The sequence below is a fragment of the Dromiciops gliroides genome, chromosome 1, assembly GCF_019393635.1.
Source record: "Dromiciops gliroides isolate mDroGli1 chromosome 1, mDroGli1.pri, whole genome shotgun sequence".
Lineage (NCBI taxonomy): Eukaryota > Metazoa > Chordata > Mammalia > Microbiotheria > Microbiotheriidae > Dromiciops > Dromiciops gliroides.
In genome coordinates this window covers 261429698-261501786 of record NC_057861.1, presented here as the reverse complement: position 1 = coordinate 261501786, position 72089 = coordinate 261429698, and the positions used below count along the sequence as shown (strand labels likewise).

Here is a 72089-nt window from a genome sequence, read left to right as displayed (position 1 = left end):
TTCAAATACAGGTCAGATGAGTGACTGTGCATCATTTATCTGAGAATCAATCTACCTACATTCAGAGAGGCTCATCACCAGAATCAGAGAAGCATAGAATTTGAGAATTGCAAGACACCTCACTGAATGTCAAATTGAAGCCATAACTTAGATGAAGGTTTTACAATCTCTGTGTGTGTGTGTGTGTGTGTATGTGTGCGTGCACACATGTGTGTCTGTGTGAAGAGATGCTTTTGGCAGTCTGGTGAAGCTTAGGAATCCTTTTATAGAATATTTTTAAATGCAAAAAATAAGATGCATAGGATTATAAAGGAAAATGATTATATTGAATTTGTGAGAGTTAGAGTACTACCAACATGCTGAGAAAGATATTGCAGGGAAGCTTCACCATGAGGAGAAAGCATGTGACTTGGAATCCATGTGTGACTTAGCATCCAGAAGTTACCACCTATTAGTTATGTCAATCAGTGCTACCAAACAATTAGCTTGGAGCTGTGTGTGTGGATAGCCCTGTTTCCTGGTTCACAGGGGGCTTCTGGGAGGAGGGAGGAGCAAGGCCTTTTTGGTTCCTGACTTGGGCTTGGCAGGAAGACAGATGCTGGGCTGGCTCTCTTACAGACAGTTAGATGAAGTTTGCTTTTGACTTCTCTCTCCATTCACTAACTTCTAATGCACTTTAATAAATACTTAAAGTATAAACTCTTGCTAAAGCTTCTAATTTAAGGCAACCTCTCATTAGATTTTAAACATCATAGCTAGAATTTTAGGTCCTTATAAATTACAGTTATCAAAAAGAAAAACAAACAAAAAACAGGTTCATAGTCCTCAGGTTAAAACTCCTGCCTTGAAGGAATACCAACTATCACATACCTATTAAATGATCGGGGAGGGATGACATAATATATTTGGGGTGGGGGTGCCACAGAAACTTCAGAGAATCATAGATAATAGGAATATTTACCTAAAGCTGGAAGTGACCTTAGATGTCATTTACCCTACCTATTTCCCTGTTGTAGGATATGATTTTGTGAATCAGATTGAATTAAATGCCACCCCTTCCCCAGATGGATTGCTTTGAAACCCAGATGTGGCCCTTTTGGGACAAGAACTATGTAAGTATCTTCCTCTTGATTGGCTCTGGACATCCTGGACTATACGGAACTTTCGTGTAGGCTGCTTTTTACTTAGGGGCTGCCAAGCATTCATTGATAGAAGAAGTTCAAGGCAAGGGATGCTCACTTGTAGTTCTATTTGACTGAATATTTGAGCCCTGAGCCATTCATTGCTCCAGATGAAGCAACACTCTTCCAAGATTCTCTTATTCCAGATGAGGAAACTAAGTCATAGAGAGATTAAGCAACCTATCTAAGGTCACAAATGTAATAAGTAGTGGATTCAGGATTTGAGCTCAGGTCATGGGACTCCAAGTTTAGCTCTTTCCACACACATATAAAGGGATGACAATCTTTGTCAGGGGAGGATGTGCTCATGTGGGCAAAATGATAGATCATTAAAGAACTAGGGTAGCACATTGAAATAGTTTATTTTCGGAAATAATTGCTAAGATGAAAACAATCCATTTTTGAATGTAATGCCATAGCATTCTCTGGTCACATTTCCATTATGGGAGTCATCTAGTAAGATAACACTCTGGGCTTTAATGTCTTTCATTGGGACTCTTTTACTTAGCTCAGTGCTATTTTCTAATTTATTCACTGCCTCTTGGCTTTTATAAACACTATATTGCTTAAACAGGTGAAAGATGTCTCATATTACGTTCCCTTGAGAGATTGAATTATCACATAATGTTGCTTCTTTTCAACAACTTACTTGAGCTATAACTGTGAACATATCAAATTAAATTCAGGTAACAGTATTTTGGATCTAAGTTGTATTTCCCCTCCACCCCCTCCTTTTATCTATTTCCTTTTCCCCCTGGAAATATACATGAATATTTCTGTGGGTTTTTTCCAGTTGATTCTGATCCATTACCTTGTTCTTGGAAGCCAAAAACCATGTATCTTTTTTATCACTGCATCAGCCTCAATGCCAAGCACTTTGCATTGTTATCGTTGTTACTTCGTGTTTCTTTAAGGAATTATTTCATTTTCAAAAGATGGCTGCTAGATTTATACCCAGCCTGCTTCTTTGAACAAAAATCTATTCATATCTGTATTTCCCCAGAATTATGTAAAAATGAGCAACATCTGTGCCCTAAAGACCCACGTGAAGAAGCATCTGCTGAAGCTAAGACTTTGTAGAGATTCCTCATTTATTCAATGTCTTTAGAATTTATCTAGATTTATAGGATCAAAGTTCTAGAGCTAAAAGGCCCTAGAGGTCATTTGGTCTAACCCCGTCAAAAAAACAAGAGTGAAGCTCAGAAGAGTTGTGATTGGCCCAAAGTAACCAGGCAGTAAGTCACATGGTCAGGATTTGAACACAGATCCCATAACTCCAAATTCTGGACTCTTTGCACTGCATTATCCTCCTTCCCTGTGTTGTGCCACTATAAATGAATTTTCCTGATAACTGAAAAATTAATCTCTTCTTTGTTTGGGACTTTTTTCCCCAGGAGGTAACATTTTTTCAATTTTTAAAAGTTTTTTATTTAAAATTTTGAGTTCCAAATTCTATCCCTCCTTTTCTACCTTCTCTCCCCTTGACCCTGTACTTAAAATTTTTGATGCAAATCTTTGAATGAATTCTACACATAAATGCAGTCTAAATCATGGTATCCTGAATAGGGAATCTCACTTTTTTTTTGGACGAAGTAATGTCAGTGTCTATTACTTCATGAATACTCATTGATGAGAATGAGAGAGGATCCAGGGCCAGGCTGACTAGAAGCATTCAGACCTACCTATATAGGCCTGCAGCTAAATCCTGAGCTTGTGGATGGCTCACTTAGACCACCAACATCCTCTGAGCTTTTAGTTTCAATTCATTTGGTAAAGGACTCTGGTGAACTATCAGTCCCCATTCTCTGTGGATGGTTTTCATTCCCACTGGGTTCCCATACTTCAATGTCATGACCATCCATTCTTATATCATGCACCAATACACAGGCAGCTCAGACTTGTTTTTTTGAATTTTGCTCTTTTCTCCTGCCTTGCCAAGCTGTCCCTCCACAATTTGTCCTCATACTTGCCTCTAGGAGTGCAGTCTTCCAATCCACTGTTGTGCAGCTTCCCTCCAAATAAGTTGGATGTTAATGTAAAATATTCGTTATTATGCTCAATTCATGTGAATTACAATTAAAACTTACACCTCAGGGGCAGCTAGGTGGTGCAGTGGATAAAGCATTGGCCCTGGATTCAGGAGGACCTGAGTTCAAAGCCAGCCTCAGACACTTGACACACTAGCTGTCTGACCCTGGGCAAGTCACTTAACCCACCAAGAAAACCAAAACCAAAACCAAAAAAAATCTTACACCTCAAATCCAGATGTCTAAATAATATGATCATTAAGGTAACTTCCAAAGCTAAAAGTGCCCTTCAAGGGATTATAGTCCAAATAACTTCCTGTTTTTTGTTTTTTGCAGGGCAATAAGGGTTAAGTGACTTGCCCAGGGTCACACAGCTAGTGTCAAGTGTCTGAGGCTGGATTTGAACTCAGGTCCTCCTGAATCCAAGGCCAGTGCTTTATCCACTGTGCCCCCTAGCTGCCCCTAACTTCCTGTTTTTACAGAGGAAGAAATCGAGGCCCAGAAATGTGAAGTAATTATCCTATAGTAGTGAACTAGGATTCAAACCTAGGTTTCCAAACTCCAGAAACAGTGTCTTGTTCTCTATACCATAACTCCACTTACCAAATTTTGATATTGATTTCGTTCAAGACTTGGGACTTCATTGACACAAGAAAACTCCTTCCACCAATGTAGATCAGCTATTTCTCTGCCTCATGTAGCCTTCTAGCGTTGCCTTAAGACACTGAGAGGTTAAGTGATCTTTCCCAGAATCACACAGACAGTATGTATGTATCAGAGGTAAAATTTGAATTTAGGTCTTCCTGATTCTGAGGCACTTCCTCTGTCATACCTTGAGCTATCTCTATTTTGTTCAGCTAGGGTGTACAGTGGCTAGAATGTTACATTTAGGGTCAGAAAGTCCTGTTTTCATATGGTGCTTGAGACACTTATTAGCTGGGTGGTAACCTTGGGTGAGTCACTTAACTTTTGTCAGTTTCAATCTCTTCATCTGCAAAATGGGGATAATAACACCTACCTCATGGGATTATTGTGAGGGTCAAATGAGATAATGAATATAAAACACCTTGTAAACCTTAAAACAGTATGTAAATTCTAGCTATTATTGTCCACTAACATTTTATACGAGACTGAGCTTTTGAGGTTTTGGAAACATTTGTTCATTCAACTGCAAATACATTGTGTGAATCAAATGTTTAATTCCCATCCAATTTGTCTGGGATCTTATAAAGCTGGACTAAGAAGGGCAACAGTGCATACAGGTATAGGTTATAGGAGATTTTGTGTCCCAGGAAGGAAAATTGAGAAAGCTTATAGTATTAGAAAAGAGAATTGGGTACTGAATTAATAAAACTGCATTAAGGGGTAGCGTCCAGGGCTGGAAGATACCTCTGAGATCCTTCTATTCTGATCATTCTTTTAATGGAGAGGAGAAAACTGAAGCCCTGAAAGGTACAATGAGGCACAGACTACATGTTACTGTAAAAAGCTCATTGGCTTTTGAGGCAGAGGACCTCAGTTCAGAACCGACTTCTCATACTTCCTATCTACAAAGCCATAGGTAAGTAACTTACTCCCACTGGAAGGGGGTATTACTGGATGACATCTAATGATTCTTGCATTTTTCACTCTATGATCTTATAATCTATGATATGTCCAGGGCCTCATGAATACAAGAGCAGCGATTCTAATCTATGATTTTTGGCTACAGAACCATTGTTTTGTCTATTATTCCATATTGTCTCTGGACAATTTCTTGATGCCTGCTTCAAATCATTGCCTCAAATCTTTCCAGCTGTACTTGGGTAGTTGACATTATAGCTATACTTTATCAGTTATCTTAGCCTTAATGTCGATGTAGACAATTTTCTAACTTGGTATGAAGTATGACTACATAAAAACTATGTCCTTGTTTTCCATGAAAACTGATGATTAAGCATTCAGACCACATCAATATGAGACCAGCAAATTTTAGCCATTTTGACCAAATCACCAGTAATTTTAGTCAAATAACTACTTTGATTTTTTTCACAGAATTGCCTAGTTGTTTGTCAGATACTTAGGGAATTAAGGGTTATGATTGCTGTATTTGAGTATTTGAAGAATTCTAACTACCAGGACAAAGGATTTGGTATGAAGGCAAAACTAGTTGCAACAGGTGGAAGTTGGAAAAGGTTTGATGTCAGGAAAAACTTCATAACACTTATAATCTGAAGTGGAATGGATGGACAGCTAGGTGGTGCAGTGGATAAAGCACTGGCCCTGGATTCAAGAGGGCCTGAGTTCAAATCCAGCCTCAGACACTTGACACTTACTAGCTGTGTGACCCTGGGCAAGTCCCTTAATCCTTATTGTCCCGAGAGAGAGAGAGAGAGAGAGAGAGAGAGAGAGAGAGAGAGAGAGAGAGAGAAAGAAAGAAAGAAAGAAAGAAAAAATAAAGTAGAATGGACGCCTTCAGGATGCAGCAGATTCTTTCTCACTGCAAGTCTTAAAGTAAAGGTTGAATGACTCTTGTATTTGTTATAGAGGGAATTCTTCATATATGGATTGGATTAGTGGGCCATTGGAGTCCCTTTGAACTTTTGACATTTGGAGATTCTAATTTTATAAAATGATTCATTTTAGTGTTGGGTAGATATAACTTCAGAACTTAATCATTGTCATGTAACTTTTGATTGTCTAGCAACAAAGAATGGCTTGAATTACAGTTAATTAACATTCAGTATAGTTCCCAATACAGTGCAGTGACACATGACATTGTGTCATTAAGCCTCAACACTAAATGAATAATGAATGTCTCACTGCATTCTGGTTTTCTCTTTCTATTCCCAATTTATTTTGTTTCCTTATTTGGCATTAATCCTAATAACATGGAGCTTATAGTCTTATTTTATTTTCATATCCATTAACACCAGAGTAGATAGCTTTGTGTTTACTATTTTTATTTCTTCATATTTATAAACCAGAACTGGCATTGAGACAAAAATGAAGCTGACTAGGACAAGTCTCCTTTTTAGTATATGTTATTAGCACCTGTGATTTTAATGCTATCATTGAACATTATAGTTTGATCAACTGAGTGAGTCTGTTTCTGACCCTAGAAATAATAGATTATACTGTTGCAAGTAAATACACATACATGCACACTCCCATATAATATATATATATAAATTAATATATACATATTAGTATAGTATATATAGTTTATCCTTGTGTGTACTTATGGATATATGTATGTTTATATATAGTATGTGTATATACAGTATGTGTACATACTATGTGTATATACAGTATGTGTACATATATACACATATACATGTGGGTGTATAAATATGCATGTGTGTGTGTGAATATGTGTATATGTAGTATATGAGTGTATATTTTTTCTCCTCCATTTTATTAAAAAAATGACGACCTCCCATGTAGGACCTATTTTTCAGGAAAGAGGATTCTTCAAGTTTCACATTTGTCATCTGGGTTTTCTTGGGATTTCTACAGTAGTAATATACAATATCCATTGTCCTGACCCATTGCTTGAGTGTTTTCTATGACTCTACTTACATTAGCTAATTTCTAATTAACATGCACATTGTTAGCATTCAGAAATTCAACATATAACAATCCTATCTGAAGTGATTTGTAAAACTGATTGTCTTTTTATTTTCTTCTCACTTCATTGATTTAAACAAATGTTTGTCAAAGGTCAAATTTACATATTCCCCAAAATATTTCTGTAGCTTTTCATAATCATCTCCATAATTATTACTAATCTCAGTATCAAACACTGTATTAACTAGTTCTTGGTTCTGCCCCCTTTTTAATATCTAAAGTTTTTATTGTTGCTTTCTTCCTTCCTTTTTTCCCATATTTTTAGAATTTAATTTTTTCCCAAATTACATGTAAAAACAAATTTTAACATCAATTTTTCAAACTTTGTGTTCCAAATTCTCTTCCTCAGGGCAGCTAGGTAGCACAGTGGATGGAGCACCAACCCTGGATTCAGGAGGACCTGAGTTCAAATCCAGCCTCAGATCCTTGATACTTACTAGCTGTGTGACCCTGGGCAAGTAACTTAACCCCAACTGCCTCACCGAAAAAAAAAAGGCATAACCAAATTCTCTTCCTCCCTCTTAACTAGTTCTTACACAGCTAGATGGCACCAGTGTATGATTAATAGGAACAAAGATTTGTAGGTAGAAGGACCCTTGAGGCCATCTAGCTCGACTTCTTGTTTTACAGATAGAAAAACTGAGATCCAGAATTTTAAGAAACTAGCCCAAAACAAAACAGGGAGTGGCAGAACTTGTATTAGAACACAGGTCCTCTGATGATAAATGTTTTTCTCTTCCACCTGTTGTATACTTCCTATTTATATAAGCAGTCGATGCTGTATTTTTGTTTGCCTTATGACTCATATTCACCTGAGTTCCAAATAATATGGTTGTACACTGTGGTGGAACAAAAGGAGCATTGAACTGGAAATCGGATGACTTGGGTTCTAGTGCTAGATGAGCCACTTAGTAGATTTTAGTTTCTGAGTAAGTTACTCTGAGCCTCAGATTACTCACCTGTAAAATGTGGATAATACTATCTGTTGTTTGTCCTTCATCCATGACAGATATCATGCCTTACAATGAATTGGAATTAAGTGAGGAAGGGCTGGGCAAAGTTATCAGCCTCACTTTTTCTGCCAGAGTCATCTGGGTCTAGAAGCCAGATATATTATCAGGATGCCTGAAAATGGCCCTGGATGTTTAGTGACTTGCCCAGTTACCACACAGCTAATAAGTGTCTGAGATGAGATTTGAACTCATATCCTCCCAACTTTAAGGCCACTGGTCTATCCACTGTGCCACCAGCTTCCCAACACCATCTAGTGTCTATCCCAAAGAATTGTGAGGGTCTAATGAAATAAAACATGGAAAGTGCTTACATAAGACTTAGAGCTTTATATAAATGTTGGCTAGTGTTACTGACTTTTCTGAGTCCCATGTTCCTCTTCCATAAAAATGGAGATAAGAATATATGTTTTATCTATCTCATAGTACTGTTATAAAGTTCAGATAAGATACTTTTCCATGTGAAAATACCCTACAAAATGTAAAGTATTGCCATTATCTCCAAACCATTGTTGTTTATATAGTACAGAGCAGATTTTGTTTTTACCAAAACAAACCAAACTTAAAATTATCTGCACCATTATGTAACATTCATATGCCAATCCTGTCCTTGTTTATTTTTTGTCATCTCCCCAGAAGCAATATTTTATCACACTTACTCCCTCTGCTGTTCATATTCCCTGATTTTCTTTTTTATTGAATTTGGGAACACTAAAGAACAGGGAAACAAACCCATCTCTGTAGCACTCAGTCCTAAAATATGCTTTCAATTGTCTCAATTGAATTTAACCTCTCTTTCCTGAAGGCCTACTATGGGGAAGTTAATGTGAAAGTTGCAAAATGCTCTGATTGGTCTAGTTCCTACTTACAGTAGATCATTTAAATATTTTATCATCTCTTCTGTATTTTCCAGAAACAAATTTTAATCCTGTTCTAGGACCACCAGAGCCTGGCTGTAGCCTCTGGCTCTCAATTTAAATAACACACTAAGTATAGCAGAAGTTTGAAGCAGATCATTATCATAAGAAAGAGGAATCAGGCAGAGCTTACATGATTATATACTATCAGCTATTGTGGCTGCCTTGCTTTGTGAGGAACTTGGTTTTTAGATTCTGAGAGCTATCTAAATAACTGTTAGTTTTCTAACACCAGGAGCATGTTCAACAAATAGTGTCATCAGGGGAAGGCTTGCAAGGAGCTTTAAATTGTTTACTGTTATTTTTACAGTCTTATGTCACCTGTTTGCCTCCTTGTCTCTGATGCATAGAATGCAATTAGCATATTTTTATGCCAAAACAAGTCTCCCAACTCTTAAATTTTGTTTGTGTTTTTGGTTTATCTCATGGGTATCCTTTGCTGTTCTTTTTTTTCAAACCTCTTCAACAAATACACCTATATACAAGGGAATGGAAAGGTAGTATGGTTAATAAGTTGATTTGTTATTACTGACCCAAATTATCGTAGCTGTGTGAAACATTCCATCAATTTTCCTTTCCATGCCCCTCTTACTGGTCCTTGAGGGACATCAGAAAACAAAACAAAACAAAATAAATGGAAAATAGGGATCATTCTTTACTTTCTGCAAATCCATGAAAGGCATTACAGTGCAGCCTATAAAGAGCCAACTTTGGGGCCAGAAAGACATGGTTTCAAGCGTTACCTCTGAAAAATACTGACTATAACTCTGGGCTGTCACTTAACCCCTCATTGTCCTCAACAACTAAGTGTTGCAAACCTTTATTGGTTGGAAAAGTTTTTTAATTAAAGATGTCCCTATACCAGTGAAAAAAACACTTATAGTCTTTCTCTTTACCACTATGTCTACCTAGAGTTAGTGGACCAATAAATAGATTCAGTAAAGGAATGGAGCAGCTCCATGCAAAGCTGCTTCCTAGGATCTGGATGTGTGGGCTCAGAGTTGGGTTAATACTATTCCCATATGACTCTTTTCTGGGCACACTGAACTGTCACTCCACTCCCATTATTATGGTACCATTTTGTAAGTGGACTTGGAAAATGTTATGTGGGTGGCCTGAGAAGTTCACCAGCCACAGAGGAGCATTTTATAAATATAAATTCTCATTTTACTTTGATTCTGTGGACATGACCTAAAAGTCCTGTCTTGCTGAACTGTATTCTCAGATATTATGGTTATTCATAAAACAAAAAGCATTCAGAGGTTGATTTTCTTTCTTAAAACTAATAGCTACCACAAAACAAAATGGAAAATTAGAACATTATAATCCAATGACCTAAGTGGTCTGGTGGTTTGAGATGGCTTTTCAAAACACTTAAGATTTTATTCTTGATGAATCCTGAATTAGATTGCCTACATCTAGAACACTTTCCCACTTGTGACCCTTTCCAGTTAAATTTCATGTTTCCCTCTTTACATCCTTGATATTTCAGTCAGAATGAATTACTAGGGGCAGCTAGATGGTGCAGTGGTTAAAGCACTGGCCCTGGATTCAGGAGTACCTGAGTTCAAATCCAGCCTCAGACACTTAACATGTACTAGCTGTGTGACCCTGGGCAAGTCACTTAACCCCAATTGCCTCACTAAAAAAAAAGAAACCAGAATGAATTACTAGCTGTTTCCCAAAGTTGTGACATTTCCAGCCTCTAAACATTTGCACAAGCTATCTCCCATACCTACAACACTCTCTATTTCTCATTTCTTTCTGAATTTTCCTTTTCCTTTCAGGTTCGTCTAAAGTGGAACCTTCTCCATGACACTTGAGAACCACAGCTGAAAGGGTTCTTTTCCTCCTCAAATTTTCAGCACTGTGCTTTGGTACCTTCATTGCATCCATTTTATTCTTCCGTGTATGATATTTGTCTGTGTACATGTTATAACCTCCCTAATAGAATCTAAACTCCTTAGGGAAATAGACTGTGTTGTTGTTTTTAACCTTTGTTTTCCCTGTACCTAACACAGTGCCTTGCATGTTGCCAGAGATTAATGTTTGCTACATTTAATTTGACTTAACCTCAAGGAGTTTTATTTATTACTGCTAATGAGTAGTCATAGAAAGAGATCCCAGCTTTGTGTACTGCACACGTGAAGCTATTTCTCATCCTAGCAGGATTCTGTATCCACCATCTCATGGTAGGTATGAAAGAAACAGCTATTGAATTAGGTTGTGATTTTTTACTGCTAAGTATCATGACAGCTTGAACTCCTTGCTATCAGTGAATTCGTTCAGTGGTAAAAAGAATCACGTTAATATTGGTCGTGAGAAAAGAATGGTTTTAGCCAATCCCTTGAACAATCAAATCCATGAGGGCATGGCATGGATCCCACAACTATTTAGGTGGAGGAGTTATGACAGGGGAGGATTATACTCATTGAAGCAATGACTAGATCACGAAAATGATCCCAGTTGGCAACATCTGTCCTCTCTCCTCTCAACCAAGCATGGGCCAATCTGATGGAAAAGAGAAGCATTGGTTTTAGAGATACAAGTGACCTTGGAGATTGAGTGCCACCTCATCATTTCATAGGTAGGAAAACCTGAGTAGGAGGAATATCGATGGCCAAGTATTTTGGAGATCACAGTGAGCATTAATTCAATGTTTTTACTTAGGAAAGCAAGATCAAGTTACCTAATATGCAAAATAGACTGTCAATTGCCAAAGGGTTTTCAGAAAGCATATACTTCTGAAACATATATCCTACCCAGAGGGGAACATGTTTGCTCAAGCACAATGTGTCTGGGCAAAAGATGACCCTGGTACATGGACTTTTCAAGAAGATTGGAAGACAAAGTGACAGTCAAGAAAATAGGCACTCAGCCCCCTCCTTTCCCAATGCTATTTGCTTTTGAAGGGACCCTAAAGGAAAGAAACAGCAAATTCCCCATGGGAAAAAAAAAACACTAACAGAATGTGTTCTAGGGCAAAAGAAACAAAAATAAAGGGAACCCAGCATAAAGAGAGGGAACTGAGACCACAGACAACCTGTGTCCTGCTTGCTTAGTAGTTGTAGACAGGTGAAGCACTTCAGGTTTCCTTCTGTTCTCTCAGGTGTCTATGAGTTTGATACATGCATACATCTTCAATTCTGTTAGGAGCCAGGGTGATTATGCATAGATACTGGTCTCTGTTATCCTAGAACTTTCCAAGCCTTGTCCCAGGGAATAGCATAGCTGGCATTGGGGAACTATAGAATTATAGAAACAGATCCAGAAGAGATTTTGAGGCCATGAGACCCAACTCTCATTTTATGAGTAAGGAAACTGAGGCATATAGATGTTAAGGCAGCTAGATGATGATGTGGCTAGAGCACTGGACTGGAAATCAGGACGATAAATTTAAATCTAGCCTCAGACACATATTACCTGTTTGACCCTGTGCAAATCATTTTACCTCTGAAAGGAAGATATTGACAACCTATCTCTTGTGGTTATTGTGAGGACAAATTTTGAGAGATAATATTTGCAAAGCACTTTGTAATCATCAAATTTCTTTAGAAATTCTAGCTATTACTATTAGTTATGTGACTTACTCGAGTTCACACAGATAATGTCTGATGTGGAATTTGAACTGAGTTCTCCCCAGTTTTAAGTCTGGTATCTTCTCCCATCACAATGCTGATCAGTATGACATGGACTTCACCTCGCCATTTGGAGGAGCTGGATCCAGGGACTGACTGGAATTTGTAGTCCATATCTATATTACATGTTGTATCAAGATACCTGGAGATGGATTTAAACTGATTGAATTGGATAAGGCCACTGACTGTTGACTGCTTACTAGATTGTAAGCACATCTGGCAGGTACTTGAGGGTACTTAAGAAGGTATTGTTCTCAGAAGCCAAAAACTTTGAACTTTACATTGAGACACTAGCCAATCAGCTTGAAGAACCTCGAATTTCTTGGAGGAGAACATGAAGGAGGAAGTGGACACTGGCGACAGAATGCTTGCTTTTTTTGGTGCAAGAGATCGGTGTGGTGGCAGAAGATTTCAGAAGGGGGAGTTTAGGAAGGTTAGGATTGCCAGGTTATAGGAAATCTGTTCTCAATCTTTCTCTTTCTTTTACTATCTTTCAATAAACCCTTAAAAAACCTAAACTCATTTATCAGTGATTTTTAGTCAGTTTCCCCCAAAACTGGGGGGACAGATTAGAACCCACATTTAGAATTTTAAATAACACAATGTGAATAATGCTTCTGCTTTTATTGCCTTTTATTTACTCTTAGTAAATGGTTAATAAATTAATTACCCTAAAAGAAGTAAATATATGAGAAACTCTGTCAGAGATGTAATAATGGGAGTTGATAAGTAGGTGGAGAAGGGGAGCAACAAACTGAATAAAAGGATTAGAAGGAAATATACACACCCCTAGACTAATGGAAGATGACAAACACCTGGAAACTACTCATACAGGGACAGAGCTAAGAGTGATTGCCAGCTACTTCCCTGAGTTCCTGAGGGGAGGTACAGGCAGGTTGTCTGATAGATACAGTATTGCTTGGTATTGAGTGGGCCACATTATTTTTTTTAAGTTATGATAGGTAGCAGCTAGGTACTATGATAGGTAGTACACTGTATAGAACACTGGCCCTGAATTTCAGAGGACTTGTGTTCAAATTTTCCCTCAGACACTTACTAACTGTAAGACCCTGGGCAAGTCACAACCCTGATTGCCTTAAACAGCTGGGGTCATAGTCAGTCTTCCTGATATATGTCTTGCTACTGGATTCAGATGGTTCTGGAGGAAAGAGTAAGGTTGGTTACCATGCACACCCTTCCCTCACTTAAATCCAATTCAATGCAAGTCGTGGCATCAACCTGGTGTCATGGTCCTCTTTGAGAATGAAGGAAAAACAATAACAATTTTCAGAAATTATATATAATATTGTTTCCTTAATTTTAAAAATTTCACATACCATAGGCATAGTCAATCTATTCTAATACATTCAGTTATGATTACATTTTTTCCTCAGTAGAAAAAATGCAGGATTTGCAATCAGAATAGAGTTTAAGCTACTGTTCGTTGTTGCTATGAAATAACCATGTAAAAGGCAAGTTGTAATGTAACATATTCCTCTATATTTCCCCCAGGGACAGATGCTTAATAAATATTTATTAAATAATTGAGTGAAGGCTATCTAATATTTGAATCATGCTTTTGACTTTTTTCAAAGCCCTTTATCATTGGCTTAGGAGCGGAAGGAAATTTAAACATCATCTAGTCCAATTCCTTCGGTTTAAAAGTGAAGAAAGTGTGGATGGAGCACCGGCCCTGGAGTCAGGAGTACCTGAGTTCAAATCCGGCCTCAGACACTTAACACTTAACTAGCTGTGTGACCCTGGGCAAGTCACTTAGCCCCAATTGCCTCACAAAAAAAAAAGTGAAGAAAGTGAGGAATCAAAGGCAAAATAACTTTTCCAAGGTCAGTAGTAGCAGAATCAGTATTTGAACTCAGCTTGATTCCCAACCTATTGTTCTTCTCCCTACTAAAGCATTTAATGAAGACCGTCTAGAATTAGCTTTTTGTTCATGTCACCCCAGGTGAAAAATAACATATATATAGTATACATATACTTGTGTGTATATGTATATATGTATGTATGTGGTTGTGTGAGTGCATATAGTTGTGTCTCTGTGTGGGTGAATATGAATATGTGTTTATGTCCACACATATAACATATATGTAAATGTGTATATAAATAATCTAAACCTCTATACCGTGGATAACATTTAAAAAAGTTATTTGTCTTTATAAGTTTTATCAATCCCGTGATTAAATCTTATATGTTTGAGAGCCAGACTCCGTAGAAGCGTCTGGTCTGAGTGTATACAGAGATACTCTAGTTTCCCTTAGCAACAAGATCCACCTGAAGGTTTTTTAAATGCTCCTCCTATTTAAGGTTTCATTTTATTCTATTTATTTGGCAAAGAATGAAGACATAGAGATGGATAAATGTTTGTATATCTGTATGTGTATATATGTGCATATAGGCATGCATATCATTTATATATCATTTGTCCCAAAATTCTTCATGCACTTTGAGACACCCTATATGTCTCTACAAATTTATACTCATCAGCAGTTTGTATATGTACATATACACATATTTATATATATGCACATGTTCACATACATACATACATATAAATATAATATATACACCCATACACATACACCAGTATAGACACTATATCTGTATGTATACAGTTATGGTGCACATCTGTGTATATATAACTAAAGCAAACAGTTTATTTTTAATGTTCTCTAGAAGACTTAGTTAAGTATCTCAATACTAGTAATGGAGAGGGTGGGTGTATAGAGAGTGAACAAAGCTATTGTTACAGTCAGGATGAGGGAACTGAAAGGAATTAAATAAACACAAATATCCTATTTAAGTCTTAAATCAGATTTTGTAATCTGTTCTCATTATAACTGACTCGTTTCCACCTGCCTCTTCCTTATCTATCTTAGGAAGAGGTAAACCAGCTCTAACTTTTCTTCTGACCCAAAGTAATTATTTCCTGCAAGTTGTTCCTACAGTTACAAGATCACAGATTTAGAACTGCAAGAGACCTCAAAGGTCATTCAGACCCACACTTCCATTTTATAGATGAACAAAATGAGGCCTTAAGTGCCTTTTGCAGTGTCACTAGGTAGCAAACAGCAAAGCTAGAATTTGAACCCAGAGCCTTTCAGTCCACATTCATAGCTCTTTCCACTATGTAGTTCAAGATATGCCATGCACTGTAACTCCCAGCATTTCTTCCCAGTAGCACCATCCTTGCTTACATAAGACTTGCATGTCTTTCTTCTAGACGTTTACAAATTAAGGGAAACAAACACAGCAATCTCTAGATTCTGGGTTATGAGAACAAAACAGAGGAAGCCATGTTGAAGCATAATGACCTTTCAAAGAAGTGTGTACTTTGGGGGTGATTTTTATGAATTCAAGGGGGCATGCCTGGATTGGGTTAGTAAGGTCAGTGTTTCACAGGCAGAGAACACTGAATATTGCTGTAGCAACAGCCTCAGCAGGGACTTTAACGAGCTTTGTCTTGAAGACTTGGTGATGGGGACAGGAACTTTGCCAAGTGTGTAAAAATATGTACAGTTTACAGCAGGGTCGCCCTTTCTCCCTGGTCTATCTTCCTTTTCAGTGTTTCACTGCCTGGGAGTTGAGTTAGAAGTCATGTGAGCCTGACAGCTTGTAAGCTGCAGTGGAGACAGAGCTAAAAGAGAGTGTGTGCCCATTAGTCCAGAGCGCTGTTGGCTGGAGAGGCTGGCAGAGAACTGGCGGCGTCAACAGGAGTCGGAGCCAGGCGAACGACAGGGGGGAAAGGGAGAGTCGGCAGCGGTTGCTGCAGCTGTAGCTGCAGCCGCTAACTCACACCAATAACAACAAAAACCCATTGCTTTGCTCCACTGGGGCTTCACCTCGTGGCGCAGATGTGCCAGCACATCCAGCACTGAGGCTGTCCGGCCAGCGAGTACCTGGGAGATCTAAAAGAGCTCGCCTGGACTTTGAAGAGGCACTGTCCAGGGGCGATCCTGCAAAGGGACAGAGGTGAGCTTCGTGGGGCGACGGGGTGTTTTTCCATTTCATTGTCCTTGGGGATGCCGAGTCCATCCTTCCCCAACCTTCTTCCACGGGTTACACCGGTGTGGGAAGAATTCAGGGTCAGGGCGCGCTTGTAACATAACACGGGAAGAAGAGTCCCTTTCATTGTAGCTTCATAGCATACCACCCAATTCACCCACGGTCTGTCAAGGATAAGGAAACAGCAACTTGTGTGTGTGTGTGTGTGTGTGTGTGTGTGTGTGTGTGTGTTCGCATGTTTGATCTGTGCTCTCACCTTCTTCATTAGTATCCTAAAGCTCTGTCTAGACACTTTGGGGGGGGGGAGGGGGTGGCGAGCTGATGTTTCGCCCTGGGGGTGGGGTGGAGCGTGTGGACCTGGAACAATGTAAAAAGTCTCTCCCCTTCAAAGTAGCCCAGTGGTGCATAGAAGAGAGAGAGTTGTGGGTTTGGAGACAGAGTTTTCATCCTGGCACTGTGATTTACAACACTCGTGTGCCCTTGGGCAATCGTTTGCCCTCTCTGGATGTCGATGGACTCATCTGTGCATGTGTAAAATAAAGGGTTTAGACTAGATCTCTAAAGTCGGTTCCTCCTTCAGATCCACGGTTCTGTGTTCCTTTATGCTTCGTGAAACTTGAGATTTGCACAAGGAAAAAGTTTGCCTCGCGTTTCTCCCAGCACCCATAGACACTCTTTCTTTTCTCCCTTCCTCAGGCTTACGTATCTTCTGGCTTCCAGCCTCCTTGTCCCCTTCATTCTGCTCCAGCCTGCCTCTCAATGGAGTCCCCCGTGCAGATCTTCCGCGGGGATCTGGGCCCGACCTGCCCCCCAGGCTCCTGCCTGCTGCCCAATAGCAGCAACTGGTTTCCAGGATGGGCCGACCAGGATAGCAACGAGAGTGACAGCTATGAGGACCAGCAGCTGAACCACACGCACATCTCCCCTGCCATCCCCATCATCATCACAGCGGTCTACTCCGTGGTGTTTGTGGTGGGCTTGGTGGGCAACTCATTGGTCATGTTTGTGATCATCAGGTAAGGAGAATAAGAGGACAGGTGGGAAGGAGAAGGAATGGACGCCCTGTCTACTTTTTAGGGAAATCAGAAAACCAGGAAAGGGGTGGATGGTCCACTCAGGCTGGCGATCTGGAGCGCCCCCCGGAGACAGAAATCTCTTAATGAGATCAGAGAAAGAACAGCACAAGATTCAACCTCTTGGGGGATGGGGGTGGGGAGAGTCGGTCCTTGCTAGGTTCTGCACATGTCGGACTTTTTTTTCTCTTTTTTTTCTTATGGAAAGGTTTGGTGGAAATACATTTTCAAAATCCTCTGGCAAACACGCGCGCGCACGTACACACACACACACACACACACACACACACACTTCTAGGTTTTCTATGATTCATCAGATTAGTGTTGTCATTGTGGAGTGAAAATCCAATATTCCATTAAAGTCTGATGGTATCTACATATGCCTTTCCAATAACTTAAATTCCACTCTATAAATTACAGGGGGGAAACAAGACTATTCTGTTGAAATATTAACAGCTTCAGTTTGTAAGCCTTTTGTCTTTCCTAATTATGTATTTTGAGGGAAGGAATTATGGATTTGTGAGATTTTACAATATTGCTTTGATGTTTTCAGCCATAGAAAATGAAGATCATCATTCTCTTGTATTTTGATGAACATCATTCTAGGTTTAGAAATGTCCCTGGGTGACATGAGTATGCTGGAATTCTGACTCCTGAGAACATCTAGCAAAGCTTTGCCCACTTTCCAAAACGCTTTACCTGTGTCCTGATATGGAATCTTGATAAGTTAGACATACATCACAGAGACAAAATGCATGTTAAAATAAATGATAAAGATGTGGGTTACCCAACTTAATGAAGAGAATGACATAGTAATATACATATTTTTCTTTTAATCGCGAATTGGGTTTTAACGCAGGGCATTTATTTATCCTTTTTCTTAGGAACAGAAACCACATTAAGAAAGATATTTGATCAGTGAATTTGATTTTTGCTTCCAGATATTTAGTTGTATTTTTCCAAATATACATGTGATCACATTTTTTAAAATGCACAATCTGTCAGTTAATCTCCCAAGTGTATCTTTTAAAACTAATTTCACTCACTACTGAGTTTGCTAAACTACCTTAGTAAACTTGTTTCTTGTAATTTATTTCATGTTGCAGGAGTTCAAATATTGTATTGGAAAGGACTAAAACAAGAGGGAATCTACTATAAGAACAAAATGTTCTCAGTCTTTATTAATTTTACTATTAATCTCCATGAAAAAGATTATGTGACAGAAAGGAGATAGGAGCGAAGTTTGTGATTTTAAATGAAATTACTTTTTTAACTTTGGTATAGGAGGTTTAAAAAATTTTAAATGTACACAAATGAAAGTTATTAATAGTGAATCAATATGTATTTCTACTTCATAAAATATGAAATAGACATTATTATAGTATTTGCTAAGTGATTTATTGAAATCTTTAGTTTGGAACAAGCTTCTCTAACCTTTGTGCAGAGTAGTTCTAGGGTGAGTGCCTTCTTCAATCTTGACCGAAAGGTATGAAAGAGTCCTAGGAGATATGAAGAGATACCCTTAGTAGTGGTATTCCAGGATGTCAATCATATGAGAATTCTAAATGTCAGAAGCGAGCAAAAAATACTATGTAAAAAATTGTTCAGGAGTCACTTAAAATTGAATGCTAAATATGCATATAAAATCCATGGCAATTAAAAGTTAAAATATACTAGTTACAGATATAGTTAAAGTCAAATCAAGATTAGCTAAGTGAGATTTTTGGCAAAAGAATTTTTCTTAAAATCCTTGGGGATTAAATCCAACATTAAATGGAGAGTTTGTTCTTTGAATACATTCTTGAAATGGTGGTAAAATCTGAGCTTTATAGCTTGAGTAAGTGGAAAAGCTAAAAATGAATCTGAGTGATAGACAATCAAAAGGGGTTAGCAAATATAACCTTTGTGTAAAGGTTAAAATACCAAGAATATTTAGCTTAGAAAAAATACACTAAAATTGAAAGGAAGCTAAAATAATGGATGTTATAAGGTCAGTTGTTTTCTTTCTTGTCAGACAAAAGAACTACAGTACTCTATTATATGTACACATGCATGCGTACATGTATAGGTTACACATATATGCATTATTTCATGTTTGTTTATATGTATATACAGATACACACACACATATATATACACAGCAACAATCATCAAGTTTGATATATGGAAGCAGTGACACTGAATTTAGTAAATAGTGGAATGTTTTCCTAGAGAAAAGTAATCTCTCTGTGGAGGGTTCAACATCTTCCCCCCCCAAAATAACCCTAAATAAACCTAGAACTAAAAACTCCATGGAGACTTGACTATCTAAAGTGTTTCACTTCAGTCTAGTAAATAATAGGTTACCCCAAATATGAAAGGCCATGCGGCATAATTGCTAGAAAACTGGCCTGAGAGTCTGGGTTCGAGTTCTGGGTTCAAGTCCACGCATTGATTATGACTCATGGCAAATCATTTAACCTCTCATTCCCCCTTGGGAATTCTCTAAGACTATTAGCTGCCAATTTGTATTGGTAAAATATATTTCTTTAGAAGATATTTCCTACATCAATGAAATCATAGTCCTGGATGTGTGTTTGTGTGTATACACACAAAAGCTTATATTGCATAATTATTTAGGTATTTTAATATAAGTATTTATAAAAAGGCGTATATGTGTGTATGTATGGGCAGCTAGGTGGCACAACGGATAGAGCGCCAGCTCTGGAGTCAGGAAGACCTGAGTTCAAATCAGGCCTCAGATATTTGCTAGCTGTGTGATTCTAGGGAAGTCACTATACCCTGTTTGCCTCAGTTTCCTCATCTGTAAAATGAGCTGGAGATGGAAATGGCAAACCACTTCAGTATCTTTTCCAAGATAACCCCAAATGGGGTTGTAAAGAATTGGACATGACTGAAACAATTGAATAACAACTGTGGGTACACACATACACACACACACACACACACACACACACACCAATCAATAAAAATTTTTAAGTGCCTATTATATGTCAGATACTGTGCTAAACCCTGGAGCTATATATAATATGTAAACTATACGTCACATATCTTTGTATATTTTGCTCTCTCTTGTACACATATTATATATACAAGATATACATATACCTCCCAAATTATATATGTATACATATATAATTCACACATATATTTATGTCTATATATTATATTCATTAAATTTATCCCACCCTCTATATCTTCATATATTCATATGTGGTATATATAATAGTTATATACGTAGTATATATAATATACACATATACATACACATATATGTAGTAGTTGAACAAATAATTGCTTTGTTTGGAGCATAGCTGATGAATTATATAATATAAGGGACAGAAGCAGGCCAGGGCTTTCACGGAAGATCATTAATTTTTGTATTGTCTAAGAACTGCACCACATTCACTTTGCTGAGACTCTGAATGCACTGGAAAAAGACAGTGTTTGAGCATCCCCAAATTATTACTAGCTTATCTAGAATTGGAACTATGTACAATTGTACCTCAATCAACCAAGTTGATTTTGCTAGGGAAAGCAAATGCTTATGTAAGGGTAGAGTTTAGTGAAAGATGAGGAGGATTTGATCAAGAGATCCCAAGACTTCCCCCCGTCAGACCAGTTGATGAAATGATACAATCTAAGATAGGTAAGAAAATCAAGGTGTTAAGATCTTAAATGAAGTTCAGAAAGTATTTATATGTATTACTTGTTTATAAGTTATGATAGTGTTCTTTAGCCATATGGATGGAATGAGAAAGTGCTAACCATTCCTCCTTTAGGAGAGATGAAAAAGTTTATGATTCAAACTTGATGAAATTAGAAGGAAACTAAACTGGCCAAACAATTAGCTGGCTCTCTGCTGGTCTTTTAAAGGGCCAAGAACATGTTTAAAAATGTAGGTTGAAGCAGGACTCAGAGGAATGTGGGCTCTGTGCATCAGTAAGAGCCAGCTTGGGAGCTGAACTCTGAGGAGAATAGGCATAAAGGGTCCAGTACATGACCTTAAAAGAGATACTATACCCAAGAGAAACAGCATGAGAGCACTACAAGGAGAAAGAGATTTGAAGCGATGGAGTGTTTGTTCTTTATGTGTGTGCCTCTCTGCTAGTGTACTCTGTGGAAGCCCACTCTTCCCATTTATGATGTGTGTAGTTGTGGCCCAGTATGACCCAGATTTATGACACTAGTGTTCTATTACTTTTGTTCTTATGGGTCCCTCTTTGCATTGAGTTATTTGTGTCTATTAGCTGACTACTAAAGGTAAGCATAACTGTCATTTGACACTGCGACCCTGGGCAAGTCACTTAAGACCTGATCTTGAAGGAAACAAGGGATTCTCTGAGGTGGAGGTAATGAGGGACAGTATTCAAGACTTGGGGGATGGCTGATACAAAGTTATAAAGATGGGATACACACATATGTATATGTGTATATACATATACACACACACACACACACATATATATATATATATATGCCGCATTCTACTCCAATTGCCTGTTGGATCTTTCAAGCTGTGTGTCCTTAAACTCAACATGTCTAAAATGGAATTATCTTTGCCCCTCCCAAATTTCCTTATTTCTATTGAAATAAATTCTGCTTATCCTCCCAGAGTCCCAAATTCATAATCTCAACATCATCTTGGACTCTTTATCCTCCCCAACCCTATATGTCCAATCGGTTATATAATCTTGCTATTTCTACCTTCACAATACTTCTTGTATTCAACCCCTTTTCTCCACCCAAACCACCTTAATCAAGGATCTCATTACTTTTTGCCTAGATTATTTAAATAGTCTCATAATTTGTCTCCTTAATATTCCACTCCACCTTATACATTGCTGCCAAAGTAATTTTCCTTAAGAATAAATCTTGGGGGGGGGGCGCGGAGCTAGGTGGCACATTGGATAGAGCACCGGTCCTGGAGTCAGGAGGACCTGAGTTCAAATCCGACCTCAGACACTTAACACTTACTAGCTGCGTGACCCTGGGCAAGTCACTTAACCTCAATTGCCTCGCCAAAAAAAAAAGAATAAATCTGGGGGCAGCTAGGTGGCATAGTGGATAAAGCATAGCCCTGGATTCAGGAGGACTTGAGTTCAAATCTAACCTTAGACACTTGACACTTACTAGCTGTGTGACCCTGGGAAAGTCACTTAACCCTCATTGCCCAACCAAAAAAAAAAAAAGAAAAAAAAGACTTTCCTTATGGGGCAGATAGGTGGCGCAGTGGATAAAGCACTGGCCCTAGATTCTGGAGGACCTAAGTTCAAATGCAGCCTCAGACACTTTACACTTACTAGCTGTGTGACCCTGGGCAAGTCACTTAACCCTCATTGCCCTGAAAAAAAAAAGTAAATCTGACTATATGACTCCTCTATTCAACCAACTAACCAACTCCTATGGTTTTCTATCATATCTGGTATAAAAGACAATTTCTTACTTGGCTTTTATAGCCCTATTCAACTTGTCCCCAACCTATCTTTCCAAGTGTCGACATTCTTATTCTTTCTAGCACACCCTGTGACTCTGTTAAACTGACTTTCTGTTCATCATATACAACATACAATTTTCTCTATGAGATTAGTGGCACAGTGAATATCTGGGCTTAGAGTCAGGAAAACCCGAGTTCAAATTTGGCCTCATACTTCCTAGCTGTACGACCCTAAGCAAGTCACTTAAGCCCTGGTTGTTTCAGTTTCTTCAAATTTAAAATGGGAATAATAATAAACTTTTGTTTCCCAGGGTTGTTGTGAGGATCAAATGTGATAATGTTTATGTAAGTGATTATTTGACAATATTTGACACATATTAGACATTATATAAATGCTTATTCTTTCCTCCCAGCTCTTCCACCTTTCCATGCCTTTGCACTAGCTATCCCCCTCCCCCCCATGCCTGGAATGCACTCATTCCTTACTAACATTCTCAAAGAAGCCTTTCTTGATCCCCCAATAGTTAGTGGCCATTCTCCCAAATTACCTTATATAATTTAATATTATATTATTATTTAAATGTAAATATATTATATACGCAGCATAAATATTTATTTTGCATTTATGCTATATATATTATATGTTTATATTTTTTCTCATTGAACTCTAAGCTCATTATGTTTCTTATAGCACAGCAATATTCCTTTGCATTCATGTGCCACTATTTATTTATCCATTCCTCAAATGATGGATATCTACTTTGTTTCTGAGACTTTGTTATAAGATAAATGTTATTACAAATATTTTGGTGTATTTTGGTGCTTTCTTCATATCTGTGACCTCTCTGAGGTATAAGTAGTGTAATCTCTAGTCAAAGAGTATAGATAGTTTAGTCATTTAATTTCAATAATTCCAAATGGTTTTCCTAAACATTTGTTCTAATTCACAGATGCACCAACAATGCATTAGTAAGCCTGTCATCCCACAATACCTCCAACATCTTTTGTCTTCTTTGCCAAATTTCAGAATTTAATGTGAAACGTGAGGGTTGTTTTGATGTACATTTTTCTTATAATTAGTGATTTTGAGCCTTCTTTCACATAGTTAATCATTTAAATTCTCTTGAGAACTGTTCATATCATTTAACTCCTTATTTATTGGGGAATAACTTTAGGTTTTTATACCTATATCTATCATCTATCTATGTATATATCTAGAAATATAGATACATATTTAAGTGTAAATAGTTGGAGGTATAGATAGATATCTATTAGTTGTTTACCTAACTTGAATATGAAACCTTAACTGAGAAAATTCTTCATTTTTTGTCCTTAGCACAGTACTTGACACATAGTAGGAGTTTGTTGTTTGATTGATTGATTCCATGTTTACCCTTGTCATTTTCCCATAGTGTTTTTAAAATAATTCTTCCTAACCTCTCATGAATCCTCTTTTATAAGCACAGTCTTTCCTTAGCCTTAACAGGTACATCATCAGATTTGAATTGGCTGCTTATTTCCTCCTATTCCCCCATTGCAGTAGTTGTGTTCCAAAAGGACCATTTTCTCTTCCTTAAGAGTGTTTTAAGAGAGCATTTAAAAAACAAACAAACAAACAAAAACAACAACCAGCGTTTTCAAATGGAAGCTTGGCTTCATTGCAGCTGTCTACAATGATTAGTTAAACAGCTTAATGTCCTTCGTTTTAAAATACATAATCACATCTGAAGTTGAAAAAGAAGTTTGAATTAGCAAGTTGATGAGCCAGTAGCTCCATGGCTGTCAAGCTAAAGTTTGACAATCAAGTCATGAATTTTACTTCAAAAATATCTTGTAGAGCATGCCAACATTTCATTTTCCCCCAAAAGATCAGGCTGGTTTTCCACAGGAATTTATTTCTAACTGAGAATAGTGTCCCTCCAATCAATCATTTTACTTTCTTTCTTGAGCAATAATAGATCTAGTGTAAACTCTGTGGCTGTCATTTCCTACATTACTGATTTGATTTTTGGATGAACTTAGTATCTTGCCTTAGGAGGTTACTTCCTTGGCTACAATTGCTATCATGCTGTTCCTCATCCAGTTCCTTCTGTGATTTGGCTTATGAGCCAAATTAGTGGTACAAGTAATTCTACACACTTGAATATATCATCACAAAAAGTTGGCTTCACAGTGATAGAGATTTATTTCTTAAATAGGTAGCAGTTTTGGGTTGGGGGTGGGGTTGTTTAATGTGTTAGATGAGAAAAGAATCAAATGAATTATATGGAATCATTTTGGCATAACAGATATTTACATACAGTATAAGTAATAATACATAGCTTAATTATTATAAAAATCCAGGAATTTGAATGATTTAAAAAAATGATTGACACCCAAGGAAACTCAGACCTGAGTCAGATTTAGAATATAAAATATTAGTTTTAGAAAAGACCTTTATAATCATCTAGTGTAATCTTGCACTCAATTTAGGATTTTTACTAGGGGCAGACTATGAACAAAAAAGTGGGTTGCCTGAATTTAAGGATACTCTAGAATGGTGTCTGCATAAGTGGCTCCCTCATAATATACCACCATTTCTATGAAAACTGAAGAATTTCATAAAATATATCAGTGTATTCAAAACTATCCAGATGTTCAACATTTTTGCAGATAAAAAAATCAAGTTGTTTGCAACTTACAGTTTTCAACTGGATCTTGGATATTATGAAAACAAACTATGTATGTAGTAGAACTATGAATTGCAATGTAGTTGAGCTGAAGACAGATTCATGACTAATAATACTACTGGAAACTATGGTGCCCATTCCTAATAATATCTCTCTCTCTCTCTCTCTCTCTCTCTCTCTCTCTCTCTCTCTCTCTCTCTCTCTCTCTCTCTCTCTCTCTCTCTCTCTCTCTCTCTTTCTTTGTGTCTGTCTGTCTCTGTCTCCCTCTCCCTCTCTCAGTCTCCTCTCTGTCTCTCTCATTTGGGATAGTATAGGCACAGCTGTGGTTCTGCTCTTACTGGTCAGTAAACATATTAAAACATAATTTTGGCAATGGTAGCAGTAGCAACACCTGTCTGCCTTAATATTCAGGGTAAATGTTCTACCACCTTCCTGACTGCAGCCTGGCTCCCTTTATCTTTTATTTTTGCCCACATAGAGTTAATAAAGGCAAGAGAGAAAAGATATGGAGGATATATGAACCTGGCCATTTCATGATAAATGAGCAATAAAAGTAAGGTCATTGGAAATAATTGGATATAATTTATGCTGCTTGACTAACTTAGTTGCACATTAAGTTACTACTGTTGCACATTGGCATTATCAATTTTCATTTACTGAATTTTGTCCAAGCCAAATGGAGATTTTTTAAAATGCCAAATTACTTTCCCTTAATAAAGAAACAAATTGGAGTGACAAAGCATTTAAATGGATATTTAGCAAATTTCACTGAGATTTTTTGAAGGTGTTTGAAGAATTTAGTGAATTGGATTCTGATTATATTTTCAAATTAGTTACTCTGGCAACTCAGATGCAGCATTCATTAATTCTGATTATTTTAGATATTTTTGAGCATAAATCCATGCATGCTACATATCTGAAAGACAGGGCTAAGGGAAAGGAATAATTATGTGTGCTGATAAATCAGTGCCCAAAATTTTGCCTAACTTTGTACATCTATTCGATTTCTGAAAAATAGAGCGTTACATTCTCCCTAATGGTTGTTATAATTTTGAAATAATTAGGTATTTAAATAATTATACTAACCTTTCAAATCCCAGGGTAGCACTCAGTGGTTTATTGATTGATTAGTGATACTTTATAGGATGACATTATCTTCCAGATTTTCAAACTGTTTTTAAGATAAATTGAGCCCTTTAAGGGCCCATAAAAAATAACATTTTTTCAAGTGCCTTTTTTTTCACCCAAGAGGTGTCTTTCTATAAGCTTCCAAGGACACGTAGAAATATGGTAAAATGGGGAGAAAAAAGAAAAGCTTTGGCCTTGGCATCAGAGGACCTACCTATTACTTCTTTGTCCATGGCTAAGTCTATTAAATTCTCTGGGCTTCAGGGGCAGCTAGGTGGCGCAGTGGATGGAGCACCGGCCCTGGAGTCAGGAGTACCTGAGTTCAAATCCAGCCTCAGACAATTAACACTTACTAGTTGTGTGACCCTGGGCAAGTCACTTAACCCCAATTGCCTCACTAAAAAAAAAAAAATTCTCTGGGCTTCAGTTGCCTGATTTCTAAAATTAGGGATTTGGACTAGATGACTTGTCAGATTCCTTCTGGCTCTAAATTCATGATATATTATACCAAGGCAGTCCTTTTAAGCATATTCCTGCTTAAACTCTCCCCCACCACTATTTGGCCATTATACTAATTGTTTCAATTCCATATCCACTATCATCATACATTGTATATACGCCCGTCCACATAGGGTTGGATTTTTTGAACCTCTTCCATAACTCTGGCTCCTCACTGCCTTCTACTCCCACCCTCATTCTATAGGAATACTAATGTCAGCAGAAGTGGAAAGAACAGTATTGAAGGAGATTGTACAACTCATATGAATTTTGACATTTCTCTTCACCAACATTCTTAAGGGTCCCTCTGGCCTGAACTTTAGCTTGGTCCTTAAGTCCTCGTCTACCCATCCAGCCTTCTTTTCAGGGGTGTGCTGGCACGTCTTAGCTCTCTGAAAATGTGAACATGACACACTTTTAACTTTAATCTGCATTGTCAACACATTCTCTGTCACTTTCTTAATTTAAAACCCCAACAAAACAACAAATCAAGGCCTAATTTGTAATATTTGCTGATTTCAGAGTGAAAATGCTCACCCTTAAAATGTAACAGTTGGTTCTCTCCATCCAATATGAACTATCTCCAGTACACCCCTTTTTATCTTCTACTATTTTTCTTCAGAGTTCCTGAGTTCCATGATATTCCAATAGCCTTATGATCATTGGCAACTCCAGGTCTTTTGTGGCTTTTGCTGCCCAGAATATCCTATTTTTCCTGCCCCTTCAGTTCTTCAAGATCCAGTCGAAAACCTACCTCCTCTACTTGACCTTCTACAACAAGCTCATATTTATGAAATGATTTTAGGGAAATATAATGATTTGTTCAAAGGAAATCACAGACTCTTACAGTTAGGAGGGACCTCAAATGCCATCTATTTTAACCCAAACAAGAGTTCCATCTGCAGCATCTTCCTTAAAGACCTTTCATGTGCAGAAACTAATTACCTCTCACAGAAACTCATTCCATTCTTCACAGGATTATAAATCAAGAAGTAGTAGGGCACTTCAAGGTCATCACATCCAAACCCTTTTTACAGATAAGGCCCACAGAGATGAAATGACTTGACTAAGGTAATATATAGAATAAATTGCAAAGCTTCAATTTGAAATAAGGTTCTCTAACTCCAAGTTAATGCCCCTTTCACTGTTCCATGCTATCTTTGAGCTCTAGTTAATAAACATTTTTTTTTTCTTAATTGAGCTAAATTTTGCCTCTCTTCAATTTTCATCAATTGCTTCTAAATCAGGCTTTGTTAGCCAAGCATAGCAAGTGTAATTCCTCTTTCTTGTGGAAGTTCTTTGAACACTGAACACAGCTTCTTGTTTTCCCTAAGTCTTCTCTTCTCTAAACACCCCAATTTCTTTAAGTGATCTTCAAAGCTATTCATTTCATGATGGGTCAGCTGACCAGGGATCAAGTACTGGCTTTTTTACAAATTACATGTATGCCCTTGGACAAGTCACTTCATCTCTCTAATTTTTTTTTAATTTAAGAAAAGTTTGAGACATTTTTGTGGTATTTATAGTATTATGTCAAAGTACATAAGGGTATGCATAACTGCTGTTGTGGTGTGGTTTTTAAAATAGTTTCTGATTTAAGGAAATCTAATTTGCATTTAGAGGCAGTTGGGCAATAATCCCCTGACTGTTAGTGACAACACGAGTGCTTGGCTGATGTCCAACACTCATCAAGAACACTGTGCAGAGAAGAAATGGCTGGAATACCAGGGCATACTATCATTTTTCTTTTTTATGGGGCAGTGACGGTTAAGTGACTTGCCCAGGGTCACACAGCTAGTAAGTGTCAAGTGTCTGAGGTCGGATTTGAACTCACGTCCTCCTGAATCCAGGGCCAGTGCTTTATCCACTGTGCCACCTAGCTGCCATGTACACTCATTTTAAGGATTGCTTCTGCTTTCTGGCCTTCCCTGTCCCTGTGCATATTTCTCAGCTAGGGAGGGCCACATCTTCATGCCTGAAGACCTTGATTCTTGTCATCTCCATGAATAATTCAGCTCCACTCCTGATTTGCATAAACAACATAGCTGTCTTAGAGAGACAATTTTGGTTAATTTTATTTGCAAAGAGCTTTCTACTTTCATTTTTAGGTTGCTATATGTTTGAATGGCCTTTATCCCATTGCCATGGGAAATCATTTCCTATACTCTGGATCAAAGAAATCAGGGAAGAAATGCCCTGTACTTCCTGAATCAGAGCTCAGGTATAAAAAAAAACAATGGCTGTCCTGCTGCTAACTGAAATCCAGCAGTGGAATGGCTAACCTCCCCATCTGTTTTAATACCTCTCAGCTTCCTTCCTCAGAATTCCCACATGGCACATCCTATGACAATTCCATAGCTTTTAACATTGTAAAGTGTAACACAGGGCTTAGGTCACAGATTGCATTTTAGGGCCATATGTTACTGTGGTGTGTGCAATGAGCAAATGAAGCAACTTGTTATTGATCCCACCTCCAGGCTTTCTACATGAGCCAAAAGTTCTCTCTGGGATGCCCACCAGTTTACTTGAAACAAAAATAGACCTACCAAAAAGCCCCATCTGTGGAATTAAAAAGCACATTTGGTTTGAATAAAATGGAGAAGGGCAACTAGGGTGAAGAAACTACTTACAGATTTTCCCCCAGAAAATCAGAACTGTACAGCCCTGAGGAATAAAGACCTAGTAAATAAGAGAGATATTTGCTAACTGCAGGGCCTTTGCGAGGCAAGTGTTCCCTGGATGCTCAACTACAGTCTAACCTCCTTTAAGGCATGACCTCTTGTATTTCTCAGCATCTTCCATAACACTTCACACTGGGTCTAGTAATGTCATAGATGATTTTAATTTTTATGGCTTTTGGGTTACCACAGATCCTTGTTTGTCTCAGAATACAGCCTATGTATTTAAAATAATAACAGGTGACTCTGATACAGTTCTTTACATATAGTCACTTACATATATCCATTTACATTTGTTTATATGCTCATATGAATATGATGCAGTGTGCATGTGAATATACACATATGCATGAACAAGCACACTCATTAACCTATGCACACATATGCACAAACACATACATACAAATATATAGACATACACATATACACATATACATATAAATATACTCCATTTTGGCTATCATCCCAATTTCCTTCCTATTGAAAAATTGTACTTTGAGTCTAGAAATGTCTTGGGCACTGATAGGTGATCTTTTGATTTAAATTGTACCAAACCGAGTTTCACCTTGCTTCCTGGCCACCAGCCCCAAACCATGTTGCACCACAGAGTGCAGTACCTTACTGTCCTCTCCCCTCTACTCCTGACTGCCAAGTTTACTTTTCTGTGTTTTCTTTACTCATTAGAATTTAAGTTCCTTGAGGCCAGGAATTGTTTTGATTGTTTATTTCTGTGTCCTCAATGCTTAGCACAGGACCTGACATATACCATTTGCTTAGTAAATGATTTATTTACCTGTATATCTATCAAATTACTCTGGGGGATGGGCAGTGCAAGTATTCTCATTTCTTTTTTTTTTTTGTAGAGCAATAGGGGTTAAGTGACTTGCTCAGGGTCACATAGCTAGTGTCAAGTGTGTGAGGCGGGATTTGAACTCAGGTACTACTGAATCCAGGGCCGGTGCTTTATCCACTGAGCCACCTAACTGCCCCCCCGGGTATTCTCATTTCTATAGATGATAAAACTAGGGCTCCAAGATGTTAAATTATTCATCCAGGGTGCTGGAGTGTTAGAGCCATGAATTGAATCTACAACTCTGCTAACTTCAGCTTCAGTGACTCTCTACTATATACCCTTCTTCCTCTCTATCATCCACCTTGTTGCAGCCTATCCCTTTATCTTTGCCATCTTAGAATATATGGAGGTAGCACTTCTCTTAGCATCGACTTCTCTGTAAAAAGTCGGGGTCAGAGAAGGGGAGTTATGGAGGGTAAATATGAGTTTCCTGAAAGGGCAAAGAAAACCCTAACAAACAAGGAAAAGTAACACTGAATATAGGACTCATTTAGCTTTTATATGAAACAAATTTGGAGATAAAAGTGTTATCTATTCTCAATTTCAGTATTTTCTTAATTCTCCTCTTCTAGATGTGTATGTTATATATATTGTATATAATTTAATATATAATATATAATATAAAGAGGAAGGGAGAATAACATTCTTCCATCTGCCTCTGAGATTCTTTGAAGTGGCTGGGCTCAGGGTTGAATGACCTTATCAAAATAGCATAGATCACAGAGGCAGCTAGGTGGTGCAGTGGATAGAGCACTGGCCCTGGAGTGAGGAGTACCTAAGTTCAAATCTGGCCTCAGACACTTAACACTTATTAGTTGTGTGACCTTGGGCAAGTCACTTAACCCCAATTGCCTCACTAAAAAAAATTAAATAAAGACTCCAAAGTCTTATCTTATCCTGGAGATAACTTTTGGCTTTTGAAAGTTATGGGGGTGGAAGGGGAAGTCTAGCTGGAAAGACTTTAAATACAGATCAAGAAAGTTATACCAGGCCAGGTGTCTTCAGGTCTGCTTAGTTAAGTATGGAAAGGCTTATTTCCAGAAGATTGAACACCAGAGGATGATTTGGAGGGAGGGGGAAAGGAGTCATCAAAGTGAGCCTGGAAAATGAAATGAATCTCATGAAATGAATGAGAAGAAAATGAGACTGAAAAAAGTTTAACAGGCCAGTTAAGCCATATTGCCTTAAGAACACTTATAGATGACATTAAAAATAGTACAGATAGGGGCAGCTAGGTGTCAGAGTGGATAGAGCACAGGGCCTGGAGGTAGGAGGACCTGAGTTCAAATCCGACCTCAGAAACTTGACACTTACTAGCTGTGTGACCATGGGCAAGTCACTTAACCCCAACTGCCTCACTCCCCCCCCCAAAAAAAAGTAGAGATAACAAACCATATAAGTGAAATGGAATACATCTCCTGAGTTTTTGAAGAAATTTATTTGTATTATTGATGACAATGGAACTCTTACATCTGGACTATACCACCACTATACATGATGTATTAAGGCAATGAAGTGCCCAATGGCTCTTAAAAAAATGACATCAGGAGAGGGGCTGGTCACTTAATATACACACCAAAGATCTTTAGTGTTTTAATGCACTGATTCTTAAGTTATCTCACAGAAGGGAAGATTTGAAAGAATAGCTAGCATTTATGTAGCACCTTAAGGTGTGCAAAATGCCTTATAAAGATTATCTTATTTGATTCTCACAATAGCCCTGGGAGGTAAATGCTTATACTTCCCATTTTATAGGTGAGGAATCTGAAGCAGATAAAGGTTAAGTGGCTTGCCCTGGGTCAAAGTCTGAGATCAAATTTAAACTCAAGGTCTTTCTGATGCCAGATCCAGTACTTTTATCTACTATTTACTTAGCTGCCTAGAGTAGAAAAGATCACAGATGGTGCTTTTAACCAAGAATAGAAAACCAGCAGCAACTACTTATCTACATGATAATTTTCTTATTTCTATAAAATCTTTTTTATTAATTAATTAATTATTTTGGTTTTCAACATTTGTTTAGATAAGATTTCCAGTTTCAAATTTTTTCTTCCTCTGTCCCCTCCCTCCCTCACCTCTAGACAGTAGGTAATCTGATATATATATATAATTAAACATATTTCTGCATTAGTCATGTTGTAAGAGAAGAATCAGAACAAAAAAGGAAAAACCTCAAAAAAGAAAAACAACAGCACCAAAAACAAAAGAAATAGTATGGTCCACTCAGCATCCATATTCCAAAGTTCCTTTTTTTCTGGATTTGGAGAGCCTTTTCCATCATGAGTCCTTTGGAACTTTCTTGTACCATTGGATTGGTGAGAAGAATTTAGTCTATCACAGTTGATCAATACATAATGTTGATGATACTGTGTACAATGTTCTTCTGGTTCTGCTCATTTCACTCATCATCAGTTCATGCAAGTCCTTCCAGGTATAAAATCTTTGTGGTCATGGTCTATGTATGCACTGAGTGTATCCTTGTTAAAACAATCAAAGCAGGCAACCTCTCTATTATGGATAAGATTTTGTTCAAAGAACAAAGGAAGAATTCTATATTGATAGCAAAGTTTTATGAATATGCTGAACAGTAGGCAACTGGATCCCATAATTTGTTGTTGTTCAGTTGTTTCAATCATGTCTGACTCTTCGTGACCCCATTTGGGATTTTCTTGGCAAAGATACTGGATTAATTTGCCATTTCCTTCTCCAGCTCATTTTAGAGATAAAGAAAACTAAGGCAAACAGGGTTAAGTGATTTGCCTGGGGTTACACAGCCAATAAGTGTCTGAGGCCAGATTTGAACTCAGGAAGATGAGTCTTCTTGACTCCAGGCCTAGAACTCTATCCACTGTATTACATAGTTGCCCTGGATCCCATAATACTTTGTTTTGAATCTCATAATACTATAAAGACTTCTTATTGAAATATATAGTAATGAATCAGATATCAATCTAATTATCCTTATTGGAAAGAAATAAAGTGGATGAAAAACAAAAATTGCTCTGACTGTGCAATACAGCTAAATCTGTGGCCTATCACACTTAAGTCTAAAAGGTCTCTTTTCCACATTGAAGGAGAAGTGTGGTTTACCCTCAGGTGATTGGCAAATTCCTTTTTGTCCCCTGGGATTATGATAGCAGACATCAGGAAAGTAGTTCTTACCAGGTCCTAGGGCCAGGTAAGTATCCTTGGCACTCTTGGAATTAAGTTTTTTTGCTATAATTAAATTTAAGTGATGCACAAAAATATCAGCCTTTATAATTCAAGTTTATGAAGTATATTAGTATTTTAGTTGTTCCTCTCATAGTGTGTCTTATTATGATATCTGATCTTTGCTTTAAAGAGCTACAGAAGGACTTTGGTTGTGTGTGTGTATGTGTGTGTGTGTGTGTGTGTATTTGTGGGTGTGTTTGTGAGCATACCTATGAAATGGCTAGTGAAATCGCTGGTATAGGGAGCTTCACATTGAAGAAACTCTATCAAATATATCAGTTTTTTGTTGTTTAGTCCTTTTCAGTCATGTCTGACTCTTTGAGACCCAGTTTGCAGTTTTCTTGACAAAGATACTAGAATGGTTTGCTGTTTCCTTCTCTACCTCATTTTATATATGAGGAAACCCAAAATAAACAGGGTTAAATGACTTGCTGAGGCTCAAACAGCTAGTAAATGTTTGAGGCCATATTTGAACTCAGGTCTTCCTGACTCCAGGCCCAGAGCTTTGTCCACTGTACTACATAGCCTCCCAAGGCATATTAGTATCTGCTCAGAAACTTATAATCTTAGAGTTGCCTGGGTGTCCTTGCAGGTTAAGTGATTTACCCTGGGTGACACCATTGGCATGTGTCAGAAGCAGGATTAGAAATCAGATCTTCTTGACAGTCATGCCACCTCACCATCTACTATTTCAAGCCTCTCCATTTTTTATTCAGTTTCATAAGACTTTACTCTTCGCTACCAAGTTAAGTATATAGTACTTCATTCACAGACATTCTTCATAGATGCATTCTATTATCTCTTGGCATAAAACATGGTTGTTATTCTTCTAGTTTTATTGTCTAATTCTAAGTGTTTTAGGGATAATTTTAGTATGAATTATATTCTAGTATTATGCAAGTAATGGAAAAAATTCCATTTTATTTCCTGTTGTATCCATTGAAAACTAACAACTAAGTGTGATAGGCTGTTTAAAGAGTTAAATTAATGGATCCATTTTTAACTCGTGTTCCCTATTTTACTCTGTTTTAATCTCATGAATCTTATTTCCTTATATTTCTCAGATCCTATACTCAAGTTTCTTGTGTTTTCAGCTTTGTTTTGAATTACATGAATTCTATTTCTTGCTCTATGCCATGTCCTTGACCAATATTATACTGATTTTTGGAGAAACATTAATAAAGCATACCTAAGCACAAAGTAGATAGAATACTGGACTCGGAGTTAAGACCTGGAATTAGATCCCAACTGCTAGTTACCATTTTGAGACCTTGGGAAAGTCTCTTTAACCTCTCTGAGCCCCTTTTTCCTCATCCATAAAGGGAAGAGGTTGTATTAGATGATGTCTAAAGGACCTTCTAGCTTGAAGGCAATGAACCCAGTTCAGTTGAAATGATTACCTAGAGATGAGATTGACTATTTTCTTCTTTGAACTTTCATGTTAATTTGTACTTCTCTCATTCATTGCCTATAACCTCTCTGCTTATTGTATACATGTCCATTTCTCATCTTGTAGGTCTTGTCAGAGCAGGTATTACATCTTATTTTCCTGTATATCTACCTCAACAACTTTGAGAGGCCTTTACTGATAGTAATGGTACCCATTTTTGATGGTCTTTTGGATGAGGAGGAGTGGTTGGGTTTCATTCTTTCTAACCATGTCTGTGTCATGTATAAAGCATTCAAGAAACATAGTTTCTGGGTAATCATTTTATTAATCATGCTAGCACCCACTTGGAAGAGTGGATGTTCCTGAGGGTGGCAATGAACTCTGATTGGTTAACAAGTAATGAGAGAACAAATATTATAATGAGGGGACAGCTAGGTGGTGCAATGGATAAAGGACAGTCCCTGGATTCAGGAGGACCTGAGTTCAAATGTTCAAATCCAGCCTCAGACACTTGACACTTAGTAGCTGTGTGACCCTGAGCAAGTCACTTAACCCTCATTGCCCCGCAGAAAAAAAAAAGACAATATAAAAAGCTTAAAAACACAGATTATAAATGAAATTTGTAAATGTTCTGAATACCCCAGAAATCCATTGATTTACAAACCATGTTGGTGGTCTTCTAGACAGTTCCCTCTAGTAAAATCAATTATTCTCAGGTCCTTCCTTTCCCTTTCATACTTTCCTTTTCACATTGTAGCAAGAATATCAACTCAGAAGGCAACTAAATTTCTTTATGTACAAAATCATTATCATAAAAATACAAATAACCATTAAGCACAATTTGAAATAACAGATATACTTAATAATGCATCTTGCCACTTATTGCTCATGACAATAAAACTGAAGGGAGATGTGGAGAATGAAGTAAATTTGCCATTGTTTCAGTGGTTTCTCTGACTTGGCATAATTCAGTCACTCCCTGTTGGATACTGTTAATAAGCCCAGTGTCGATCCAGGGGAAGGAAAGGGCTCCAGCTGCTCAGAGTGAGTCTCCTGGAAAACACAGTCTTTCTGCTATTACTTTTATGGCTCATGCTGCTGCTCACTGTCTTCATTCTTCTACAGAGAAATTTCTTAGACTCCCACTGTAGTGGAAAATTCTACCTTCCTGTCTTGATCCTGAATTCTCTAGCTTCCTCTCATCCCAGATTGGGAAGAAATACAGGGTGTCCCAAAATGTCTTAGTACAATATTAAGCTTAAGCCTGACTTTTGGGACACCTGATACAACACTTCAGCCACTTAGGTGCCTTTCATAAGGCAGCCTGTCCAAATCTTGACAGAATGACTATTACAGGAGTCACTTATTAAATGTTCTCACTTGTTGAATTGAAGAGAGAGAGAAGCAAAGTGGAATTCAGAGCATGGGAGGTTGAATATACTGACTGTCACAGGGAAATTGGTGCTGGGGGTCCTTTGTTATTCCTCCTTAAAAGAATTACATCTTCTTGTACACAAATCCAATCAGAATAAAATAATCTTTTATTAAGGCACTAGAGAAAGTTGACCAAGAAAGATGGGGAGATGGTTCAGAGACCTTCTCTGGGATACCTATCTCCAAGAACAGGAGAAAGGCCATAGCTTTTATATATGGTTGATGGGGCTTTTATTGGGGTGGTCAGAGACAAAGACAGGCAGAGAAAGAGAGAAAGAGAGAGAGAGAGAGAGAGAGAGAGAGAGAGAGAGAGAAGGAAGGGAGAGAGGGAGGGAGAGAGAGGGGGGAAGGAAGGGGGAGAGAGAATGGGGGAGAAGGGAAGAAGGGAGGGGCAATAGGGAGAGATATGTCTTGATCCTGTAGGCTCCTAATAGTATTCAGAAATCATTGCTTTATATTTTCTCTGTTTCTCTTTAGGACCTTAGATCTACAGGCAGAAGGGACCTCAAAGGCCATCTAGTCTAATGTCCTCATTTCACAGATGAGGAAATGGAGAGTCCAAGGGAGGGTTAAGTGGCTTGACCCAGATCACCCCGTGGAATGTCAACCCAGATCCTTCGACTGAAGGACCAGTGCTTTTTCTCCTGTCTAGTGCTGCCTCCCTTTATTCTCTGTATGCTACATTTTCTTCTCAACAGGATCATAGAGGCTTAATCCTAGTCTTATAAAATGCTTAGAAGACATTTTAAAGAAGGGTTTTGACCTTCACCAGGCATCTCCTACTTCTTACAAGCCTCTATTTATGTGACCAGTTGTATGTTAAGGAAGTTACCTTAGTTAAACAAGTACTTTATCAAAACAAGACATTATTCCCATATCACCATTGTTTCATAGGATAAAAAGCAGAGGCTTAATGAACTAATAATAATGACAACAACTAGCATTTATATAGTACTGTAAGGTTTGCAAAGCACTTTACAAATATTTTATGGCATCCTCACAACAATCCAGGGAGTTAGGTGCTAGTCTTATCCACATTTTACAAATAGGGAAACTGAGGCAGTTAATGGTTAAGTGACTTATCCATTCTAAGTGTCTGTTAGGATATGAACTCAGATCTTCCTGACTCCAAGTATAGCACTATCTACTATTGGCCAGGGAATCAGGAAACCTAAAATTCAATTCTGCCTCTATTACTACCTAGCTTGGTGCCTTACACATAGTAGGGACTCATCATTGACTCAGGACAAGTCATTCAATCTCATTCTTCTTAGCCATAAAATGAAGTAATTGGATTAGATAGTCTTAGGTTCTTTTCAACTTCTATAAGGTTTCCTCCATTTCTCATGAACCATTTGCCCAGCTTTTGATAAGGAGGGGGTGTCAACTTACTGTCACTTTTTATCATAATTTGCTTTTGACTCATGTTCTAAGACTTAAGATTCCCTAAAACTATGTCATTTAGTATTTATTGGAAGAATACTTGGAAGTATACATATCTATTTATATGTATGATATAGTTATCTTCATGTTAAAAAAGGAGAAAATTAAAATGTTCCTTGACTCAGGAAAAGCTCAACTTCAGAATAATGTACTATGTTAAATTCACCTCAGAATTTTTAGCTTCCACAGTTGTAAGGGGTTATTCCTTCTGGTCCCCTTTAGAGCTAAAATCCTATGGCTCTGTGATGTGATACATAAATCTGACATGCAGATTGAAAACCTTGATTTTGTTTTGTATTGCAGATATACAAAGATGAAGACAGCGACCAACATTTACATATTTAATTTGGCCATGGCAGATGCATTGGTGACTACCACTATGCCTTTTCAAAGCACCGAATATCTAATGAATTCATGGCCCTTTGGAGATGTGCTCTGTAAAATAGTGATTTCTATTGACTATTATAATATGTTCACCAGCATATTCACACTGACCATGATGAGTGTCGACCGTTACATTGCTGTGTGTCACCCTGTCAAGGCTTTGGACTTCCGTACTCCCTTGAAGGCAAAGATGATCAACATATGTATCTGGTTATTATCATCCTCTGTTGGTATTTCTGCTATAGTCCTAGGGGGCACCAAGGTCAGAGAAGGTAAGTGTGGTCAGTGTTTAACTCTTTTATTCCTACCCAAGCTTCCCTCCATCCTCCCCCACCAAGAGAGTACAATCAGAGATCATCAACTGAGGGAATTAACCAGAATTTGGGGGGATCAGGAAAGGCTTTTTTTAGAAGGCTGGGATTTGAAGGAAACCAAAAGATAGTGATGTGGAGGGAGAAAATTCCAGGCATGGAAGATAGTGACTTTCTTCTATTCCAGTAATCATTTTAACTTGTAGTAAGGAGTACCACTTATTAGTTGGGACAGCTGGGTGTTGTAGTGGATAGAGTGCTGGATTTGTAGTCAGGAAGACGTTAAAAACCTGCTTAGCTATGTATCCCTGGGCCAATCACTTAATTTGTTTCATACTTAGTTTCCTCATTTGAGAAATGGGGGTGTAAAGCACTTTGCAAACCTTAGAGCGCTACTTAAATTTCTACCTGCTACTTATTATTGTTAAGCAAAAAAAAAAAAATAATAATAGGTCTGAGTTATTTCATTACTACAAAATATCCATGATTCCTCAGTGTGGACACTCCATCTTAATCCAATTGTGGTCATGAATTGCTCTGATAAAAAATTAACAACAATAACAAAACATTATCCAGTGGCCATCTTTTCATTGCCAAGCCCTTTTGAATTTAGCTAGATGTGTCCTCTGATGGTAAGTAGCTGTTCTGTCACCAGCCTGATCTAGACTCAAAACTTCTTCTACTTGGTAGGATCTGAAAGACCTCACACTCCTCTATTATAGGCCTTGAAAATCTAGGGTCAACTCCAGACTATGATTATTTCCAGTTTATCTTGTATATAGCTTGTTTGTACATGGCCATTTGCAAGTTTTCTCCACCATTACACTGTAACCTTCTTGGGAGCAGAGGTTGTTTTTTGCCTTTTTTTGTATTCCTAGCACTTCTCACAGTTTGGCAGGCACATAGCATACTTTTAATGAATGTTAATTGACTGAATGAATGAGAAATCAGAATAAGACTTAAGTGCAGGTAGGCATGAAGTATTCTCTAGAAAAAAGGAGCTGAGATTTCTCTATAGCAATTTAAGGTTTCATGGAGGTTTTATCTATATTTTCTCATTATTCCCTCATTACAGCCCTGGCTGGTATTATCCCATTTTACAGATAAGAAAAATAAGCCTCTAAGAGGTTCTGTTTACTCACTGTCATACAACTGAGATGGACTTTGAATCCAGAGCAATCCTGTTTCCAAATTCAGCATTGTCCTAACTATAATATATTGCTTTAATATAGGTGATAAAATACAGGATAGCATGCCATTTGTGATTATATTTGTTTACATGCCTTACTTTTAACTTTGTACAATAGATTTGATCCGAAAAGTTGTTTACAAACCAAATATAGTATAAATTGAATAGAGTAATAATAACAATAATAATAATAACATTCATAAAACACTTTTAGGTTTGCAAAGCACTTTAAAATATTATTACATTTTTTCCTCACAGCAACCCTGAGAAGTAGTTGCTGTTATTTTCATCATAATTTTACAGATGAGGAAACTGTGTCAATTAGAGGTTGTTTCTTGCCAATGGTAATACATCTAATGTCTGAGGCAAGTACATTTAGATACTGAACATATGGGGATATTGATGGGAAAGACTCTTCAGGCACAAAATTACTTTTAACCAATCATTATCAATTCAACTTTTGTTTTAAAGAATAGTTAAATCAGGGGCAGCTAGGTGGCGCAGTGGATAGAGCACCAGCCCTGGAGTCAGGAGTACCTGAGTTCACATCTGGCCTCAGACACTTACTAGCTGTGTGACCCTGGGCAAGTCACTTAACCCCAATTGCCTCACTAAAAAAAAAAAAAAAAAAAAAAAAAAAAAAGAATAGTTAAATCAAATAAGCAGTTTGTACCAAATTAATTCATGACTAGTCATTATTCACTTCAGTTTACATGAAAATCCACAGGAAAATTCAGTTGACATTAAAAAATTTAGTCACTAGAAGAGAATAAGAGAAAAGTGAATTCTTAGAATGATATTTTGGTATTTTGGTGCATAGCAAATAGACTTAGTAAGAAAAAAATAGAAGATAGGAAGAAAAATAGTGCTTAAATCTGTAAAGATGGGAAATCACATTTTTCCCCAGAAGGGTAAGAAGGATTATTCTTGTCCACACTGATTTTCAGCTCTGTACATAAAGGAAAAAAAGGAAATGGATTTAACAAGCACGCCATAATTACTTGGAGTGTCTACCCAAGGACCATGCTGAATGTTTTCTGCCCCATGGAACAAGTCCAAATGCTAAAGCCCTCATAGGAGAGGCTTCCCTCCTTAGTAACAAGTCAGCACATCTTCAGCAGCACCATTTATTTTGCTTTATTCATGTAAGGGTCTAGTCCACTCAGAATCACAGTAACAGAATTCATGACTTAGAGATACACAAACTGTTCAGGTTTAGGTCATTAACTCATGTCCCCAGCCAAACTGTATCATTATTCTTTTCACTCTATTTCTAGGTTTTTGCATCTCTAGGGTAAAAGGTACAGTTATGAAAAGAACTCTGCTCTTAATAGAATTTCATTTTTGCTGGCAGAACAATCACTTTGAAAATTATAGATGATGCTTCTCTCCCCAGCAATTGTGTAAGTGCTACAGTTCATGAATACCTGTAGGCACAGATAATTGACTACATATGGCTGTAAAATGCTTTCAAGGTCATGGCTTAGGTACATGTCCTAAAATAATAACATATCTTATGTGGTAAACGTAATTTAATAAAGCACATGGTGTTTTTCTCTTATAAAACTGTGAAACGGATTTCCAACATAGACACAGGTTATAATTGATAGCTATTTCAAGATTCCCAAATAAAATCATAAAATCTCTCTCTCTCTCTCTCTTTCTCTCATTTTCCCCACCCCTTCCCTTTCCTTCACTCTTCCTTCCTCCCCTTTCTCTTTCTCTTCCTTTCTCTTTTCTCTTCCTCTACCTCACCCTCACTCTCCATTTCCCTCTTCCTCTCCTTTCCCTCTCCCCTTACCATTCTTTTCTGTCTCTCTGTATCTTTCTCTGTCTCTGTCTCTCGCTCAGTCGCTCTCTCTCTCTCTCTCCTATTTCCTATATCCTATCTATCTTCTCTCCTTCAATTCAGGCCCCTCCTTAAAAAACCTGCCTACCCCCCTGCTCCTGGGAGCTCATCATATTGTTGCTGGACATCAGTGTGGGCACCTGATACACTCAACCCATTACAACTCCGATGGAAATCTCAAGGTTAAGAGGTCCTCCAGCCTTAGTGTTGCCAGTAGCAGGGATTACAGATGTGCACAACAATACCTGTTCCTAACTATTTGTTAAGGAGAAGATATAGACTCAAACACATATGGAATTTGTTGCTTATGTCCACAGAGAAACAAACTCATAAGTCTATTTTAAGTGTTGGGTCTTTGTGCATAATTAGAAGTCAAAGACAAGGTAAAAAAAAATTGCACATGTTAATTTCCTATAGTGTGTGAAGAAATGGGCTAAGTGATAGGGAGAGAAGAATATAGGCACATTGAGGGCAGAAGCTATAATTGTTTCATTGAATTTACTGGACACCAAATCAGCACAGAAAAATGTATTGCTTTTGTAGGGCAGTTCAGAGTATAGTGGACACCAAAACATTTCCTTTATAAGAATTTTCTAAGAAAAGAGTTTCTGTACATTACATTGAATATCAAGCATGTTAGAATTTTTGGTAACTGACAACAACTGATGTGGCAGAAAAACTACTGGATAAACAGTCAGAATCACTGGGTTTGAATACTGGCTCTCATACTTATTATCTGCATGAAACTAGGCAGATCATTAAACTAAGATTGGAAATGAACACTGAGATTGCATTTAGAGGTTCAGCATCTAGAACCAAGGAGGTAATAATTTCATTGTCTTGACTCTTCCAAGGTCAGATTATAATTCGAGTATGGTATTAAGTTCTAGACAACACATTTTAGGAAGGATATGGATATGCTAATGAGCAGCCATGATGATGAAGGTACTTTTAGTTAATGCCAAATGAGGATGGATTCAAGAAACTGGGGGCATTTAGCTTGGAAAATAGAAGACATGGGACTTGATAGGCATCTTCAGGTGTTTGAAGGCCAGTCACATGCAAGAGGAATTATACTGCTTAGTCTAAGAACAACTAATGGATATTTCTGATGCAAATTGGTGGGAAGAAAAAAAATCTTCCTAACAATTAAAGTTTTACAAAAATGGCACAGTCTACTTTGGGAGATGGAAGCTTCTCTCTCATTGAAGGTTTTGAAATGAAGGCTGGATGGTCACTTGAGTATGAGGTTGTATAGAAAGAATGCTTGCTTAGATGCGGGGTGGACTTAGTGGCCTCTGAGGGCCTATGATTCTGGGCTTACATTCTCTGAACTTCAGTTTCATCTTCTGCAAAATGATGGGGATAATAATAGTTACTTGTACTTATTTCTTCAGGATGTTTGAGGAAAGGGCTTTGCAAGCCATAAGTCATTATAATGGAAATTATTAGAGATTTAAATTTATGTATTTTCAGAACCTATATGCTTTCAACTACTATGTTACAACAAACAACCAAATGTACTCTTCATGAGTATGACTGGCAGCTAGTTGGCATAGTGGATAGAATGCCCAGCCTGAAGTCAGGAAGGCTTCTCTTCCAGAGTTCAAATTCATCTTCAGACACTTACTAGCTGAGTGACCCTGGGCAAGTCATTCAACCTTGTTTGCTGCAATTCTCCATTTGTAAAATAAGCTGGAGAAGGAAATGGCAAACCACTTCAGTATCTTTGCCAAGAAAATCCTAAATGGGGTCACAAAGAATCAGATATGATTGAAAATGACTGAATAAAAAATAATAGTCACTACAGAGAATATTATACTTCCATTGGAGTCTGACAACTGTGATTCATCATGGTATGTAGATGACTATATCAAAGGCTATGACGGTGGGTCTTGAACTCAGGAAGATGCTACTCAGCTGGAATGTCTTTAGTTGTGACTTTGTGATGGACCTGTGTGCTGTCTGAGTATTCAGTTAGACAAGTTTGGAAAAGGTCATTAATAAATAGTGGCCACCAGGTGATTAATTTTCTTGCTTTCATAAACTCATGAAACTAATCTCCTGAGGCATGGGAGAGGTTTAGTCATTCCAAAAGGAGGTGCTGCAGTGGATAAAGGGCTGGCCCTGGATTCAGGAGGACCTGAGTTCAAAACCAGCCTCAGACACTTGACAAATACTAGCTCTGTGACCCTGGGCAAGTCACTTAACCCTAAATGCCCTGCCCCCCCCCAAGCATATATTTAGTACTTACAAAAAGTATTTATTAATGATATATTTATTAAGTCACTCAAAAAGCATTTGTTATTAAATGGGTAGTAGGCTAGAGGCATCTTGATGTAGTGGGTAAAGAGTTAGACTGGATGCCAGAAAGTCCTTGGTTCAGGTACTACTTTTTATACATATTGACTGAGTCATCCTAGATAAACCACTTAATCTCTTGGTGCTCTATGTTTTAGCTTTTTAAACTGTGGGTTGGGCCCCCATATGAAGTTGCATAACTGAATGTGGGGGTTGTGAAAAATTTAGCAGTAAATGTTTGATTCGCATACCTACTTTATGTACCTATATATCTAGGGTTGCATAAAAATTTCTCTGGCTAAAAGGGATCATGAGTGGAAAAAAGTTAAGTCCTGCTTTGGTCCACTTTGTTCTAAAGTTGCAGAGAAGCCAGTAATCCTCATTGCAACAGGAAGTTCCCTAAATCAATGAAATCACAGGTTCAGTCTCTTTCCAAACCCCTATAGTCATGGGATATAGGGAGATAAAAGTGAGAGAGCCTTTTCCCCAAAAGGACTGCAGTGGGATACAAAATGTGTATAGATAAGTAGATATAGGAGTTCTCTAAAACAAATAGAAAGTGATTTTAGGGAACAGCACCAGGAACTGGGGGTTTCAGGAAGTCTCCCTTTAAAGAGGGAGCATCTAAGCTGAACCATAGGGGTTTCAATAGGTGGAGGTTAGGAGGAAAAAAGGACATTTCAAGAATGTTCCTATTGTATACACGGGAATGGGGAGAATGTACCTCAGCCTAGCAAGGTAGGCTGTAATCAATTCTGAAGGGTTTTAAATGGCAAATGGAAGACTTTATATTTATTGGAGATCAGGTGTTCCTAACCTAGGGTTGGTGAATCTAAATATAATTTTGTTATCTGTTTCATCATAATTGGTTTCCTTCATGATCCTAGGTATTTATGCATTTAAAAATATTTTGATCAGACCGTCAAAGAGCTTCATGACACAAACTAACTTAAGAACCTGTCTTGGAAATAAGAGAGCTTCTTTAAGTAGTGAGTGACACAGTTCAACTGCTGTTATAGGAATATGACTTTGGCTGCTGTGTGGAGGATAGATCAGAAAGAAGAGACGCTTGAAGAAGACAGGCCAAATAATAGTCTATTGAACTAGTCCAGACAATGGATAGCTAGATGTGGCAGTAGATAGGGCAAGTGGCCCTGGATTTAGGAGGACTTCATTTCAAATCTGGCCTCGGACACTTACTTGCTGTGTGACTTTGGGCAAATCATGTAACCTTGATTGCCAGGAAGGAAAGGAAGGAAGAAAAGAGTCTAACCAACAAGTGTTGAAGGCCTGGAGTGGGTGGTTGTGATATGAGTGGAGAGAAATAAATAAATATGAGAATCTTTTAAGAAGTAGAAGTGAGAAGATTTGATAAGCCGTTGACTATTGAAGGGAATTGGTGGAGGAAGTATCAACAAGGATGAATCACAGAAATACCCTTATAGCATTGACATACTATTAGTGTAGTAACAAAGAACAGAGACAGCTCAGTGTGGTGAATAAAGGACTGGCCTTGGAGACAAGAAGACTTAGTTTAATATAGGACCTTGGACAAGTCTTTTAACCTCTAAACATTCAAGGCAATGTTTAGGAGTGTTCACATGGAGTGTTCCTTATGTAGATGAAATTAGAATAAAACAAAAATCTAAAAACAGGGAAAAAAGTTTAACTTGACAAATAATTAGCAAAAAAGCTTTAGACATGAGTTTAAAATTAAGAAAAGACAATAGATTATTAAGGAAGGGTTCGAAGCTCCTTCTGGAGATTAAGAAAAATGTAGACAATCTAAACTAGAATGTAGACAATATCTGGCTAAAAATATTTATACCCAATATATATTTAATTTTAATTTTCATAATAATTTCATTTTCATAATAATTGCCTTCATTTTCTCCTCTTTTAAAAATTATTTGAAAAATTATTAGTGATTTAATATGACACTTCAGTACAATTAATTAAACTCTTTTCCTTCCTATTTATATCTAAATAGTTGAATTGTAATATAAAATATAACTTTTCAGTCACTCCTCCACCTAAGTCTTCAACAGGATAATTTTTATATTCATTTTTATTTACTTTTTCTATTTTATGATTATAATTAATATATATTTTTGTTCTAGTTTGACTTTGTCTTTCATTATTTATTAAAATTATTTCCACATTTCTTCATTTGCCTCATACTTGCCTGTTATTTAGATTATAGTTTTCCATTACATTAGTGCATTAAAATTTTATTTAATCACTCTTCTATTCTATATTCAGGTTATTACTGGACTTTTATTATTCTAAATATAACTAATAGCACTATGAAAATTTTTGAGCAATCCGCCATTTTTATTATTTTTCATAACACTTTCAGTATATATTTCCAACAGAGGAATTATTGGATCAAAGGGCATGCTGATTTTTTTTTTTATACTTTCACAGTGTACTGCAAAGTTTTTCCTCCAAAGAGTCCATGTTTATAATTCTACTAGTTGGCTCTCTACAACCCTACTTATATTGAATATTTTTTGTTATACCTCTACAATTATAAGTGAAATTTAAATTTTTTAAATGATTATGAACAATATGACTTCCTTCTTTTAAAAAATGTCTATTTATTTCCTACATTGTGGACTAAGAGTTGCCCTTTTAAATTCTAATGGTTTTATGGGTATTTGTATCTGTCATGTTTGCCACAAATTTCTTTTCCAAGCTGCTTTTTAAAAAAATGTAATTATATTAACTTTTTGTTCATATATCTTAGATTTATTTTATGTAATCAAGCACACCTCTCTTGTCCATAATAATTCCTTCTATTTAATTGGAGATCATTCTATTGTATAATTCTTTTTATATTAAAGTATACTTGTTTTAGTTCAGTTGTTTCAGTTGTGCCTGACTCTTTGTGATCCCATTTTGGGATTTTCTTGGCAAAGATACCGTAGTGGTTTGCCATTTCATTCCCCGGTTCCTTTTACATATGGGGAAAAAGAGGCAAACAGGGTTAAGCAACTTTCCCAGGGCCACCTAACTAGTAAGTGTCTGAGTCTGGATTTGAATTCAGGAAGATGAGTCTTCCAGACTCTAGGCCTGGCACTCTATCCATTGTACCACCTCTCTTTAGGGGCTAAAAATCACTATTTACCCTATTGGTTTTTCATCTACTCCTCTTTGACTTGTGTCTGAGTCAGCTAAAGGGATTGTCTCTAAAACATTTATCCTTATTAGTATTCGCAATAATCCCGTGCTTTGTAATTTATTGGATGACTAAGAGCAATCTGAACATGGCATGCTTTATTGTCTTGGGAGTTATTTGTTATGAAAGATATTTTCATATTTTTAGGAAACATTTTTAGGGAACAGAATCTTCTTATGTCTAAAAAAAATACCATAATATTATTGTTTACAATTTCTTTGTCCATTGGTAAGATGTTGTTTTGAAAATTTTAAGAAAAGAATCTCTCTCTCTACTATCTCAACTGTTTTCCCATACACAAAAGGGGAAAAAAAAAGTAAGCAGATAGGGCTGAGAAAGAAGGGAACTGGCCAACCCCCCTCTGGATATATCCTTAATAAGGATAGGACCAGGTTTCTGCTTCTTCCAATAATAAACCAAATCTATTTAACCAAAATGAAACAGGAAAATGGAAACATTTTTCTAGGTTAAAAGGAGAAAATTCACCACAGCCTTTCTTTTTTATACTGTAGTAAAAAAAAATAGTAAAACCAAAATGCCACCATTATTCAAATATTTTATAAATTTTTATCTTTCTAAATTATTTTGTTTGCATTTTAGGCAAAAGCCCAACATATCATATGGGATCCTCATTCCTGAAAATTATTTTTACAGAAATGTATGCGACTTATAGCTTAGAAGTTAGCTTCTTTTTGGAGTCTTTTTTTTCCCCTTCAGGGACCTCTCCCTGAAGTGAAACTATAACAGAGTGTTTTCTCTCTCAAAACTGAAAGTCAGAAAACCAGGATCTTTCTTCTGCTTCAAGCTCTCATCTACTTCTCTCCTCATTCAGGTGAAGAACATTGATCTTCACCAATAAGGAGAGTCCCAAGCAGAGGGCTTTGATTCCTGGGTTATATTGGTTCATTACCAGATTTCTTGCAACCTATCATGTTTCTTTGGTATTTGTGAGTCTTTGTAAAGTTGCATGTTAAGGTTCAAACTTCTATTATTTAACACAACTGGATTTTATCTTATGTTGTCAGTGGTTTAAAAGTTGGAAAAAATAATTTAAAAGAACTTTATAAAGGCAGTTTTCCAATAGAAAAATATCACTTCAGTTCCTTATGAAAATTAGCAAGGAAAAATCAATTTTAGTAATTAGAAATTTTATATATTCTGAAGGAATGAACACAGCTTATTAATCTTATATAATGACTTACATTATAACTAAAGCACATTACATGACCTGTGTATAATTGGCTATTTGGTACTCTTGGTCCCTACTGAAAGGTAAATGGCCTCCAGGGTGTGTAGCTTTTATTTGTACTTTGTTAGCCTACTTTGTGTGATAATATCTTAGCATAGTTCATTTATGTAAATAGGGAGGCTAATGGGCACATTTTAAATAATCACAACCATGTTTCTATCATAATTGATGGGCTGTTCTAACCTCTTAATTTTTTTTTTCTGTTATTTCTTCCAGATATAGATACCATCGAATGTTCTTTGCAGTTCCCAGATGATGATTATTCCTGGTGGGATCTCTTCATGAAAATCTGTGTCTTTGTTTTTGCATTTGTGATCCCGGTTCTCATTATCATTGTTTGCTACACTTTGATGATCTTACGCTTAAAAAGTGTAAGGCTTCTTTCAGGCTCTCGAGAGAAAGATCGCAACCTCCGCAGAATCACCAGGCTTGTTCTCGTGGTGGTGGCAGTCTTTATTATCTGTTGGACCCCCATTCATATATTTGTACTGGTTGAAGCCCTGGGGAGTACCTCCCATAGCACAGCAGCCCTTTCTAGCTATTATTTCTGCATTGCTTTAGGGTACACCAATAGCAGTTTAAACCCCATTCTATATGCTTTCTTGGATGAAAATTTCAAGAGGTGTTTCAGGGACTTTTGTTTCCCATTTAAGTCCAGGATGGAGCGACAGGGCACTAGCAGAGTCCAAAACACAGTTCAGGACACTCCCTACATGAGGGAGGTTGATGGGACAAATAAACCTGTATGACTAGTCGTGGAAATGTCGTCATATAGTTCCCCGGGAAGAGAGGAGTTCAATGATCTAGGATTAACTCAGATTACCACAGCAGTCTGATCCTGGAAACAGAATTTTATTTTTTGAAAGACTTTTAGAAGTTCTTATGTTGTGGAGTCATGTCAAGGGCAAGATGCTATGGCAGTCAAGCTCCGTTGACACCAAAGTTTAAGTCAGGGTTTGAAGAGAAAAAAAAAAATCTAAATTAGCAGGAAGGTGACCTCTTTATATCTATGAGGTCAAACTATCTGACAATTGTTTGGGAAAAGAAAATCAGATTTCCATCTTCTAAGGTTTAGACTAAGCTCCTCACCATTTGCTGTAGCCTTACAGGCAGAGATATTGTTCCTATAATTGTGCTTTTTTAAAAAAAGCATTTGCTTCAGACCGAGACTGAATAGTGTAAATCCAGATTTTTGCACAGTGGTAGCTTCAAAAATGATGGCCACTGTGAAATTGCTCACCCTATTTACCTTTACTCTTCGTGGATAATAAGCATTTCCTCTGGTTATGTGGAAAAATTTCTGCTTACGCATGGCCTGAATTTCCACCTAAAGTGTGCAATGTTTCTGTGTATTGTGAGAGTCTTTTAATATTTAAAAATAAAATTCTTAGGATGCCAGGGATATAGTTTCTAATATATTTTAGTGTACTTGGCACCTACAGATGTCGTTTACTGCTTTTAGCTATGATTCTCTGGTATTTAAGCTAACATGTGATTAGGTGTTAAGTCATGCCTTGGAAAATATGTTAGGAAAATCTTTTGACGATCCAGGTAGAAGAAGAGAACTGAAGTAAGAGAGCCTTTGGAAAGATTAAAACATGCCAGAGCTTCATCGTGAAATATTTTGTATATGTAGATAAAGAATGGACTGGCCTGTCATTAGCTCTTCTTGACATGTGTGCCTAATTTGAAAAGAAGCCAAGCATTTAACCCATTCATTTGGAGTGATGACATTGCTGGAAATCATTATAGTACTTGAAGGCATTTCTCTGGTCATTAAAGTATTTCCTAGGAATTAATCACAGGACTTTTGGAAGTGGTACAATCTCTTTCAGATAACTAGAGCACCAGTATACCTGCTTACCCCCAAAGAGTTAAGTTTTAAAGCTTCCTGAAAAGCTTAACTCACCATTATCGGGGTTCAGACCCATAAAGTATCTGGATTGATGCTATTATAGGTATATACCAGCAATTGCCTACAGATAGAGTCCAGTTTTACTCTTCTTGGAGGTGGGGAAAGTGAGAGGGTGCACATCAGTGAACTGTTATTCTTCTGCAAAAGGTAGAAATGATACGGTTTTGTTTTTATCATGCCTTAGCTTGGATCAGACACCAATTAAAGAAAGAACAATTGAGGTAGAGCCTTTGGCAATCCATGCATGGTGATTCTGCCATTTGGATTCAAGGCTCAAAAGTGAAGAAAATTGCACAATGGTGTTAAATGTAATGGGAGTTGTACCTCATTTGTGCATTCTCTCATCTCTAAAAGCTGGAGGGCTTTCCCCTCCCTCATTTATTGCTTTGACATATGTCTGTGCCAAGGGGTGAATCTGGGACTAAAGTTTTTTTTTTCCCATGTAGATGAACCCCATCTAGGGTTTAAAGAGACATGGACATATACACATCTGTGGAACTCTAAGGTATTGTAATTCTTAAGGGAATACTCCTGCTTTCTCCTGCAGACTTGTGTTTATTCTGTGATAATTAAACTAAAACTTGGCATTTAATGAGTTAAACAAATATTTTCAAGATTTACCTCAACTGTATTAGCTTGTGTCTACCTTAGATCTCCACAGTACCTAACATAGTGTTTCCTAATTCTTTGGACTGTAAAACTGGATATATTTCTAACTGAAAATTAAGGAATTTTTCTATCATACTTCATTGAAATATTTAAGCATATTTGTGCTTTTATACCTATATATATAGCCAATTTTAATATTTATTGACTATAGTGTGATGTACTCAAATACCTCAGTTGCAGTACTAGATGGATATGTGTATACAGACATATATACACATATACATATATGTATATACATAATGGTTGAGGACATACTAAGGGAGTGGTAAAGAGGTATGTTCCTTTCTTAAGCATCTTATACATGATATTCCTAAATATCAAAATAATCTCCCTTATTTCCTGGAGCATTAAACTCATCTGTTCATACTCTAGGCTCCCCATTGCTGTGTTTACCCTGGGGAGTAAAGAAAAACATGTATAACAAGCATGGAATGAGATTCTATGAAGTGTCCTCATGCTAATGCCCTGACTGGCACTGAGGTCATCTGAGTTTTCTGCCTGAATGTATGACATTTGCCCATCTCTTGTGCCAGGGATGCTCAGAGAATTTTATGGCACTTATTAGAGCTATGGATGTTCCCCTTACTATTGCTGGCAACCTTTCCCCCAAAAAAACTTTTAGGGAATTCCTGCTGTAAGAATAATAGTAGGAAGTCACAAAATATATAGAAAGATACAAAGTTTAGGGATATAATAATAAGAGAAGGGTATGGTGCATAAAACCTCTTTGTCAACAATATAGCCTGGATTTTTATGCTCCTCTCTCAGAAATATTTTTTGATGTTTGGCAAAAGTGACAATAGTTGTGTTAAGTGCATACTCTCAGATAATGGCATTGACAAGGGTCCTCTTCTTTTAGTCCTCTTTATCTAATATTTTGATGTTCCACTCTTCTAATTTCAAGAAGAAACACAACACAAGTCTCTCTGAGGTCAGGACTAGGCTGTCCAACCTTAGTGACTGCTCCCCCACTTTTTCCCCCCAATTTCTCCACCTTCCCAGTTTTCCCAGTGATCATTCCTATCATATGGGTTTGTGACAGAAGATCAAGGGTTTGGAGATAGGTACAGTGAGATAAATCAGTCAGCAATGAGGAGCATAGGTAGAAGAATGAATAGAATGACCAGGTTGTAGAAAAATGCGTTATTCTTGAGTGCTCAAGATCTTTATTATGATTATCCGGAACAACCTTTCATAAATCTTGTTTTAAAAAATTACAACAAATGCAAATTGAGAGGCATCAGGGTGTAGGGGATTACTAGAAAATCGAGTTTCAAGTCCGACTGACTCAAACTATCTGTGTTACCCTAGACTTAACTTCCCAGTGCTCTAGACAACCCTTATACATTGCAGACAAGATGCCAACCTATATTGGTAAAGGGAGGTTCTTCACCTGGGAATTTCTTATTCTAATTAAATTATAGGTATAATCTTTAGCCTTTTAATCTATTGATTTATAGCAATAAGTAAAAAGAAACTTCAAAACATTTCAAAGGAAGTCCCACAATTCCTAACAATCAAGTGCTATTTGGGGGTATATCTCTGAGCAAAAGTTGGCCCTCATCTTGTATATTGACCCTCATGCCCCTTGTAGTTATTTAGTATGTATAATATAGCATGACAGGATATAAAATTGGAGTAAAGGGAATACATTTGACTGGATTTCTATTAGCACTTTCTTAAAGGTAGAACTGTGACTAAGCTGTATGGTCCTTTCATAAGAATGTTCCATTCAGCAGGAACTTGAAAACAATGTCTCCAAAGGGAAGGAGCTTTTTTGCCCTAATGAATTCTTCTGCTCTCCAAATCAAAAGTATTTTCTTGTTTCTTTTCTAAGCTCTGATAGAAATGTATGCATATATTATGTACATACTTATATTCTAAAATGGTGATAAATTATGTATTCTATATATATGGTTGTGCCTTGTAATAAAAAATTGTACTGGTGAAAAACAAAATATCTCAACATTCCTTTGTCATGTTGATTCATTTATTCTACTACATTTTCTCTAGATTTGGATTAAGAAAAAATAAGATATAGTGATTTCATGGTATTGTGGAGGAGAGGATACAGGAAAATTATGGGATAATTAAGTGAAAAGTAGAATGTTGGAATCTAATTGATTTTTAAATTGGCAGAATTCTATTTTCCCCAAAAAAGCACTGGATTTGGAATAAGAAGAAAACCTGAATTTAAATTCTAATTCTATTTGTTACTTGTGTGACCCTGGGCAAATCTTTTCCACTTCTAATTGCATTTATAAATGTAATTGTATATTTATAGAATGAAAAGTTTGGAAAAGATGACTGATATGAGATTTTCACCTCAAAATATTATGGTTCAATTGAGTTTAATTTGAAAAGCACTTAAGAGCCTACTGTGTGCAAGGCAATGGAATAGACTCTGGGAGTAAAAAGACAAAAATCAAAACCCTCAAACTAAATAGCCCTTTCCTTTAAGGAGAAAGCATCCTAAAATCATAACACTAAATTTAGGAGAAACAACAACCCCAAAAAATTGGTTTAGAATTAATTGGGAGTCCTCTTTGTTAAAGTACTTAGTAATTTAGGAGTTCCATATTATTGGAGAAAGATTTTTATTTAAGAGGATGCATGAATAATTAAGAATCTATTCCAATTATCATAGTGTAATACAGAGATATACCATATGTTATCTAGGGATAGTGGCTGAGCCAGATTGTTCCCTGAAGGCCCTATTAAATTTGTTTTACTCAAAGGTTAGGTAGGGCATAGACAGAATCAGCACATAAGGTTGATCTACTTCTGTCCTTTTATCTTCTGATGAGAAGATAAGGTGCTATCTCTGTTTCCTTCTTACGAATCTTCCCTTTGGGGTTTCTCAGGATCTCAATTGGATAGTCCAGGCTGAACCTACTCATGTTTGGTTCACTGGGGTTTTATGACACATATGTTGCAGGGTTTCTCATTCTATATACATATATAATGTTAGATATTAAAGGTAACTCAAAGCCGTTTTGCTTTTGCAACAGAATTTAAGCAAGGAGGGGGTTGGAATATACTTCATGACTCCTTCTTTCCTTTAAGTCTCCTTCATAGAAATATGCTCATAAAGTTACATTCAACACATTGTCAGAAATCAAGGCTAGTCTAACTTGCTTAACTGGGCTTTAATTTGCCCTTTCCACATTACCAGGGAGGGTAGATTCATTTGAAGTAGTTTCTTATAAGGTAAGCTAGCAAAAAATGGCGGCATGGTGATGGAGTATGTAATTCTGAAGTACACTAAAAAAGGCACACACACACAAAATGCTTCTTTTTATCCTTCATTCTTTCGATGTGAAGGATCTGTCCTGGAATATATGACTTCAATTCTTGAAAAGTGGAGGAAAGACTTTTTTTCTTTTTAGCAACAAACATTTTTTTTCCAGTTACATGTAAGGGTAGTTTTCAGCATTCATTTTCATAAAATTTAGAGTTCCAGATTTTTCTCCCTCCCTCCCTTTCCTCCCCCCTCCACAAGACCACAACCAGGTTATATATGTACAATCCACAAGTGCTCTTTTGATCAATTCTTTCTATGGGGGTGGATAATATGCTTTGTCGTTAGTCCCTTGGGATTGTCTTGGATCATTGCATTGCAGAGAGTAATGAAGTTGTTCACAATTGCTCACTGAACAATACTGCAGTCACTATGCACAAAGTCTTGCAGCTCTGCTCAGTTCACTATATATCAGTTCATAAGTCTATCCAGGCTTTTCTGGGATGATCCTGTTTGTCATTTCCTATAGCACAATGCCATTCCACTACAATCATATACCACAGCTTCTACTGTCATTCCTCAATTGATGGACATTCCCTTGATTCTGAATTCTTAGCCATCACAAAGAGTTGCTATAAATATTTTTTGTACAATTTTCTTCTCTTTTCTCTTTTTCATGATTACTATTGTTAACTGTTTTCCTTCCATTCTATTCCCTTCATCATGATATTTATTCTATTATCTATCTTCTTTCATCCTATCCCTCTTCAAAAGGGATTTGCTTCTGTCTGTCCCCTCCCCCAATCTGCCCTTCCTTGTTTTGCCCCTCTCTCTTTATCCCCTTCCCCTTCTATTTTCCTGCAGGGTTAGAGAGAATACTCCACCCAACTGAGTGTGTATGTTATTCCCTCCTTGAGCCAATTCTGATGAGATTGAGGTCTTGAGCCAATTCTGATGAATGTTAGGCTCATTTAAGGCCCCCCGATGAAATAGATTACTTCACCCAGTTGTGTGTGTGTGTGTGTGTGTGTGTGTGTGTTAGTCCCTCCTTGAGACAACTCTGATGAGTTTAAGGTCTTTGAGCCTTTTCTGATGAGTTTAAGATTCATTTACTACCCTGCTCCTCCCCCATCTCTTCCCCCACTCCATAAGCCCTTTCCTGTTTCCTTCATTTGGAATTTCACCTCTGACCTTCCCCCCTCCCCCAGTGAATTCCCTTCACCCCTCAATTTAACCCTAAAGATGTCAACATGAGGCCACTAGATGACACAGTGGACAAAGCATACACCCTGGACCCAGGGAGATCCCAGCCAAAAACCGGCCTCAGACACAAGACAGTCGCCCACTGCATGAACCCAGGTATGTCCCCCAAGTCCATTTTTTATGGTTCTCTAGGGTCTTGTATTTGAAAGTCAAATTTGCCATTCAGTTCAGGTCTTTTCTTTGCAAATACCCGAAAGTCCTCTTTTTCATTAAAATCGCATTTTTTCCTCTGAAAGATTACAATCAGTTTTGCTGGGTAGGTGATTATTGGTTGCAATCCCAATTCCTTTTCCCTCTGGAATATCATATTTCATGGCCTCTGGTCCTTTAATGTAGAAGCTGCTAGATCTTGTGCTATCCTTACTGGGGCTCCACAGTACTTGATTTCTTTCTTTTTGGCAGCTTACAATATTTTCTCCTTGACCTGAGAGCTCTGGAATTTGGGGATCTCTTTCTGGAGGTGATTGGTAGATTCCTTCAATTTCTATTTTAACTTCTGTTTCTAGAATATCAGGGAAAATTTCCCTGAGAATATCTTGGAAGATGATGTCTAAGCTCTTTCCTTCATCATGGTTTTCAGGTAGACCAACAATTTTCAAGTTATCTCTCCTGGACCTATTTTCCAGGTCAGCAGTTTTTCCAAGAAGATATTTCACATTGCCCTCTATTTTTTATTCATTTGTATTTGCTTTATTGTGTCTTGGTTTCTCATAAAACCACTAGCTTCCATTTGTTCAATCCTAATTCTTAGGCAATTATTTTCATCAGAGAGCTTTTGTACCTCCTTTTCCATTTGGCCAATTTGACTTTTCAAGCTGTTGAGTTTTTTCTCATGTCTTTCCTGCATCACCATCATTTCTCTTTCCATTTTTTCCTCTACCTCTCTAACTTTAACTTCAAAGTCATTTTTGAGTGCCTCTATGGCCTAAGACCAATTTATATTTTTCTTGAAAGCTTTAGATATAGGGGCCCTGACATTGACATCTTCCTCTGAGGGTGCACTTCAATCTTCCTTGTCACTGAAGAAACTTCCCATGGTCCTCACTTTTGTCTTTCTGCTCATCTTGCCTTTCTTTTTCTTGACTTTTAGCTCCTTAAAATGGGGCACTATTTCCAGGCTGCAGTATCCCAAGCTTCAGAAGTCCCAGGTCCATGATTTCAGGAGGATCAGGTTTGTCACTCTCCTGGCCTGTTCCCTGGTCCTTAGATGACTCCAGACCAACTTGCTAATCAACCAGCTTTGTGTGTTGTCATTGGTAGCTCTAATGAGCCTGTGCCCCTTCCCCACCTGGACCACTACTACTCAAGGCTACCTCCTGGTTCCCAGCAGGGGTAAAAAAGCCAAGTTCTGCCTTAGCACCACCACAGACCCTTGTAGTCTCTCCCCTTGCCAAGGGCTCAGTCCTCTCACCAGACTGTGAGCTTAGTTCCAGACGACACTGATACTTTAGCTGATTCAGAGGTTCTGGGCTCTCCTTCTCTGGTGAGGCTTTCCTGGGACTGGATCTGTGTCAGGGTGACTGTGGGGTTGGGCTCCACTCCTGTCTCCGCACAGCTGCTCCCTCCTTCTGACCTTCCAAGCTGTTCTTGGTTAGAAGATGATTTCAGCACATTCTTCTGTAGGTTTTGCTGCTCCAGGCATTGTCCTATGGCATTATTTGGATGTTTTTTTGAGTGATTGTGTCATGAGTTTGAGAGCTCACTGCCTTTCCTCCCCCATCTTGGCTCTGCCCCAGAAGTCCCCTCCCAATTTGGGTACTTCTAATCTTGCCAATTCCTACTCCTTGCTGCCTCCTCCTCCTGTGTGATTCTTGCCCATTTCCCCATAAATCTTTCCTAGAGGATCTACCTGATGAATTAAAGGTTATCCCATCAGTGTTTTACCAATGCAGTATTCAGGCTGTTCATCTGTTGCTCTCTCTGTAGGACTTCCAGAGGAAAGACTTAAGCAAATGATGTCACTCTACCAACAAGGCTTCACACTTTCATTTGATGTTCTCTGAAAAGGTCCTAAAGTTCTTAAAGAGTACCTCTTTCAGGGACAGCTAGGTGGCTCAGTGGATAAAGCACTGGCCCTGGATTCAGGAAGACCTGAGTTCAAATGTGGCCTCAGACACTTGACACTTACTAGCTGTGACCTCGGGCAAGTCACTTAACCCTCATTTGACCCACAAAACCCCCCAAAACCAAAAACCAAAAACAAAAGAGTACCCATGGATTCACAATTATAGCATCTTTAAGCATAATTCAGTTCAATTCAATTTAACCATTCTTCAAGTACCTACTATATACAGAAATACTAGAAGGCCTGAAATGAAGGGAACTCACATGCATCAGACATCTTGATCATTAGGGAATCAGAAGACATAGAAAGTATATACCTGGAAAGATTCACATTCATCAGAGAGACACCTCAATGGAAGTAACATTTGTGCTAGACCCTAAAGGATGACTAGTTTTTAAAAAAGAAGAAACAGGGAAATACATTTTTAACAGAAAATCAGTCAATAAAATTCTATTTTATAAGCCACTTCCCCCGCCCAAAGAAGTTCTCAAGGAGCTCATTGTCTAATATGGGATACAATATGAAGACAACTATGTTCAAACAGGAACAGCTAGGTGGCACAGTGGATAGAGAGCCAGACCTAAATTCAGGAAGACCTGAGTTAAAATTTGGTCTCAGACACTTTCTAGCTATGTGACCCTGGACAAGTTACTTAACCCTGTTTGCCTCCCTTCCTTATTCTGTAAATGAGCTGGAGAAGGAAATGGCATGCCACTACACTATATCACAAATGAAGTTATGAAGAGTTGGACATGACTAAAACAAATAAACAACAAATGTTCAAATAAGATTGATGATGAGGATAATATTTATATAACAGATATAATATTTATGTAACAGATAAACATGATAAATATAGAAAATAAAATCATATCTAGAAGGTAAACAAAGCACATGTTGTAATTGGGCCTTGGGAAGATCACTTTGAACAACTGAATGGAGAATGGACTAGATGGGGTGAGAAGATGCAGGGATACCAACCAGCAGGCTATTGCAAAAGTCTAAATGTGAGGTGATCAACAGCTGAATCATGGTGGTGGCAGTGTCAGAGGATGGAAGAAGGAATATATAAGACACATTATTAAAGTAAAATCAATAGACTTGACAACAGATTGGATATGAGGTGAGAAAGAAAATGATTAGTTGAGGTTTGCACTTAGTTTTCAAGTCTGTGTATCTAAGAGCATGCTGTTACCTTGGACAGTAATGAAGAACTTAGGGAAAGAGGAGGATTTGATGGAAAAGATAATGAGTTCAGTTTTGGACATGCTGAGTTTAAAATATCTGCAGGACATCCAGTTCAAGATGCCCAATAAGCTGTTGGAAATAAGACTAGAAGTCAGCAGAGAGGTTAAGGCTGGATAAATAGATTTGAGAATAATCATCATAGAGATTATAATTGAATCTACGCAAGCTGATGAGATCACCAAGTGAAATTGTCTGAAGAGAGAAGAAAAGAAGACAGGATAGAACTCTTTAGGACAATAGGAAAACCCTGTTAAGGAGTTTAGCTTCAAAAGAGAGGAGAAATACAGGACAATAGTTAGTGGGGATGGATGGATCAAATCAGAGTTTTTTAAGGATGAGGAAGATATAGGCATGTTGGTGGGCAGCAGGGAAGTAGCTAGGAGACAGAAAGAGAAAGAGAGAGAAATAGGTGATAGAGGGGGGATGACCAGCAATCTTCTTGCAAGATGGAATTAAATGTGATGATTTGTGCATGTAAAGGAGTTTGTTTCTTTTATAAAGGAGAAATGCCACCTCTTTATGTAAGATAGAGGTGAAGGCACAGAGACAAAAGGCATCTGGGTGATGAGATGAACAGAAGGGGGAGAAGAAGCCTCTCTCAGAGAATGACTTTAATTTTTTTCCAGATAAATATGACATTTCTCACCTGAGTTAGAGGGAGAAGGGAAGTTGTAGGAGGCTTGACGAGGGATGAAAGAGCTTGGAAAAGTCTTTGTAGTGAGTAGACTAGTGAGTTGATTATGGAACTGTAAAATGATTGCCTTGATGCAGTGAGAACCCAGTTCATGTCATATATAAATTTGCAGTGGATCTACTCAGAATGGTTCTTCTACAGCTTTATTTGGCAGCATGTAAGTAGAAGTGAACACAGTGGATGGTGGGAGTAATTCAGGGCTAAGACTTATCAGGAATAGATTTTAAATGAGATTAGGAAACAGGGGATTTAAGAGAACAGTATAGAATTGAACTGGTTTTTCAGTTGGTGAAGGGGGAGGAAGAAAGTATAGACAGTACAGTGGTGATAACCAGGGAAAGAACTAAGGTATTCAGGGACAGGAAGTTGTGATAAAGATAAAGAACAGCATTTGGGGTTGCAAGGCAAAGGGATAAATGGGTTGTTAAGAGATTGTGCTCAAAGAAGGGAATTTCAGAGTGAATGGAGTCAAGATGGGAAAGTGGAAAGCAGCATTTTTGCCTTAACTCCTTCACAACCTCCACAACAATATAGAAAGTGGACTAAACATAAAATGCCCTACATTAATCTTGGAGGTAAAAAGGGGCCTCAGGATTTGACAACAGAAGCTTATATTTGGCATATAGCATATGCCCAATAGTAGTCTTCATAGTTTGTGCCTTCTGATGTGTTCTTTATTCCAGGAACCACAGAACAAAGAGCAAAATATTTAATTAAGACAATAACAAAATACCTTGGTAAAATAAAAAAGTAACAATTATATTCACTCTACCATTACACCAAAAATATTTGTAACTGGTAACAACTTGGAGAAATTAACTGGTGATGAGGATATGAAAATTACATCCATTATGCATGAGTAACTATTGTAAAGCAAGATTCAATGTCCATCCATCTCCTTCTTTGTCTCAACCAGTATTGGCACTTAAGTTGGGGCAGGATCCTCTATTATTATCATCCTCACATGCTCCTTCTACTTCAGGACAGGAACATAAATGCCTTAGTTTGTGATTGTTTTTGGATCTGTGTCCTGAACTAGATTTATGATGATCATTCATATATAGAGAAGGAAGGTAGAAATAAAGATTTAGTATAAACTAGAAGATGCTCAACAAGAAAAAAAGGGTTTATCACATTAAGCTTTGTTATTCATTTTTTCTCCAGTGTTTAGTACAATGTCTGGCATATTGTAGGTATTAAACACATAATAAATGTTTATTGCATTTTGGGGTTAAGTTCTCTAATTGGTTTCATGTAGAATGTGCCACGGGTCATGTCCTTCTAGAGCTATGCTTGAATTGAGGAAAAAGGATAGTCTTGCTTTGTCAAAGACAAGGAAGGTTTATAGCTTTTTCTTATTTTATTCCTGCAGTGAAGCTAAAAACTCTTTTTTTGGTGGGGCAATGTGTGCCTAGGGTCACACAGCTTGTACATGTCAAGTGTCTGAGGCCATATTTGAACTCAGCTCCTCTTGAATCCAGGACCAGTGCTTTATCCACTATGCCACTTAGCTGCCCCTGAAGACTATCTTGAAAGTAAAAGGGAGATTTTACAAGTTGTAGTAGAAAGAATAGTCAGGCTAGAGTCAGAGATCTGGGTTCAGCTCCTCTCCCTGGCATCCACTATCCATATGAATGTATTTATCACTTTACCTCTCTGTCTCAGTTTCTTCATGTGGAACATGAGGGCATTGAATAGATGGTATTTTATCGAATTATTTTCCCCATTTTATTAATAATGAAACTGAGACTTAGCCAGTTGAAGTGATTTCCCCAGGGTCAAATCACTAATTTATGGCAAAGCCTAAATAAAACTCAGATTTCCTGATTCTAAGTCCATAATGCCTGACACTCACATATGATAATTTTTATAGTCTGCTAATCCTCAAAGTTCAAGGATAAATATAATTATATAGACAAGTCTTTAAAATGCAGTTTGGTAAAATAGAATTGATTAAGAGCAAATGTTCATGGATTTGTTGTAATGGGTAGGTCTGGGGCAGGGATAGAAGAAAATATTTTCTTATAATTTCTAAATTCAAATTATAGTTATTTGGAGACTGTATGGCAAATTTACTCTAAAATGATAAGCTATGGTCAGTATTTAAGTTATGGTTCCCAAGATATAACAAAAAAAAACTACTGGCTAGGAGATAAAAAACAAACACACAAACAAACAAGCAAACAAACTAAAACACTTGGCAAGAGGTGATCTGGCTTCCCTGGAGCTCTTCACCAAGTTCTAAAAATTAATTTTATATTCTTCTTTCTCAAAGGTCCCACAACTGGGCCCCTTATCTATCTATTTGGGAACAATGTTAACCTAAAGAGCACTTGGTCCGCACCACAACTTTGCCTAAAATAGTCTGAGCTAGTGTGTGATTGCAGTAGAATTACCTGATGCCTCTCTAATTGTTACCCCCACAAATGGGTAGGATCCAGGAGGCTAAAATTGGCCTCAATTTTTAAATTTGTACTACTACCTACTCTCAGTGATGGCAACATAGTACTATTTCTTCATTGTAAGAGGCTGGATTCAATTTCCTTGTGACATCCTCATACTGAGCCCTGACAGCCATAATAATTAAAATGGGTTCTCTTTTAGTATGTCTTAATTATCCTTCATTGAGAACACAAGGATTGTGAACTATTATCAAATATTAAAATATAGCTTTTGGATCTGCCTGCCTTCTACAAACAGATCAGAGAAATAATGTTTAATTTCTCCTACAAATTAATAAACAGATCAGGAAATTACAAAATTATATCTCCTACTAACTAGAAAGAGAACATGACATATCTGCCTGTCTCCTATAAACAGATCAGAGAAATAATGTTTAATGTTTCATTTCTCCTACAAATCAGAGACAGAAAAAAAAATACCTGTCTTCCTAGGAGACAGAAAAAATAATCTCAATTTAAGATTTTATTGTCCCAAGAAGAAATTTAACAAAAAAGAGAAAAGAGGACTCCCCATTTCTGAGGATGTATGAACAAGGGGATGATATGATCACAACTATATTTTATGTAAATCACTTAGGCAGCTCCGTGGAAAATTCGTTAGAAAAGAAGAGATTTGAATTAGGAAGGCCAATTAAAAAGTTACTACAGGGCAGGTAGGTGGCACAGTGGATAAAGCACTGGACCTGGATTCAGAATGACCTCAATTCAAATCTGGCCTCAGACACTTGATACTTACTAGCTGTGTGACCCTGGGAAAGTCACTTGACCCTCATTGCCCTGCCAAAAACAAACAAAAAAAGTTACTATAATATTCCAGGTAAGAGGTCATGCGATCTTGATGGTAGCTGTGTGAAAGAAGAGTGAAGGAGGATACCTAAGTTGAGAATATAAGAGGCTAGGTTGATGGTAGATGGTAGAGGCTTTAACGGTAATAAGAAAGTTTGGAAGGTCATAAGATCTATGGGACATCCTATTCCAAACATCTAATAGGCACTTGGAAATGTGGGACTGGAGTTCAGAAGAGAGAAGCTGGGTATACAGTTATGGAAAACATCTGCATAGAAATGGTTGTTGGTCACATGGGAGCTAATGAGAGCACTGAGGAAGAACACATAAGAAGAAAAGAGAATTTTGTACAGGGGGGATAGAGGTATGGGGGCCACCTACAGAGAATTTGACAAGGATGCAGCTAGAGCAAAGGAAAGTAAGAAGGAGCAATAAGTCAGGTAGGACAAAAACCTCAAGATAATAGTGTGTAATGAAAAGCTAGAAAGGAGGGAATCAACAGTGTGAAATGCTAAAGATGGATGGGATTTGAGAAAAGGCCATTAGATTTGGCAATTAAGTGACCATTGCTAGCTTTGGAGAGAATAGTTTCAGTTGAATGATGAAATCATCACCAAAACTTCAGAGTTTGAAAAAGAGTGAGAGGAAGTAGAGGCTCTGTAAAATAGGCATTTTTCAAGGAATTTAGTGGAAAAGTAGAGAGATATAGTACAATAGCCATGCACTAGTGTAGGATAAAGTAAGGTGTTTTTCCCCCAAGGCTGATGGAAATAGACTTGTTTATAGGCAGCACGGGAGAAGTCAATAGATAGAAGATAAGGGGAAAAGTGGAGAAGATATTTGGGGCAATCTTCCAGAAATAACAGGAAATGTTTGACAAAAAATGTATTTAGAGGGTTGGCTTGAGCAAGGAGTAGAGGCACCTAATCATGAAGGACAGGAAGGAAATACAAAAAGACTTCAGAAAGATGTGAGATGAGAAAAGGGGAGATGGGCTCTAGGGAGCTTGAGGAGATTTAGAACAGACATTGTGGTCATTATCATGGAGAATCAATTAATAAAGAGTAAAAGGATTATCTTACTTCCAAAAAGGCACAGCTGAGATTATGCAATATAAATTTGCACTATTTTGTAACTTCTCTAAGCTCCATTCACTAAAATATCAGTAGAAGAAAAGGAGGAAAATTATGAGCGTCACTGAAGTTTAGGAATTGGCAAGGATTAAGTGGAAACAGAACACAAAGAGAAAAAATTACAGGATAGGGCATATAGTATAGCATTGAACTGGTTCACAAGAGGTTGACTTTGAGAAGGGAGGAGATTCTATCTACTTATATGACTGATGAACTGGGAAGATATTGTGGAATGGAGGAATTAGAGGTAATGATGATGAATAACAAAGTTAGGGATTGTAAAGAAAAAAGTGGGGGGCAGCTGAGTGGTACAGTGGATGAAGCACTGGCCCTGGATTCAGAAGTTCCTGAGTTCAAATCCGGCCTCAGATACTTGACATTTACTAGCTCTGTGACCCTGGGCAAGTCACTTAACCCCCATTGCCCCGCAAAAAAACAAAAAACAAAAACAAAGACCCAACAACAACAACAACAAAACCCCCCAAAACAAATAAAGTCTTTCACGACCTTCTCCTCTCTACCATTTAAAAAAAATGAAGGAATGATAAAATATTTATCAGATAAAGATATATTAGAGTTTATGAACAGAGATGTGGAATACCTGTAGTTGATGGGAAGGTATAACCATCTTTGTATGTGACTAAGGTAGTGTGGAGGAATAGGTCATTGAAATTGAGTATATTGTGGAGCTGAAAAGGTAGAGTATTTGAAAGATTATCATTGTGTATGTTTATATATATATATATATATATATATATATATATATATATATATATACAAAATCTGAAGAAAAAATATGGAGTAGAAAGACACCATGCCAGACACTGAATTCATTGAGAAAGAAGGAAAAATGATTTGAGGGGTGAGGGTCATCAGATGATAGAGAACAGGATTTTTTTGGGGTGAGATAAATTTGAATAGTGTGAACCACAAAGTAAGAGAGTTGTTGAACAGTGGTGGTAGAGGGAGAGTCTAGAACTAGAAATGGATACAAAGGAGTATTCAGACTCCCTTGTTAATGCTGAGTTTGTTGGGAGTATGAAAGAAAGGATAGTCACTTCTGGAAAGGGTGACCAAGAAATTAGTGTAATCAAGAGGTTTCAGTGAGTTATAGATAAAAGTGAGAATTGACAATGTTTAAGATGGAAGGAAGTTTGTTCATTTTATAACAATCATTCCAGAGAGCAAAGTGCCAAGCAAATCAAGAGTGGATCATTGGGGAAATAGGGTTGAGCTAGATGGGAATAAATGAATGAAAAGCAGAGTTGGTCACACAAATATGTTCTTCAGCAGCTCAAGGTTCAAAACCACTGGGCTATAAAAAGTTAGGTGATGGTTTGGGAGTATGTTAACAATTGAAGAGTGAGTCCCGACAGAGTATTAGTGGATGGGGAAAAGTCTGTTGAAGATGGCATGTAATTAGATGGTTCAAGGTTCTTCCTTGGGGACTGGCTCCATGGAAGAAAGATTACATGTGAGGAAAAGAAATGCTAGAAGGAGTCTGAGAGGTGTCAGGAGGCCAGAGACTGTCATGAGTTGGAATTGGAGCTGGGGCTAGTTCTGTTCAAATATGGAAGCCAACAGGGAACATAGTACAATGGAAAGAAACAAATCCCTTAACCTTCCTGGGATTCATTTTCTTAGCGTGTAAAATAGGAGGGTTGGACTAGCTAGTCTCTGAGGTTCTTTCAAGCTGAAGATTTTTGAGCTTATGCTCCTAAGGTAATCAAGAAAAGCTTCCTGCAGGACATAGCACCTTATGTCTACCGAGAGAAAAAAAAATACTATTTCCAGTTTAATTCAGTGTAGATTTTAATCCATCCATTCTTTTCCATTCTATGTTGTTATTGGTAACACTATATTTAAATCCTCCATATGGTCAAATTAATAACAAAATTGAGTAGAGTTGGAAGGGCCTTCAAGATTCAACATTAAACAATGTAGAAATTTTATTTCCTGCATTTTTCATTGTTAGGTTCTGTTTAATTATGTTAAATGCCAAGGAACTCACTAGCTTTAGGGTAATGCCAATCCCTTGTCAGACATCTCAAATAGTAAGGAAATTATTTCTTATGATTAGTTGAAAAGTAGATCCTTACGATCTCCAGCCATAGGTTTTAGCTCTCCTCTTTTCATGACAGGATTTAAAATATTTGAAGGCAGTAGCCACTTTTGATCCAAATATCCAAGACTTTTCTTCCTTGTAAGCACTAAGTCATAATGGGCAAGTTGTGGCATAATGTAGATTATTTCTCTTTATGAGTTTTCAGGGACACAGATTGCTTTTTTTTTCTATTTTAAATAGTGGCTGGCTTTGGACATATGGGGAGAGGTATTTATTTGAGCAATAAACCATGCATTTATTAATTCTTCAATCCCTATACAAACTGGTAGATAGTAATTGCTGTGTTGTTAGGCTTCTTTACTCAATATTCAAATATACAATCTCATGCTATCCTATCTCTTATCAACCTTATTTCATACTACATACTTCTCTCTCTCTCTCTTTTTTTTTTTTTTTGCAGGGCAATTGGGGTTAAGTGACTTGCCCAGGGTCACACAGCTAGTAAGTGTTAAGTGTCTGAGGCTGGGTTTGAACTCAGGTACTCCTGAATCCAGGGCCATTGCTCTATCCACTGCGCCACCTAGCTGCCCCTATACTTCTCTTTAATCTATGCTTCAGTAAAACTAGACCCTATCTGTCCCCTGAACTTTCCTATACTCTTTTCCATGGCTAGGATGTACTTGCTTTCTCACTCTCTTTCCCTCTCCTCCTTCTCTTCTTTTCCCTTTCCCTTTCCTTTTCCCTTTCCCTGCCAAACTCCTACCATACATTAAAGCCCAACTCAAATGTATCCAACACCATAAGGCCCTTCATGATGTCCCCACATCAACAATAACTTTCTTTATTGGATCTCACATAGCCTTTATTTTATGCCTTTCTAAGGACTCATCAAACAATATTCTACAATATAATTATCCATGTCTGTTTCCATTTTTTCCTTTAACACAAACTCTATAAGGATAGGGAATGTGTCTCACATAATTTTTATGTCTTCTCCAGTACCAAGTACAGTGCTCTCTACATCCTAGGCTCCTAGAATATTTATAGCTGGAAGAGACCTTAGGTTTGATCTAGTCTAATCCCTTTCTCTTCTGGACAAATACATTTAAGGTCATAAAGGTGAAATGATTGGTAGGATTCAATGGAATTTGTTGAAAGGAGAAATGGGACAAAGAAAAGAGGGCTCAGGTATGACAAACTTGTAAATGTTATAGAGTGGAACAGGTGGAGGTGGTAGGTGGGATAAATGGGAAACTGAAACAGTAGGATTATTAGCATAGACTGCCATAGAACTTGAGAAACAGGGAATTGTGACAGCCTACTTTACACCCATATTCCTTCTGTTCATGGATTTGAGTTCCAGGTTTTATTATAATAAAAAAATCTAAAATTCATACAACCTTTTGAATATTAATGCTGAGGAACCACTATAAAACATCATGGTTACAACTTTACAACAGACATAACATTTAAAAAATAATTGGAATTTATCACACCAGACAACAGAGATTAGTGATATTTTTGAAGATTTTTCTGACACTGGCAATATTTTATAAATAGTACAAAGTGACATCTGTGTTCAGAGGAAAAAAGATAGTATCTACATTTGCTAGGTCGACAGACACTAAAAAAGGCATAGCTAATACCAAAACACAATGCACAAAACCTGCTTGCCACTGGATAACTAAAATAATTCTTTTCTTATACATGAAATAAAGATGATGATCTCTGAAATACATGGGGCTCCATCATGTGCTTGCTATTTGTGAATAAATTACTCCTAAGAAAACTCATATTGTAAATTCATATGGATTTCTATCTTTTTCAGGCCCACAATTTTGTGGGGAGGGAAACAAAGAAAGGTAAAAATGGCATAGGAAACTGACCAAAAAAATCCTTGCATTGGTTAGTATGAAGGGATGCTGAACATAATGATAGTTTGCCATTAAAATCACTTAGAATCCTGTGGAGTAATTAAGTTAGATAATGTGTATTATGGCTAATTTTGGTCACTTTTGATTATATAAAATTAAAAATAGGTTTTGCACAAACAAAACCAATTTAGTAAAAATCAGAAGGGAAATAGTTAACAGGGGAAATCTTTGCAATAAATTCTCTGATAAAGGTTTCATATCCAAGACATATGAGGAACTGATTCAAATTTATGTCTGAGTCATTCAGACAATTTTCAAATTAAGAAATCCAAAGCATGAAAAAAATCATATAAATATGTCTTAAATCAAAAATTGGTAAACTATGACCAGAAGATCAAGTCTGACCAGCTGCCTATGTTTGTATGGGAGAACTGAAAGTGATTTTTACATTTTAAAAATATAATAATGCTTTATTTAAAATTGTAAAAAACATTCATAACTCACCAGAAGAAAAAAAAAAGCAGGTTGAGGGCCAGACACTTGCTCTAAATCATTAATAATTAGAGAAGTGAAAATTAAAGTAACTTTGAAGTCTTACATCACACCCATCAGAGTGGCAAAGATAACAAAAGAGGAAAATGCCAAATATTGGAGGCAACGTGGTAAAACAAGTGCAGTCAGTGAAGCTGTGAATTGGACTAAACATTTTGGAAAGAAATTATGAACTATGTCCAAAAAGTTATGAAATTGTGCATATACTTTGACCCACCTATACTATTACTTAGCCTAGATGTCAAAGAAAAAGGAAAAATATATATATATATACACACACACATATATACATACATATGCATTTATGTATGCATGTATGTGTATTTACAAAAATATTTATAGTAAATCTTTTTAAGATGACCAAAATTGGAATTTATGGGGACTATCCTCTTGTTGGAGAAATACCAAACAAATTCCAGTATGTGAATGTCATGGAATATTATTGTATCATAAGACATACTGAAATAAAATTTTCAGAAAAAACTGGGAAGCAATTTATGAATTGATGCAGAATTTGGGGAATAATTTATACAATGATAATATTATAAAGAAAAATAAATTCAAAAGACTTTATAACTTCCAACAAGTCAATGTTAAATTATGAGACCAATATAGAATAAAGATAGAATGCAACATTTACCTCCTGATAAAAGGGGTATGAATTTAATTTCAAAGTAAGTCATACATTTCTGGACATGACCAATGTGGGAACTTATTTTTCTGGATGATGTATGTATTGGGGGCTTGTTTTGTTTGTTTTATTCATTGATTTTTACAATTTGTTTAATGGTAGTATAATAGAAAAGAAAGATTAATAAATATACTTTCTAATGAATGTAAATAATGATAAAAGTAATAAACTATTAAAAATGTATTTGTCATGACTGGGCACAGTCAAATATATGAAACTATTTTCCTCCTGTCCACTCTCCATCCTATCCTTCCATTAATCTAATGGTGCTTTATTTTCTATATTCAAAGTTTTATTGTATTATTTCCTAATGTATGGTATTAAAGTTTTTTTTAAATTTGTAATGCTCTTTGGGGAGACCAAAGATCCCCACATTATCTGGGCATATTTTACCTTCAAGGTTAGTTGTTTTGGCTTGTATGGAATTGGTACATTTTTTGTTCAGTCAATGAACATTTTATTAAGTGAACCAGTCACATTTCTTAGTGCTGAAGATATGAAGAAAGGAGAAACAAAAAGTCCTTTCCTTCAAGTGACATACATTCTAATGGGCAGAGAAAATGAGGAGTAAATTACTAGTATATATATATATATATATATATATATATATATATATATATATATATATATATATATATATATATATATATATATATATATATATATATATATATATATGATAAATACAGAGTGCTTAGTGGGTTGGCATGATTTGGTCAAACCTATATTTTAGGAAAATCACCTTGGAAGCAGATTGGAGGATAAATTAGAGAGGATAATAATGGGTTTGATAGTTTGAAAACTATTGCAGTAGTCCAGGCAAAACTTGTTAAAGGCCTATAAAAATTTTATGGCTGTATGACTGGAGAGAAGAGGAGGTATGTGAGAAGTGTTGTGAATGTAAAAATGACAAGGTTGGTTAACAAATAGATTTTACAGGTTGGATGACTATGGGTGGGGAGTTAAGGATGATACCTAAATTGTGAGCCTGGCTGTGTATTCTTTTAATGTGTTTCTTATCTGACAAATTTTCTTCTACTTCTCTGTTTTTTGACAAATGACATATCTGTCATTTTCTTTATCAGCAATACTAATGATTTGGAGATTAATATCCTTGATATCTCTTAAATTCTGCACTCTATTATTTCTGTGTTTGGTTTCTTCTATTGTGAGTTCCAATGACCTAATTCCATGAGAAAGACTAACATCTCCTTTAGATAGTAGTGCAGTTGTATTTTTCTTTTTAACCATTGTTCAGTCTCTTGCTGTTGCTCCCTGATTTTGTGGAATCTCTAGAATGTTCTTTTCTATTGGAGAATTGTAATTCATTTTTCTTCATCTTATAAAACTTATTAATTGAATAATGTTTTTAATTTCTAATATATGTTACTTAGATTATGAAAAAACAACAAAGGAAATATAGTTTTTCCTGCTGAGAAAAGTTATCTGCTTTTTAAAATCTAAATGGATGTGAGATTATTAGAGCAAATGAAGTCATCAGAGTTTAAATAGAGTGATTCATTTAGAGTTTATGGTGTTGCTAAATTTCAAGATGAAAAATAGATTTCTTACAAGGTGTGGTGGTGATTTATAGTGGTATCACCATTTAAATTAAGTGGTAGCTTTTAGATAAGTATGTTAACTAGAATTCATGAAGCTTATCTCTCCTAAAGAAAATTTCAGGGGGCAGCTAGCTGGCACAGTGGATAAAGCACTGGCCCTGGATTCAGGAGGAGCTGAGTTCAAATCTGACCTGAGACACTTGACAGTATCTGTGTGACCCTAGGCAAATCACTTAACACTCATTGCCCCACCAAAAAAAGGAGGAGGAGGAGGAGAAGGAGAAGGAGAAGGAGAAGGAGAAGGAGAAGGAGAAGGAGAAGGAGAAGGAGAAGGAGAAGGAGAAGGAGAAGGAGAAGGAGAAGGAGAAGGAGAAGAAGAAGAAGAAGAAGAAGAAGAAGAAGAAGAAGAAGAAGAAGAGAAAGAGGAGGAGGAGGAGGAGGAGGAGGAGGAGGAGAAGGAAGAAGAAGGGAAATACCTCAAGAGTTGTCCTTTAAAAAAAAAAGAAATTTTCAACTAATCTAGCTACTCTTAAATCTTGGGCAAAGCACAACCCATCTGAGTCTCAATTCCTTCATATGAAAAATGAGGGAATTTAACTAGATAACCTCTAAGATCTCTTGTGCTTGTCTATAAGAGCATAGGTCACTTCACCATCCTGGTTCCAAATGTCTACATCTTAATGCCAGAAGGCTTATGTACAAGAGCAGTGCCAAAACTGATTGATATTCCTTGTCTACTTGGCTCAGAAAGACAAATTTCTGAGTTTATCTTAGCTTTAAAGAGAGAACTTACTTAATCAGCTGGCTTTAAGATATCTTTCAAAGAAAATAAAAAACACAGTTTATATGCTTCATTTTAAAAATTGGTTTGATAGGCACATGCTGGCTTTTGTAAGGAAATTTATTGATTCTGTCATTGTCATTTGGCAGGCAGCTCTGGCCATATTAATGTCTCTGGCTGGAAGGGAACTTACTCTCCCCAAACTCCTTTAGTATTCTTTGCCTGCCCCTCATGTGGTAATTTTATCACAAACATGTAGTGTAGTTTTTTTTTTTCCTGTACATGGCTAACCTCCTGAGCTAAATTGTCAGCTTCTTAATGGTAGAGACCCTATGGCATATATTATGTAAATCCTACAGAGTATAGCATAGTAACTCATACCTGGTAGGATCAATCAATCAATCAA

General features: G+C 37.1%; 1 protein-coding gene across 1 annotated transcript; it reads left to right on the top strand.

Moving 5' to 3' along the window:
* Window positions 1–15873: 15873 nt before the first annotated feature.
* OPRK1 (opioid receptor kappa 1) lies at window positions 15874–53208 on the top strand. The gene is made up of 4 exons (XM_043977994.1): window positions 15874–16369; window positions 17099–17418; window positions 38522–38874; window positions 48899–53208. The coding sequence occupies exons 2-4, from the start codon at window positions 17162–17164 to the stop codon at window positions 49429–49431; spliced, it is 1143 nt and encodes a 380-aa protein (XP_043833929.1). The 5' UTR covers window positions 15874–16369; window positions 17099–17161; the 3' UTR covers window positions 49432–53208.
* Window positions 53209–72089: the final 18881 nt, after the last annotated feature.

Bases quoted from the DNA above. Each gene is read 5' to 3' on its own strand.
- OPRK1 (XM_043977994.1), top strand. From the start codon at position 17,162: ATGGAGTCCCCCGTGCAGATCTTCCGCGGGGATCTGGGCCCGACCTGC. The intron at 17,419-38,521 runs GTAAGGAGAATA...TTTGTATTGCAG, and splicing joins GTCATGTTTGTGATCATCAG to ATATACAAAGATGAAGACAG. The intron at 38,875-48,898 runs GTAAGTGTGGTC...TATTTCTTCCAG, and splicing joins GGGCACCAAGGTCAGAGAAG to ATATAGATACCATCGAATGT.